Consider the following 72089-nt stretch of genomic DNA (forward strand, 5'->3'; position numbering starts at 1 on the left):
CATTTTTAATATTTCATATTCCATTTAGCACAAGACTGTTATTTGTCAAGACCATACCATTTATTTAGCAATTGGGGGAAAATACTATGATAAAAATAATATCCTGTAAAAATATTGGACTAGAGAGATTAAAACAATCATGACATTTTGCTGCTCTCTGTCGCAGTTTCCTCGTTGTGAATCTTACCGCTCAGTGGGCTGAATTCTAAATCAGATCGTGATCCTGCCGACGTCATCATCCAGCTGGGGACGCAAGAGCGCTATAATGAAAGGTGGGGCTAAACGGCAGATTAAAAGACTAATTTCTCATCATCTGCACTTTTCCAAATTGTTGTATATAGTGAAGGAAAAGAGCCAATTTTTCCTTGTTACAGGTTGTTTTATTCTTACAACGAACAGGAGATGATGACACCAAATTCAGGAATAAAAAAAAAAAAAAAAAGAATTTATACTTAAAGACAGACAAACAGAAAAGACATGAAATCCGGTACCGGGACGAAGAAAGTGCTTCCAAACCTCCCAGTGCATAGCCTTTTTCCTCCCTTCTCACTTGGGAGGTTCTCTCCCTTCCGCCATCTTGCTAGCACCAGCAAATATTTTCCAAATGTACAACTATTCAATGGCATACACTGAACAAAGGACAAAGATCTTGTTTTATGATGGAGAATGCAATGTCCACATATGATTATGTGAATAAATGGAAATATAATCCAACAATAGTCGAATCGTCTCAAAATATGATTCTAATTCACATGATAATGCTAGTTAAGATTGTTTTTTAAACCTTTCTGTCCATTTTTTAAATTAAATGATACCCTATTACAAAAAGTGTTTTAGATTAACTAAGTTGATGTCATATTTGATGAATGTTTGGAATAAAACCATATTAGAGGGATATTTTACCAACAACATTGTGCTAATACACCAACTTGTCCACAACTTCTCCACCTTTGGCCTGTGCAACTTTAGCGCTTCATCTGTTTCAGCAAACAGGACGACAATGTTGCTTACCTACAGAAAGCCAACTCCATACTGAAGAAGGTTAATGATTACAGTGCACATATGCAGGAAAAAAAATGTCTGTCCCTCTGCTCACAATACTTGGAAGTAAAAAAATAAAGAAAACTTCATAAGGGAGAGCGTCCAATTAGCTAAAAAACCTCGTCAAGGTGCAGTTGTAGTGTTGACACAGGCCGTTTGTGCGGTGCCTCCACATGCAGGCCCTCTTAGGGTTCCAGGCTGTGGCTAATGAGGCTTAGCACTTATGTAGGCCAGCTCAGACTGGGCCTCAATGGACAGGGAGGAGAAAAAAAATGCTCACACATGATTAGTGTGGAAATCAAAGCTCATCCTGAGCACGCCTTCTTCTTGCCTCGCTATGTTTGTTTACAACATAGTGTGTCCATTCTAGTGTTTGTAGGATTGTCTGGACCTCATTGTCATATTTTGAAACAATGGGCTCCGGGGTACTTCCGAATTTAAGGATATCTATTAAAATTGTGGCTTGATATAGGAGTGCCTGTACAAGTGTGCTGTTACTTGACCATTTGTCTTGAGATGTAAACAAACTTTCAGATATATGGTAGCAACACACTTCACAGTATTCAACCACCATCAATTCACATTGGTTTCCTTGCAGGGAAGGACAATAATTGGTAGCAGTAATGCACCATTAAGCTGATTTCCAACAGCCAATAGACCCCATAGAGGAACAAGTAAGAAAAACACATTAGGTGAAGTTGTGTTTTGTGCTCACTTTTTCAGTGTTTGCAGTAATTGTAGACAGAAAATACGATTACTGAGAGTTTTTGTACTGTTTTGGAACTCTATAGTGTAGGATTCCTATAGATAAGTTTCCTGAGTGAAATATGTGTGGCAGCTTCTTGGAAAATGTCTGCTCCGAACTTTCGGTTTTGAAAGAACAATATGAGTTGCGTTGAAGTAAGCAGTGTATTGATAAAGTTAAAACTGCAAAATCAAACCAGAGGAACTCACGGAATCTCCAAAGATTCAGCACGACGTAAATCAGACTTCGAGAAGTTCTGTCTTGTAAGTGAACTCTTATCACTTCATTGGTCATTCGTGGACAAAATTATAACCTGTCAGCCTGTGCTGACGTGAGGTGTAGATTAATACGCCGGCCACTTGAGTGACCAAAATGAGGTGACATTACAAATAATATTACCTTTGCCGAATGCAGAAGGGCTGACACGGATTTTGTTGTTACAAGAAATACTACAAGGTATGTATATGTAAACAAAAACAGTTTGCCATTTTTTTTTTTTTTTTGCAGATACTGATACATTTGGACACCATGATTCCATTTCTTGTTTTATTCAAAACGTTTGGTGCATGTGCAAAACGGCAAAAAAATCACAATTTGAAAAATTATTAGAAAACTAGCATTCGAGAATGTGATATCAGGCAGCAGAGCTCCGGCGCCTCAATGCTGACAGCACTCCTGTAACGGGTCACATGACATTTTGGAGGGAAAATGACAAGCAGTACTCAATTTGGACATTTAGAGATGTACGTACTTCCCATGCGGTGTACTCACTTATGTTGCCAGGGGTTTGGATATTAATGGCTATATTTTGCGTTATTTTGAGGGGAAAATAAATGAACTCTATTTATAAGCTGCACACGGACTACTTTTCATTGTGTCAGAGTGTCATTTTGTCAGTGTTGTCCCATAAAAAGATATACTTAAATATCTGCAGAAATGCGAGGGGTGTACTCACTTTTGTGATACACTGTAGCAGTCCCTCATTTGGATGATTGTTTGCATTATGTGCATTATGGTAATGTACGGTATTAAAAAATAAAAACAAAAACAAAAAACGGGAAGTTATCCAAGAATGGGTCCACTTCAGGGGAACACTGACATGAACATGAACTGACATTAAAAAAAAATCTGTGAGATGAAATCAGACACTCGAATTTTATAAGAGCCGCAGATGTAGATTGGTCCTTGGATATGGCGGAAAACACAGACAAGACTGAAAAAGCAGTTTCTGCTCTTGCACTCCTCTTTAAAAAAAAAACTGCTGTATTTTAAGCCAAAACAACTGTTGTGTTTGATAAAACAAAATGTTTATATGCTGCCATAGCAGATTCATGGCGCATTAAGCCCCGAACTATTTTTAATTTGTCCGTTTTACCCTGAAAACCCCCGTTTACAGATGTCGCGCAACTGCTTTTGTTTCAACCCAGCCATAAAACGAAGGTAATTAATTATATTTATTATTCAAAATGTCTGTCGTTTTTAGTTTAGAATCATTAATTGATGTTTCATATTTCGTTTAAAAAAACAAACCACTTTTAAAAAATTATTCATTTACATATTTTAAACTTGTAAACAAATTATGTAACGATAAAAACAATGGCGTCTGTAAAAAAGTCATGGATATCTACCTCATAACTATGGCTTAATTGTATTTTTTTTTTATTACTGTTGCATTTTTCTTCGATATGTTAGATGATAAATAATCGATCCAAAAAAGAACATTTTTTTTTAATATGTTTAAAAGGGTAAGTATATGAAAAAGAAAATCTCGATTACTCCTTGATGTCTGCGATTTCTGCATTGCGATGTGGCCATTCACAGCTGTGTCTTGGCACTCAGTGATACATCCTACATGGAGTTTTTGGATCGAAACACGGTAAGGACGCGATAATATCTCGTTAAAGTCAAGGTGTCTGTAATTCTGCTCTCGCATGCTTTCACCTCCAAATAAGGCTTTGCTGTTTGAAAAATCTTTTTTTTTTGTAAATGCCCTCCTGTTCAAAATTTTTCATCCCCCAGAAAATTGAGATTTTAAGCTTTCCAATTATGTATCACTCATGCATATCGGACAATTTTGAAATTTGGCCAAATTGGGGGTCTCAGAGTGGAACTTCAACTCACCTGAGTGCTTCCGCCATATATCAGATTTTTTTAAAATTCTTTTTTCTCAAATCACTTTTACATTACAATACTTTAGTTTGAATCTAGGTGTGCTCCAGTGCTCCCCAGAAGTGGACCCATTCTTGGATAGCTCCCCATTTTATTAATAAAGGGACTTGCACTTCAAAATGTTTCTTTAGTAGTTTTTTTAAGCAAATGTTTGAATTGAACATTGTATCACCTGAACCAATACACATGAAAGTTAGTATGTAAATACAGATTTAATTTGCATTGATAATTTAGCCTATCAATTAATTAGGTTCATATTCCTGAGAAATGTAGCCCTAACCCCTGTGCAATAATCTGTTTGGTTTTATCAATGTTCCGCCCCCAGGAGAAAGTGTACAAGCAGGTTCTGTTGTTATATCGTCCCTACCATTGTTGAGACCAAACCTATGCCCTTGCTGCATACCCCTACTGCTTCGTTCATGGTATACCGTGTGTGACAAAAATCATCAAATAATGATGAAACAAAACAAAAACAAAAAAAATCACTAAAATTGGAATTATAGCAAGCACAGAAAACAATATTGTGCAAAAAAAAATCTCAGCGCTCCATAATGGTGTTTGCATGTTAGTTTTACCCGCTCAATCGCCCCGCTCTCGCTCAATCTCTCCAACCGCTCGCCGGTTTGTTTTTTCTGCGCGCTCAGTTTGGCACACACATTACTAAGGTGCCACGAAGCCAACCAATCAGAGAGTTGGCATCGATTGGCTTTGCAATACAATAGAACAACAGTTCAATAACATGAGACAATCATCATAATAATAAATACTGATGTACGTTGTTTCCAAAGAAGTCATCCTTCTCCCTTACAAGTCCGTTTGATGAAATCTCCTTTGCCTTTTCCGGGTGAATTTAAACAAGTGATCTAATTGGAAGGCAAACAGCCAATCAGTGTACTTCCACCAGCTTTTTGATTGGTTGGCATCGTGGCACATTTATAACGTGTTTGCCAAACTGAGTGCGCAGAGAAAACAAACCGGCGAGCCCAGGGCTCGAGAGATTATGCGAGAGCCGGAGGAGGGAATTGAGTGGGTAAAGCTATAATGCAAACACAATTACGGAGCACAGAGGAAATTCTGTTTTGCGCAATATATTTTTCTCTGCTCAAAATCTATCATTGCTTGCTCAAAATATTTAATTGCTCGCTCAATATATTTTTATGTACGCGAGATCTATTTTTCTGTGCTAAAACTCAATCATTGCTCGCTCAGAATTGTGGCACAAACATAACGCCATAATTTATCAATCTCGTCTCGAGAGCCAATTTTGTTACTCGAAAAACTCGCAATTCAGTGAGCCAACAGCGCACATAGCAATAGCTAGCAACATATTGTTGAGTGTTGAGTTCAAACAAAAACAAAGATTTGCAATTGATATACAGTGGTACCTCGACATACGATTGCTTCGATACACGATCTTTTCGACATCCGGCGTAAAATTTTACTCACCGTTTGTTTCTACATCCGACGACATGCTCAAAATACGATGACATGGCAGCACCGCAGACGAATGCACGGCAGATTTTCTTGTGTGCGAAATTGACAACAGGTTTCAGAAAAGGATGGTACAGGTGGTGAAACAAGGAAAACGTTGACGCTTACCTTCTAAATGAAGATGCAAATTATAAAAAAAAAAGGTGAGCGTGGGGTGGGCATCCATGAAATGGCTCAATAAAATCTCCACGGTCCTCCTCCGACCATCGCTCGCCAGTCTTTATAAATTAAGCTGACAATTCTTATTGTCGTAACATCTCCAAAGAAATCGCCAGCTTCGCCACGTTTTTACCATTTATTTCGCAACTTATTCAACACAAAACGCCTACTGTCTGCCGCAATTGACGGTGTTCTCAAAAAAACATTGAAAGTGAAACTCTCAAGCTCACCGCTCTCTGTCTCTGGCACATCAGCCCAGCGGTGCGTTCAGGTACAGCAAAAAAACTTTCCGCTACATTAGAACCCGAGTCGTTACATTAATACAGAAATTATTATTATTATTTTTATTATATTATTCCGATTTTTATTTATAATCTATATGTTTTTCTATGTGTAATTGTCATTTTTAATAGTACCAGCAGTATTTATTAAGGATTTAGCATAGGTTTTTGGGCTATGGAACGAATTAATGGAATTATAATGTATTCCTATGGGAAAATCCTGCTCGACATACGACCATTTCGACTTACAAACAAGGTTCTGGAACGGATTAACTTCGTATGCAGAGGTACCACTGTACTAACTTACCTAGTGTTTGGTGTTGTGTGGCACAACACACAACTTGCGACCCCGAAATACCCTAAGTGAATTTCTGTTTTCTGATTTGATAGCAACTTTTTAAAATTTCCATCCTAACTCCAACCTCAACAGAGTATAACTGTATCCCATGGAACAGGTACCCAAGAAATACCTCCACGATCACATTTGCTCCCTGTGTTCCAACATGAGTAATTAGAAATCAATTCTGCCAGTGCACGCACAGTTTGACTTTGTGTGCACATTCTTTGTGATAACCACCCACCACGATAACCTCTGATTGCAATCCTGAATCCAGTGCTTCAGATCAATGAGCCTTTTGTTGGTGGTGTGTCCTTCAGATACGGGTCCTTTGAGGAGGCTAGCGGCACACAAGTGAGAGATCCCCACCAAGCCTTTACAGAATCAGCTGTAATAAGATGCTATTAGCTGCTCAGTATGGGTGCTGACCATCTCATGTCATATTCTCTCTGCAAGTCATTAGTCACACATTTATTGTGATCTGCCATCAATTTTTTCTCTCACTGTGTTTTCGCTTCCCCTAACCTTTGTCATTTGGACTTAAATTGTTGTTCTCTTTATCGCCACTAAAACTTACACAATGCATTAGCTCTGGAATATCAATGCGATTACATTAGCAGCAAAAGCTGCAAATGGAGTAGCGTATATTCTTGTATATTCACGGTTGCTGTAACCCAGAACCTCAGAATTAAGTTAAATGTGCTAACCAGTGTTGTTAATAACGGCGTTATAATATAACGGCGTTACTAACGGCGTTATTTTTTTCAGTAGTGGGTAATCTAATTAATTACTTTTCTCATCTTGGCAACGCCGTTACTGTTACTGAGGACGGAAAGGCATGCGTTACTATGCGTTACTATATTGGTCGAAAAGTCTGAGGGAGACGGACTCACCGAGACGACAGAGCAGGAGTGCGGAGGAGGCAAGAAAGTTGTGACGCCGAGCAAACGCGATGCTAGGTAGCTCCAATAATACATGTTGTAGCCGATAGCCTACAATCTATGCCCGCATGTTATGGTAGATATGGTAGACATGGTAGATATCACATGTACTGTATATAGGTATAACTAGATGCAAAATGACAGACATGGCATTAAATGCGTTAGTAGACAGCCGCCATCTTAAAGCAGTAGACTTTTTAGGACGGCTCTGTTGTAGAGAACCTTCCTAGCCAACCTAAGTAACTTTTTATCTAAAATACTTCTAAATCGGCAAAATCTTGACTTGAATCTATCTTTAAATGATGAAACAGTTTTAAAACTTTCATATGTCAAAAGTAGAGAGAAAGGAACTAATGCAATAATGGGAGCAATTTTAACAACTTTTAACAGTTGATTCAGGGTAAAGGGTAAATTAGGGTAAAGAATTGGGCTCGGGCCAATTGTACCAAAAACCTTCACAAAAAACTTCACATAGTGTGGCCATTTTTTTTTTTTTTTTTTTTTGAGGGAAAAAAAAGTAATTATCACCAATTACTTTGCCAAGTAACTAATTACTCTTACATTCAGGTAATTGAGTTACTAACGCAATTACTTTTTGGGAGAAGTAATTTGTAACTATAATTAATTACTTTTTTTCAGTAAGATTAACAACACTGGTGCTAACACTTATCTACGATGCGACCTGTACATTATCTTCAATGCGACCTATACAACTGTAGCCCATTAAAAGGGGCATTTGACTCAAATTATTTACCTACATATTTTTCATAACAGTGGATGCCATTTTTAGGAGTTTGCATGACAATTTGCAAAAGCAAGTTTGTAGACGAGCAGAACGCAGATGGCGAAAAAACAAACTCCTAGTTTTTTATGATATCTACAAAGAGAGTCTTCGCAAATACAACCAGGAACTGAAAAATGCTAGACAATCATATTTTTCAGAGATCATTAGTAGAAACACCCACAATACTCGCACACTATTTTCTGTTGTTGACAAACTGACAAACCCACAAGCATCAATACCTCAGGAATTGGCATCTGAGGTGTCCTGTAATAATTTCGCAGCATTTTTTACACACAAAGTACTAATGATTAGACAGACTGTGTGCAACTCCGGATTAACAAATGTTACACTAAATGCCTCCCAACATGTCCCCCACGTCAATCTTAGACAGTTTAGCCTCTTGGACTATGCCACTTTAACAGAAATTGTGTCGAAACTAAAGCCCACAACATGCTGCCTTGACATCCTTCCTTCAAACTTTTTCAAAATTGTTTTTCATTGCATAGCCCCAGACATACTTCAGATTATAAATACTTCCCTCCAAACAGGAGAGTTTCCTCAGACTTTAAAAACTGCAGTAATAAAACCTCTCCTAAAAAAACCTAATCTGGATGCCTCAACCATTAGTAATTACAGGCCAATATCAAATCTGACATTCCTGGGGAAAATTATCGAAAGGGTTGTGTTTGAACAGATCCAGACTTTTATGATCCAAAACAATCTTTTTGACTCATTTCAGTCTGGATTTCGGCCACAACACAGCACCGAGACCGTGCTTATCAAAGTCCTAAATGATATTCGTCGGAATACCGATGCAGGCAAATCATCTGTTCTGCTACTATTGGATCTCAGCGCCGCATTTGACACGGTTGATCACAACATACTACTCAGCAGATTGGAACAGTGGGTAGGGCTTACTGACACTATTCTTCAGTGGTTCACATCCTATTTACATGATAGGGATTTCTTTGTGTCAATCGGAAATTATCAGTCAGAACGAACCAAATTCACGTGTGGAGTCCCTCAAGGGTCAATTCTTGGACCACTCTTATTTAACATCTATATGCTTCCGTTAGCTCAGATAATGGAACAGTATGACATCTCCTATCACGCCTATGCAGATGACACACAACTGTACATTTCTGTGTCCCCACATGATTATAGTCCCTTAGTCTCCCTGAGTAAATGCATTCATCAAATCAATGAATGGATGTGCCAGAATTTTCTCCAGTTAAATGTGGAGAAAACAGAGGTGATCATTTTTGGGCCAAAAAAGGAAAGGTCAAAGATAAGCAGCCAACTTAGCACAATGTCACTTACAGCTACAAATCAAGTCAGAAACCTTGGCGTAATTATTGACTCAGACCTAAAATTTGATAGCCATCTAAAGTCCGTCACTAAATCCGCTTATTACCACCTAAAAAATATAACCAGAATTAAGGGGCTTCTGACTCAACAAGACATGGAAAAACTTATGCATGCATTCGTTTTCAGCAGATTGGACTACTGCAACGGTATATTTACAGGTCTTGATAAAAAATCAGTCAGGAAGCTGCAGCTAGTACAGAATGCTGCAGCCAGAGTCCTCACAAATACAAGGAAGCTGGACCACATTACACCGGTTTTGAAATCGCTACACTGGCTTCCAGTGAGTCAAAGGATAGACTATAAAATACTACTGCTCGTCTACAAAACACTTAATGGCCTTGGACCAAAATACATGCTTGACTTGTTAGATTCCTATGAGACATCTAGACCCTTAAGGTCGTCTGGAACGGGTCTTCTGCATGTTCCAAGAACAAGAACCAAGCAGGGTGAGGCAGCATTTAGTTATTATGCTCCTCACCTCTGGAACAAGTTACCCGAAGGTCTGAAGTATGCTCAAACCGTTAGCTCATTTAAATCAGGGCTAAAAACGCTTTTGTTTAGCACTGCATATCCATAACTGTCTATATATTTCAATCTACCTGCCTTCTATTCCTCTTGTGCTTATCTCCATTGCTGATTTCAATGATTATTATTAGTAGTAGTTTTTGCTTTATTTCTATTTTTGTTTTATTTTTATTTATTTATTTTTATTCTGTGATTAAATGCGATCTTCTGTCTTGGTTTTTACGTTGTGTTGATTTAAATGTGATTTTTATGGTTTTCATGTGATGTAAAGCACTTTGAATTGCCTTGTGTTGAATTGTGCTATATAAATAAATTTGCCTTGCCTTGCCTTGCCTTTGCATTCAAGTGCCAAGAATGACATTTTCTAAGCCATTTTAGAAGGCTTCTCTGCAAAACTGTTAATATACAGCTGACTGGAGCTAATTTGCATACTCTTTGCTCTGATTGGCCGCTGGTGGAGTAGGTGTGGCGGTCAGAATTTTATCGGCGTTGGCAATGCGTTTGGTCACTCACATCACGAGAATGCGTACTACAAACCTCTTTAAAATGATACCAAGCTACCCCATTTCAAAATTTTACAAAAATAAGATATTCACTCACTTTCCAATTCCTGGCTTCAACAGGGTTATGTGCCTAGAGAGGTGTATTTTGGTCAGGAGGCAAGCTTTCGCTATGATATCTACTTAAATAAAACATTAACTCACTTGACGCCAGCACATTCAGATTTGTCTTGCAGGTATGGGGAGGCGACGCACAGGAAAATAGGGCAGTTAAAGTCGATCACGAACTAGACGAGAAAGGCGAGTAGTAAAAGAGGGAAATTGATATTGAAAACGCCTATTGATGGCAAAAGATATCCAATCCATTAAGGAGTGGCTGAAAACGATCATTTGATCTGCCAAAAGAGTTAAAGCTATGTAAAGTCACAAGATATATAGGTATATACTAGTCCTTCTAAAAAAAATTAGCATATTGTGATAGTTCATTATTTTCTGTAATGAATTGATTAACATTAGACTTTCACATGTATTTTAGATTCATTACACACAACTGAAGTATTTCAAGCTTTTTATTGTTTTAATATTGATGATTTTGGCAAAAAATTAGCATATTTCATCCGGCCAATGCAAAAAAGTGTTTTTTATTACAAAAAAAGTCAATATTCAATTAGTTATATCAGCTATGCCCTTAATACTTTTGCAGGAATGACAGCTTCAATGCGGCGTGGCATGGAGGCAATCAGCCTGTGGCACTGCTAAGGCGTTATGGAGGCCCAGGATGCTTTGATAGCGACCTTAAGCTCATCCATAGTGTTAGGGCTGGTGTCTCTCAAATTCCTCTTCTCAGTATCCCACAGATTCTCTATGGTGTTCAGGTCAGGAGAGTTTGCAGGCCAATTGAGCACAGTAATGGCATGGTCAGTAAACCATTTACTAGTGGTCTGTTAGCAGGTGCCAGGTCGTGCTGAAAAATGAAATCTTCATCTCCATAGAGCTTTTCAGCAGATGGAAGCATGAAGTGCTCCAAAATCTCCTGATAGCTAGCTGCATTGACCCTGCCCTTGATAAAACACAGTAGACCAACACCAGCAGCTGACATGGCACCCCATACCATCACTGACTGTGGGTACTTAACACAGGACTTCAGGCATTTTGGCATTTTCTTCTCCCCAGTCTCCCTCCAAACTCTGGCGCCTTGATTTCCGAATGACATGCAACATTTGCTTTCATCTGAAAAAAAGTACTTTGGACCACTGAGCAACAGTCCAGTGCTGCTTCTCTGTAGCCCAGGTCAGGCGCTTCTGCCACTGTTTCAGGTTCACTGTCGCCGGTCCTCTCCCCCCAGATGGGAGCAGAAGGCAGCGACGGATGTCCAGCGGTTCCATGTTTATTCCATACTCTTTCAGCTTAGCAATTGCCAGTTGCGCCACTGTGTCCCCTGGGCTAGGCGTCACTTATAATCCAGAAATGATGAGCTCATTTGCGCGTCGGCACTGGTCGAGATCGTCAGCCAAAATTTCCAGCCTCTTGATGAGAAACATCTCTCTCCTCGACCGCCTGCTTGTGTTTCTCGTTTTCAGCGCGAATCAAATGGAGCTCTCTGACGATTTCTTGATTCCTGTTTTGAATCAAGCCAGTCAAGGAGACCTCCAACTTCTGTATGGACGATTTTATTACATCCAAGTCTCCAGGTTTCAAATTCTTTGGAGCCATACTGGGAGTCGAGCTTGCTGGCCCTGAGCGCGTATCGGTTCAGATAAGAGAGTGCTTCAGGAGCTCAGAGTGCGCCTGTACGCGGTGAAGGCTGAGCAGCGAAATTTATTATTTTAATTAATTAATTATTAAAACAATAAAAGGCTTGAACTACTTCAGTTGTGTGTAATGAATCTAAAATATATGAAAGTCTAATGTTTATCAGTACATTACAGAAACTAATGAATTTTTAAAAAATATGCTAATTTTTTTTTTTTTTTTGGAGGACTAGTATATATATATATACACAAAAATAAGAAATCAATAATGTTCTCCCGAGCAAAACACACACTGACCCCACTTATTTGAATTGATTAGATAACAATGTTTTATTTTTTGAAGGTTTTTTTTGTTTTGTTTTGTTTCTTTCTGTCTCTAACGTTGAGGTCCCACTGTGCTAAAACATAACTTTTTCATTTTTGTCATTTATTGATGGTATTAAATATTATTCAACTCCTCGAGCACATGGTCTTTGTTTTTTTTTTTTTGTTGTTTTGTTTTTTTTGTTCACCTTATAAGTTGAGTGTCTCGCAATGAGAAACATAAAATCTACTCTTATATTCAATTTAATGGCTTGGCTGTCATGGCAACAAGAAAACTAGAACATGAAGGAGAAATTAAAAACAAAATGAAAAATTCAAACTAATTAATTAGAAGTCAGCTTGAAAATCTATTCAAGCAAAAGTAGCCTGCTGATACTTTTTTCTCTGCCACAATCACACCTGTTTTTTAGAGTGAAATTCAATAATCCGTATGTATTTAAGCATTGGTAACAGTGGCAGACGGGTACAGGCTGTCTTGAAGAAAAACAATTTGTTCTCTACAAGCTGTCGACTAGCAGTCCATTTGCTGCATGGATAGCACTCATGTTGTCAGTGGAGCATTGATGTTTTTCCTTAAGACACTTGAGAAATGTTCACTGCTTCCCCCGAACTTCCAACTGTGACTTTGCTGAAAAAGCAACAACCACCGAATAACTTTATTTGCCCACAATGGCTATTTTTTCTTTCGGTGATTGCTTTATTGTTTTTCCATATTCCCGACAAGGAAGCTGAGGCAGCATCCTAAAAAGACAAGATGTTACACTCACTTAAAATGCTTGCGTCGTCTCAAACCTGAGCTGTCAAGATGAATATGACATTGCGTGGTTCGCTATTTATACAGGAGGGGGTTCTTTTTAATCCTACCTCAATATTTTTGACTGAAAAAAAACAAAATCCATTCAATTTCGTAATCTTGTGAATAAATAGCTCTTGTATTTAGAAAAATCTACGTGTTCCTTGTTTGTGTGTTAATAAGTGCACTGTTCGCTGCCCCCAAACAAACACTGCTCCAAATTAGACGTCAATACTGTGCCTGAGGTTTTGTGTGTGTACGTTTGTGTAGATTTGCAGGTAATGATGCCTTCTGGATGCTCTCCAATCCACCCCAAATCTCCCATCCAAGCATTAGTCTGACCTGGCTCAATTCTTCCATGCCTCTAGTTTCCCCTCTAGTAAGAGAAATGAAAGCCCAAAGAGCCTGAGAAGAGAGTGGGTCCAATTACGCAGTGGTGGAATGTACTCTCGGATCAGCCAGCAGGTAATACGTAGTGAACTTAAGCTGTCAGCAGTCTTCACTCAGAACTTGTTGGTTCTTTTTAACTGAAATGTCTAAGATGTAAAAGTTAAAGTGCGTATAACACCAAAAAGCATGTTTATTTCATGTTTCACGCGGTGTTTTATGCTCCTGAATGAAATGGACCGCTTGGATGTGTGTGGAAGTGATCGTTTTATCGATTTAATTTTTGAATCCCGCGCCATGAAAATGAGTGAGTTCCGGCTTCAGGACGAATGCAAATGTGACATCGTCGGGGTCAGCATCTCATAATACAGCTTTGCTTTATAGCGTGAAGATGGACTGCGGAGTCAGCTGATTTTGCGGATTAATTGGTATATTTTTCACATCACACCAGCCAAACGGCTACAGAAAATTGTTGCTGCACCAGGGAGAGGCGTGTGAGCCTTTTTGGGTTTCAAAAGGTTCCTGTTTACCGCGGATATTGGTCAAAACAAACCCTACTATAGACCCCAATCACGTGACGTCACAACTCCGCCCCCCTGACTAGTGCCGCCATATTGTCCGTCAGCTCATCGTGTTTACATATTGACGCTATGTACATTCCTCCTATTACTGCGTGTTTTTCTGCTTGTCTAAGGAATCACCGCCTAGTAAACAAACCCAAAACTCTTCCTGACAATCGTTAACATTGATTAATCAAAATGGTGAAGGGATGTGTGGCGGTTGGTTGCAGTAACAGAGAAGATAAACGGTCATTTTAGTAGTTGCTGTGTGCCCATTGTTAAAAGGGCAAATCTCGAAAGCAGCACTGTTTGTTTATCTCGGTCCATTAAGCGTTTGTGTCGACAGCCGTTAGACAGCGGCGAAAACATTAATATGATGCCAACACGATCGCAGACATCATCAGACGGAGACTACGAAGCTCGTCGCCACATTCGCGCAGCAAGAAGGTGAGCGCAAAAACAGGTGTTGTGCCGAGAAATAGCCGCCCTGCGTGAAATGTTCCCCTTGACGGGAGCGCCCACACGTAAACGACTTTCTTGTACCGTGAATATGTATTATTTTACTCTGCTTGAACTAATAAATGTCATACCTGTGTGATTGTCATTGGGATATGTTCGTGAAAACCTGTAGACTAATACATTTCTGTTCAAAGATGGTTATGTGGCCCAGTGTTACTAAAATACATTACTAATATTTTGTGTAATTTAATTATTTAAAACTGATCTTAGTCGTAAATCCATTACTGTAATGCGTCCATGAAAACATTTAATGTTTTCACATCAATAAAGCGTTATAAATAAGCGCTCCCAGCAGGGGGAACATTTCACTCGGGGCAGCTATTTTTCGGCACACACTGGCCCTTTGTCGATCAAATTTCATTTTACAATTGTGACAACGGTGACGCTCAGCTGACCAAATGTCGGTTTATATTCGGGCCGGTGCCGATTTTGGGTACCCGACTTCTCATCGTGACATAAACTGGAGTATGATTGGAAATTTTGTGGTCTCAGGATGAGCTCTGACGCACGGGACCGGACTGGACGGGAAGACACATCGGTTTGGGCATCAAATATGGATCTGGCGACTGGATCGACCGAAGCTTTTCCAAACAACATTATGCAACTCATCCAATGAGTTTACAGCGTCTGAAAGCATCGGGGCTTCCATAATTTGCAAGTGAATCCACCTTTACAAACTATGATCATTGACAATACGACACACAATGACGGACAATATGGCGGCACAATACAGCGATCACGTGATTGTGTGACGTTGGTGATTGGGGTCTATTGTGGGACCATTGGACTTACGAGGAAGTGATGTATTAATAAATGTTAGATAAGCAATTATATTAATTATTGTAATATTACTTAAACATTAGTTATTGTCTAAAAATACATTAACTAATGTTAATTAAGGGACGCTTATTGTAAAGTGTTACCACTTTTTTTCCTCAAAAACCTTGATTGCCATCTGGTTAGTGTAATATATAATGCGATAATGCCTTAAATGGATCTGAAAAGTGTAAGAAGTCCCACTTTTTCTGGATTTCTCCTCCTAATGCCTGTGAGCTTCCGACTGAAAAAACCTTAAGCCCGGTGTGCAGCCACAGTCGATCGAAGTTAAACACTTCATACTTGTAGAATTTAAGAATTTCATAGAAAGCCTGGGAAGACTCTGCTCGTCAACATAGCAAATGTGATCAATATGCTGCGCTCTTCCCGCTGTGTAATCAACCTGACATTGCAGGTAGAACTCTGTCCGCCGGCTGAACCCCGGGGCGAAAAAGAACTCGACTCAGGAACTTGCGACTCTCACTGTGCGTACGGCGTCATGCAGTCCACAGCATGAAGCGAGCACTCACCACTTTCCCAGTAAACAACAATTTGCAGACTGCACCTTCGCAGTCTATGGGGGGAAGAGTCACACCTGCCTTCGAGGATGCACACAAATGCTTAATAGGTTTCCTAGCTAGATAGTAGGACAATTTACTTTCCATTAAGGCTCTATTGTTCAATATTGGACCATCTTCCCATAGCCAATGACACACTCAGGTTGCCTGATGACCATTTTCTTTTATATTGGACAAATATCTCCTCTACGTGAGTACAAACGTGTGTAAGCAAAACACTTATGTGTTTACACTCGAGACAGATATTCAACCATTCTCCACAGAAGGTAAATAAATGGAAAAAAAAAAAAAACAATCAAGAATGGGAGTCTTACAAAATTCCTATCCAGTCAGTGATACTGTACCTGTTTTTATTCATCTGTTTAAAGCATGGTTTTTATTTTCTTAAATTGTCGTTTTGTTTAAATAAATATCACAGCTAGCTCCATTCTCACCCTTTAAAAAGCTTCACAGCATTTTGTTTCTGAAACAATGTCACTCGGATCTATTCTTGACAGTCAAGGTGAAATGCAGTTTTTTCAAAGATAATGCTTAAAAGTCATATTTAGCCCTTATTATATTGAAAATAAATAGGGGCGCCATATAGGGGTGAAAAGTGATATTGATTCGGGGCCCACAAAGAAAATTAGAACATTTGGTAATCGTTTACATATTTAAATATTAATAATTATAATTTTAATATAATGACTTGGAGTGCGTGGTACTGCAGAAATGTTTTCAAAAAAAAAAAATCGGGTTATAAAAAGAGGAAAGAAAAGAAAGCAAAACAGGAGAGGGGTGAAAAATGGCCAACAGGATGTGACAAAATACTTCACAAAGGAAGGTTGGTGTCTTGTGTCAGTATAGTGCTGAAAATTAACCTGTTATCTTAGCCCACTCCAGCCCCATCTGGAACCTCGCGATGTCTATTACAAAGCTCTAAAGCAAGGTCCCAGCTCACTCCGTAAGAAATACGGGATTTTCGCGGCCTCAATGAGCGACATTCACCTATTCAAAAACATGAATTCCAAATAATGACGGTATTTTTTTATCAAAAAACAGTATCTGCTTTAACTAAAACCACCCAAACATTTATAGCAATTCATATTTTAGCATAGTATGCAAACTGTTTGGTTCTCTGCCCTTGTGTGTCTTGTCCATGTGAATACCCATTGATTTCACTTTTGTGTATCCACTAACCTGTTTCCTGTCATGTCACCCTCCTGTGCCTCATTGTCTCATTACTCCTTGTCTGTGTATATAAGCTACCCATTTTTGTTCAGTGTTGTGGCGACATTTCGTTTGAGCCCTGCGTGTTCCTGTGCCCTTGTCCTGCCATATTTAAGTTCCATAGAAAATTGTTAGTAGCCTGACTTTTGTTTGCTTTGGAGTTTTTGGATTCTGCAGTCTTTGGTTTGTACTTTGGTTTTTTTGTTGGCTTTAATTTAAAAAAAAAAAAAAAAAAGAAAAAAAAAAAAACGCGAGAAACGCGACACTACCAGAGTGTATAAGCCTGCTGCTTGTAGTCCAGTATAAGGCTATGTATGAACAAATAAACCTTTTATTGGTCACGATTGGTGGGTGCGTCTTACAGTCGGATGCGCCTATAATCCAAAAAATATGTTAATTTGCCTTCTTGTTGTTTTTATTATCTGGTTATAAATCTATCGATACTGCCCTGTGAGCAATTCAACCTTAGAGTTGTAATGACTACAATAAGGCTACGTTCATACTGCAGGTCTTAATGTACGAATCCGATTTGTTCGTGTTTTTCCGATTCGAGTGAGGCTCTAACTTGACTGTCTGAATGGGACAAGTCGCATAGGAGTGGACCATTTCAAATCCGATCTGGGCCACATTTTTCCAGAACGTCACGGCGGTCTGAAATGGCAAGTCTCCCAAATCAGAATGAATACAGCAATTACATCATCAAAGAGCGAGAGGGACGGCGCGCTACGGTAGCGTTGCAGCTGTCCGTTAGCGCCTAGCTTACCTTAAACACGGCTTTTGGGGAATGGTCGGACTTGGCAACAGTCATAAAAAAATAAAAATGGGCTGAGGATAGGCCTGAGAATGAACAATTTTCTCTCTGCTCTATATGAGCAATATTTCAAGATTGCTTACACGGCTGAGAGTATGTGTGTGACATGCACGGACAGTGCGTGCATGCTTTCGATCCACAGAAATATTGAATATAAGCCTAAGCGGGGATTATTTATGTCTGTTATTTGTGTCCTCTTTTTGGAAATCAAAATATGATCGCCCTGAAATAACAGATGACAGCCAGCATGTGTAGTCATTTGTTTTGATGCTTCTGCGCATGCGGGTCTTCTTGCTCAGCGGGTGTCGGACTGCGGATTAGTACGCATGCGTAATACTTGAACGGTCTCAATGGACAAAGGTAGTCTGAATGGGCACGCCAAAAAAACAGATAAGACAAAAAAATCAGATTTGTGCATTAAGACCTGCAGTATGAACATAGCCTAAAGCCTGAGTTATGCTCCGGCGTTGCGGTGACGGCGCAGCGACGACGGCATCATTCGACATTCGATGGTTCTCCGGCCAGGTGACGCGTTGCTCTGTAATTCACCGCCAAGCCACTAGAGGGCTGTGGCGTTGTATTTGTACGGTTTTGGGGCATGCTTGTTGACTTCCTCATGTCTAGTTTAACAGAGAAAAAATAAACAATGCAAGATTAAACGCTTGAATGTGGATCTTCAGCTCATCAACATTGAATAAATGCTGATCCTACAAATGATGAGGTGCAGGCGACGCAGAAGACGGTTTCGAGGCGGTCTGTCAAACTTTTGATGCCGCATAGAGAGTTCCAGCCTGGGGTGGAAACCAGCTATCTGTAGCGGCTAGTTTCAAACTGGCATCGAGCACTGCGTCAAGCGTTTTGTCCGATGTCTGCCAAGCCCGATTTGTTTGCCGTGTTCTACAACCAGCCAGTGGGAAGCCATAACAGATTTCTGGCGTCTATGGAACTTCCCAAACTGCATTGGAAGCCTTGATGTTAACGTTATCATAAAAGCACTGAGGCACTTTCAATCAGTGATGATGTATTGTGTGTGAACTGTCTGTTGTTGAAAATTAAACATCAAAACAACTCTTGACACCAAACCTGTGCTTTATTCTTCAGATACTTGAACTGTGACACGTAAATAAGTCACAGACTCACAGCAAACATATGTACACAATAAATAATGAAGTGCACCAACCAAAAATACAACATAAAGTGATAAAAAGCTGGCAGTTTTTGGCCGACTGGGTCACCGCTTCGCGTGGCCTCTCGATTCCGAACACAAACGTCTCGGTGGTTCTTCCATTTTTTAATTCATTTGCTGACCTTGCCATTTGGCAATCTTTATGATGTCTTGGCGAGACTTGCTCTTTGATGATACTCCCATCGGCTTGGTCAATTTTTGCGTGCAGAAAAATGTTTGATTCTATTCTACAATGGCGGTGATTTCGCGCTGAACCGGTGTTCTGCCAAAATCTGCTATATCGGCGAAACGTCCTACATTAGTCGAATTTGACACCCAAAGTACTACCATGCGCTCTAAATTTGTTTTGTTTCGACGCATAGGGGCAGAACGTACTAAAAAATGCCTTAAGAAAATACTTAAATGTAGTTCTATCAAATAAGGACAGTTTAAATACGCTACGTGACTAATGTGGTCAACTGCTTCAAAGCTAACACAAAAAAACAAAATGTTTAAAAGTATGAGAGGGTAATACGTGCAAAAAGTATTTTTGAGGCAATGAAAAGGTTCTAAAAAACAAAATAAAAACAAAAATAGTGTGTACTCGCCGCTTCTAACCGATGTGTGCATGCGTCCGCATGCGTGGGGATGCTTGCGCAATTGTGTAGGACATTTCGCCGCGTAGTACGGAATGGCCGAACACCGGAACAACAGCCTGAGCGGACCAATCACAGTCCATTCCCGCAACGTCATATGCGTCGAGGTGACGCTAGGGTTTAAAAATTCAATAGGAACACGTCAGGCTAAGGCGCAGGGTCTTAAATCGGGTCTTCCTTGATGGCGCAGGTCTGACGCGGAAGCATAACTCGGCCTTAAGAGTGTCGCACAAAGACAAGATCAATTTATACAGCTGCAAACATTGCATTGAGTGAGTGTCAATTATGAATTACTAAAACCTGATTATGACTTTTGTTTCTTTATGAATTATGTTAAGAAAGCCAATGCATGACAATTGAATTTTAGCCAGTGTCACATTTACTGATTTATAACCATAGATTCTATATATTTTTGTTTACACTGCGCCCTCAAAAGGTTACATCTGATTGGACACTGGAAACATTTTCAGGACCTTGTGCTTAAATTATCCTTGATGTGCTCTGATGACAAAGCAAGCCAGTGGAGAAAATCAGCCCCCCGCTTTGTCCTGTAAGGACCGCACATTGTGTACGCTGACACAAGCTTGACTGATTGCGGCCTCAAGAGCTGAAAACATTTCCTAGCATTAGTATTGGAGTGCACACTCGCGTGGACCGATGTTCATGGCTTTTGACGTAGTGTATCACATTGCACACACAATTGACCAGTTGAACAAGGTTGATGAATGGCGTTGCTGTTTTATTGAGAAAGAAAAAAAAATAATGATAGCTTTTAAAGCATGCCATGATATGTTTGACATCTTACACCCATGTTGGTAAATTTAAACCATTATTGTCAACCTTGTCACTTAACTTTAAAGAACAGCTATATTTTCCAGTGCTCGAGTGACGTGTGAATACAAAAAGGAAACTAAAGGAATAGACAGTTTAAAGGTCTAATTTTGCAAGTCAGTTTGATTCTTGATAATTAAATTCAAACTTGGTTCTTTGTTTATTCAAACAACGTTACTACATCTTTCACTGCCACCCTACCAGTTCAAATGGATCGGACATCTATTGCAGTCAATGGCAGCCAATGTGTTGATTCCCATTACAGTAAAACAGCGGAAAGCTGCAGCAGATTAATAAAATCATTTCAATAATAAAAGCTGATTTGAGATACAAGGCCATTGAGGTACGAATATTATAAGGCACTAGCTAGAAAGATGCCTTTTAAAGCCAAACATTCAGTCCTAGATACAAGATTGGGGAGCTCCTGCCAGCCTTATTAAATTATTAAGATGCTTTTGTCTCAGCGGGCCAGCAAAGTAAGTGTTGCAGCCCCACATGAGATAAATCTTGGCGGCTTTAAAACAAGTTTGCCAGCTTTTTGGCGCTAATGCAAGGAAATGGCGCGTCGAAAATAAAGGTCGACGGACAGTCTTTTCTTGTTATTATTTCTCTTCTCTGCTTGTTTGCTCATAGCATTTCATTTGTTGTGGCTCCCGGTGCACACATTTGTGAAGAAGCAACAGTTTGTCTATTAAATATTGAGGGAACACTAAGCAGAATACATTACGAGGCTAGATTTGATTAAATCATGGCTTGCTGCATCTTTTTTCAGGTGCCATTGGCTTCCTGTCACCATGGACTGACATGGCATGTCATATAGCAAGACAATTATTGATCCTTTAAAAATATTAAACTCAAGCTGTTTGAGTAGGTTAAGGTCATTCAAATCGATGAGTGGCTCTACCAGTCACATTTTTATAACCAGTGTTTAGCTAACCAGTGTCAATTCTAAGAACCCTATTGATTTGCAAGGTCTGGGGAAAAGAGAAAAAAGTATGGTAGTCGGGAAGTGTGAGGCAATTCACAAATTCAAAACAATTGGCAGAAAGAAAAGGAAAAGAAAAAAACAAAGACAAAAACAACAAAAAATAACAAAGCAAAAGCTAATTGCAGCATGAACGTAAATAGCTGCTAGACGGTCAGACCTAGGTAAGCAGGCACTTGAACAACTGACATTAGCGGTTAGTCATACTTGCAACTAAAGTGTGTACCTGCATGAGATTTTGATGGTAAGATAACCTTAAACAAAACTACCACGGTTTCACGGCATCGTGGTATTGCAACTACAGTTTTAAAATGTGTTATTGTGAGATGTATGGGTTAAAAAAAAACATTGAACAGGATTTTTTCAAATTTTTCAAAGTATATTTGCAAATTGGAACATTAACATGAATATAATGTTAAAATAAATAAATAGAATAACGAAAAAATAAAAAATTAAATAAAATTGAAATAAAAAGAACTTATAGTCGAAAACCACAGCCAGAAGTTTGCTCAACATTAGAACAAGAACCCTTGGTAATATAATGCTGGACTTTAACAATATATGATCAAATTAATTTTATGTAAAACACATACCACTACTACTATTGATATAAATTAGTTGAATATTAATGGAGAGCTAGAGTAAGAGACAGAGCGTGTGTGTATGACTCGTATCATTATTTACATATTATCCCTTTAATGCCTGCAATATGAAGCAATTGTCAGAGAATCACAAAATTTGAAAAATAAGGTCTTAATGAAACCTTTTTTTCAAATTTGTAAAAAGAAAAGTCAAAATGTATATGTGTAATAAGCGATCTATAACCCTTGCTAAATCCTGTTTCTTTTTCTCATGGAACCTGCAGATGCATGTGTTGACTTGCATCCATCATTTTTTTTCTTCAAGAACAAATGTCAAAATTCTGAATTAGTCTCAATATCATGAAATTTTAGGTGTACCAAATGTGATACATTTGGCAATAAAGGGTTAAACACACACAGACCCACACTCTCGCAACACAGAAAGTTACCAGAGAGAATAAAACACCACAGACTGTATTATGAAAATGATATTTTTAACAGATGTTTACAATGGCGGAAGACTTTAGAAAAGTTAATGTGAAATCATGTTGGAGGTGTTGCTTCCCTGGCAATAACCCTCCGCAAGCATTTCGGCTGTCCTTCCTCCACTAAGCCGCATCATTCTGTTTCTTTTCGGTAGCCGAAGTACTCCCATACTAGGAACTCTGTCTTTTTTGAGGGGGTAAAAGTTCAAATCAAATCAACAACCGAGGGGAAGTCTGCTTCTGTTTTAAGTGTATGTCTTCCAATGCGGTCATTTTGCGTTTGTGTTGTGGCAATGGCTAGTCATGTTATTATTTTCTTTTCTTGTGTGAAGCGTTTCGAATTTGCAAATTGCCTGACACTTAAGGCCGAGTTATGCTTCCGTGTCAGACCTGCGCCGTCAAGGAAGACCCGATTTAGGACCCTGCGCAGAAGCCTCTCTGGCTCCTTCCTTTTTTCTGACTTCGCGTCGCGTCAACGCGTGTGACGTGGTGGAAATGGACTATGATTGGTCCGCCCAGACTGTTGTTTCCGGCTCAGCGTGAAATAACCGCCATTCTCAAATATTATTTTTCTACACGCAAAAATGGACCAAGCCAACGAGAGTATCAACGAAGAGCAAGTACGACAACTTCTACAATGTCTCGTCAAGACATTATGAAGATTGCCAAATGGCAAGCAATTCGTGGGAGGAGATAGCTGAAAATGCGGGGCTGGAGGTCAGCCATTGATTGAATAAAAAAAATGGAAGAACCACCGAGACAAGTACAGTATGCGTGTGTCCGGAATCGAATGTCTTCATGAAGCGGTGACCCAGTCGGCCAAAAACAGCCAGCTTTTGATCACTTTATGTCGTATTTTTGGTTGGTACACTTCATCATTTATTGTGTACATATGTTTGCTGTGAGTCTGTGGCTTATTTACGTGTCACACTTCAAGTATATGAAGAATAAAGCACAGGTTCGGTGTCAAGAGTTGTTTTAATGTTTAATTTTCAACAACAGACAGTTCACACATGATACATTGTCACTGATTGAGAGTGCCTCGGTGCTTTAATGATAATGTTAGCATCAAGGCTGCCAACGCAGTTTGGGAAGTTCCAGAGCCTCCAGAAATCTGCCATGGCTTCCCACTGACTGGTTGTAGGACACGGCAAACAAATCGGATCAAAGGGCTTTGCAGACCTCGGACAAAACGCTGGACGCAGTGCTCGATGCCAGTTTGAAGCTAGCCGCTACAGATAGCTGGTTTCCACCCAAGGCTAGAACTCTCTATGCGGCATCAAAAGTTGGACAGACCGCCTTGAAACCATCTTCTGCGTTGCCTGCGCCTCAAGATTTGTATGATCAACATTTATTTGATGTTGATGAGCTGAAGATCCACATTCAAGCGTTCCATCTTGCATTGTTTATATTTTTCTTCGTTAAACTAGACAAGAGGAAGTCAACAAGCATGTCCCAAAACCATACAAACATAACGCCACACCCCTCTAGTGGCTTGGAGGTGAATTACAGAGCTACGCGTTCCCTCTCCGCAGAACTATCGAATGCCAAATGACGCCGTAGTCGCTGCGCCGTCACTGCAACGCAGGAGCATAACTCAGGCTTTACAGGCCACTGTAAGAAAGGAGTAGAAAGTACATGTTTTTGAGTAAAGGGAGTAAAACAAAAAACATTCATAAAAACAAATCAGTAAAGTACGTCTTCCCAAACTCTACTTGCGAATATTGACAAAGTACCTGTATAGTGGTAAGTCTCACCACTGATTTTGAGGGCGTTATATTTCAAGTTATAAGATATGAGTGTTCTTAGTCATTCTGGCTTGGCCTTCTGCTCCATATTTAAACCTTCAACACTGGTCAATAGAGACATAATTGGGCACTCATGATTCTGTGTGTAGAGATGCATATTAATAACTCTGTATTCACAAAACAGCGTTCACCTTGGCAGGCTAATAAATGATATTTCATGTCATCAAGACCTTTTGTTTGCGTGGTCCAAAGAGGGTTCGACCGGAGCAGCTTGGCGAGAGAGCGCGAGGCAGCAATTCTGCTGCCAAGTGACGACCACCTGGCTCGTATTTCCCGCTGCACCAAAGCGGCTCGACTAATGCCAGACGCGGACGCAGCCGCAGCACTGGAATCTCCTCCGCCGGTCCAAAAATGGGCACGGAGCAGCTTCGAGATCCTACTCCCTGTCTTCCCTAAGCAGCTTTCCCATTCATCTGTCACGCTATATCCAAACTTAACCGACCGTGGGAATTCTCCGGCAAGATGCATGCTAACGACGGCCTCAAATATGACGTTTCTTACCCAGATTTGCGCAAGGAGAAGTGTTTGCTAGCAAGGTGTTCCTGCGAGACAAAGACAAACGCTATCTCCTCTGCTGCATCCAGGAGGCCAACAAACCAGCTCTTGACAGATAATCCATTTTGTGGCGAAAGAATCGGCCACCTGATGGGAATTCTGCAATCCTTATTTTCTTGGATGGAAAGAAATACTCTCCCTTCAAGGACGGAATAAATGTGGCTCACTTGCAATACCTCTGCTGGAATTTATGTATGAAACACCTAGGTGGCGTCTAAATGTATCTCAGGGTGGCTTTCCATGTGACAAGAAGTAATGTGTGTGTTTTAGCATACGTGGCAATGAACATACAACATTCAAACTGTGGGTTTTCTATGCATTCTGTGTTGTTGATAACGTATACAGTAGGGATGTGCGTGACTAGTTTAAACGTTTAACCGCCTACTCATAATTAAACGTATAGTGTTTTACTATAGATGAAACGTAGCATCATACATCTTGAGCCCCTTTTAGACATATATAGGCTGAATTCCAGTTAAATCCCGGTATTTAAAGTGATCCTGAAACTTAAATACATGTAGGCTCTAATAAACCACAATTGTTCTCTTGGACTAAAATATGTTGTTAGAAACACATAAAATGTTAAATCAATGGCAATATTTTATAATATTTAGTACATATTTTGACCATTAGTTGACGCCATGGTTTGCGGGCTCGCAGTGATGACGTCAATGGCATCTTTCCAAATGTGTAGCGTGTTCAACAATTGCGTATTCCTACCTAAACTCGCGAAGTAAAATGCCACGATGTGCTGCTTTTGGATGCAATTTCCAGTCAAATGGAAACAAGGGGAGTGAAGTGGGTGGTCAAGGTGGAATTATTATTTTTAGTGAATAAATGTGCATAAGTGGAAGATTCTCCCCCTTTTTGGTCCCTGTATGCATGTATCCTACACTGTAAAAAAATGCTGTAAATTTACGGCCAATTTTGAACACTAAAATACCGTTTTTGTGTTAAACAGTTTATTACCGTAGTTAGCAATGCATTGTGGGTTACCAGCATTAAAGCAACAAGACAAATGCTGTAAACGGTATGTTAATGTTTCAATTACATGACACTATCGTATTTTTTGGAAACTGAGTTTTGACTGGAAATTTGGAGCATGGTCAGAAATCTGACATCTTTTATATTGTGGCAATATAGACTATGTTTTTTGCCAATTTAAATTAAAATAACTAGACACCGCAAATAATTTGCCATCAAATCCTGGAGGACATAATTAGCCTTAATTTGGATGTTGGAGACTCTTCAGAGGATGACTTTAGATGACATTTGCTGTTCTTCAGTGCTCGTTCTTCAACTTATATTGGGATTTATGTGTACCAATTTATAAACGGTGAGTTAATTAAGTCTTACTCATATTACCTAAATTATTGTATATTAAACTAAAGTTCTGAGGATTGCTGGATAGCGATACATAATAATGATGTTAATTCCTCTGGAGTGCCAGTAGAGGGCAGTTTTCTATTGTATTGCAAAAGATGCAGTTGAGTGAATTTTTTGGGCAAATAAATAAAAGGTGTTTGCCAGTGAGCGGTTAAAAAGGCAAAATCCAAGTGTCTCATACGTATCCGGAAGTGGAATTACAATACGATAAAATTTATTTTGAATTATTTCTCTATTTTTATTATTATTTATTTTATAAATTTATTATGTTTATGTTTTGATTGTTAGTAGTTTTAAATTTTGATGTTGCAAATGTTAGCTAAAGGCATTAGCGTTAGCTGTAGCGGATGATGTATGGGAGTTGAGCCTCAGACTACAACACAATCACATCGACGCAAATACCAGACTGGATGTTTTGTTGGTCTATAGGCTTTATTATTATATTATTTTACGTCGCCTCCATTCTATTCTACTCATATGTTATATGTTTCTTGTGTTATCCCCACTCTGCTCTAAACTGGCCCTTCTCCAAAAATTGAAGTATTCCATCACCCTGAAGGCTGATTTATGCTTCTGTGTAGCAGTGACGGCGGAACTACGTCATTAACGCAGATCCGATTATGACCCTATGCCAAGAGTGGGCAAACCGGTCCTTGAGGGCCGCAGTGGGTCCTGGTCTTTGTTTCAACTGATTCAGCACAGACAGTTTTACCAATGAGGTTTCAGTGGAAACAAGAAGCACCTGACTGCAATCAACTGATTGCACTTCTAAGAAACCAGATTGGTGAAAGGCTGTCCTCATGATTGGTATGAACAAAAACTCGTACCCACTGCGGCCCTTTCCGGAATACTTTGCCCACCCTTGCCCTACGCCATAGCCTGACGTGCACTTCCAAAAAGTCCTGACTACACATCACGTCAACGCGTTTGACGTGAACGTCGAAGGACTGTGATTGGTCCGCTCAGAACATTGTTTCCGGTTCAGCACAACAACAACACCATTTTCAAACATTCACAAACGACTTCTGTGTCGCCTACGCTTCAACATTTGTATTGACAACATTTCTTGTTTAATATTAATCAGCTGCAGCTGCAAATGCACATGTTTCATCTCCATTGCCAGTGCTCTCAATGACCGGTGGAAAATAAAGGAATTCGTCAAGAGTCCCCCAAAACCACACAAAGACAAAGTCACACCAATCTAGTGGTATAGCGGTGAATTACTGTGGAAACGTCACTGGCTGCGACAAACTTTGTCCCCACATCACACATGAGACTAATGTTTATATTTTGGAGTAAATTAGACAGGTGCTTTTTTGCTTCAATTTTTTTTTTCTTTTTACGAACTCTTACTTCTTCATAATGAAGAACCCATGCGAAGAATGGGAATATTATGGACAATGATTTTTCATGCATTGTAAAGTCAAACACTGATAAACATCAACAAAAAAGCATTGAGCAGACAACCAGGGCGTGAACTGGAAAATCACCGGCATGCAAGCACTATGGAAACGATGTACAGCTGGAAGAGATTGGTAATAAACCCATGCGCAACCCAGACTTATAAAAGCAGGAAAGGAAGACGGCAGCCTGGTTTGGCTATTGACACTTGCAGTCCTGTGCAGCTGGAGACGTTGGCAAAAGATAACCAGGGAGGCAGCCGGTAAGCAGCAGAATTAAAAGATGAAATGTGGCCAATAGCACAAGGCTTGACTCATCAGTGGAAATGTTTGGACAATTGTAGTATATTGTTTAGGGGTTTTTTGGGATTTGTCCTTGACCGATCACCACTTCTGACCCAGCCTGTCCTGCCTGACCCGACTACTTCAGAGTTCCAGCCCAATCAACTTGCTCAGCCTGTTCTGCTTGACCAGACTATGCCAGCACTCCATTGAGCTCAACCTGTCCTGCTTGACCCGATTACAGCAGATCTCCAGCCTGCTCAGCCCGACCTACACAACCCGACTGCACCATCTCTAGTTCCTGTCCGTTTTCACTGCCTGCCAACACGATGAAATAAAACCTGTTCTGTTTCGCCCCTGACATCAGCATTTTTTTTTCTGTACTAGACGGAAATAAATGCATTCATAGACTGTAATTTCCCCAAATACCGTTAAAACACAGTATATCGTTAAAAACGCAGCATACTGCAGCTCCTCAGTTGACTGCTCTTTACTGTGAATTCTGTTAATACAGGAATATACAATTTTTCCTGGATTAGACTACTACTGTTAAATATTTTTACATTACCAAGACTGTAAAATAAGTCTGGTAATGGCAATCCTGCTGACGGACTTTTACTGTATTTTCTATAAATACAGGAATCAACCGTTTTTCTGGATTACGGACTATTACTGTGGAACATTTTTACATTACCAAGACTGTTAAATAACAGTCTGGTAATGGCAATCCTGCTGACAGACCTTTACTGTATTTTCTATAAATACAGCAGTCAACAGTTTTTCTGGATAACTGACTATTACTGTGAAACATTTTTACATTACCAAGACTGTAAAATAACAGTATATAAATGGCAACCCTGCTGCCAGCTCTTTACCGTTATTTTACACTGAAATTTTTTACAGTGTACCCACCACGCGTTACAACTGGCGCCCGAATATTTTTCCTGGATCCTCAATCAAGTAAGGGATCCGTCTATTTTGTGGAACTGACGGTCACACCGTGTCTGCAATATTGGTTTCGGATCCGTCCATTTTTTTTATTAGTCGGTCCCACAGCGGCTTTTCAGATCAGTCTATTTTGTGGAATCGACGGCCTGATCGCGAAGGCGTCATTGCCATGGGATCGGTCTAATTCTTGGATCTTCGAGTGAGTAAAAAACACGGATTTGGATTACTATTGCTATCTTTTATGTTGGCTATTCTTCGTGGGAGTTTTCCCCAAATCATACTAAATAAAGCACTATGGCACGCTACAATGACGCGTGATTGCGTACTGCTGAGCTCCCGAGCGAAGAGTGGTAAAGGTGGAAATATTTTTTGTGAATAAATGTGCATAAGTGGAAGCTTCTCCCCTTTTTGGTCTTTTATACACGTATCCTAGCTACCACGCGTTGCAATGTACAAGACATGGATTACAGAAGGTGTGCTCTTTGGCTTGTGCTGTATGTAAAGCACACGACAGCTCCGGATGCTAACAATCTACGTAATTATATTGGGATAAGTTTGAAAACGCAATATGCTTACCTTGAATATCTGTTAATAAAACTGGAGTTCCAAACAGCACACACTCTCGCTCCCAACCGGAGTTCCAAACAGCATACACTCTCGCATCACCAGTTTTGCCCATCTTTTGTCTTATCAGGTATTTGCTGCACGCATTTTTCCCTGAAGCTCGTCTTGTGAACGACCCACAGTGCTGTCCTGCTATTCACTTTTCAGATCTGGTTCAAATAGGAAGGGTAGAACTCACGACATGTTGGGAAAGCTAACGAGTGACGCGCTGGAATTTCGGCAACGGGACCGGTGACGTCACGCACTGTGACGTAACAAGAATGGCGACCTATCACTTAAAATAATTTTACAAACTTTATTCAAACAAAAACATTAAGAGGGGTTTTAATATTAAATTATTATAACTCATACTAACATTTATCTTTTAAAAATTACTTGTCTTAAAAATAGAGGATCCCTTTAAACGGGTATCGCCTATGTCTGAAAGCAATTTCCCGGGTCGACTGACACGGTGATGACAACGAAATTAACCGAGTCGTGTCCAAGTATAATGTCCGGACATGGCTTACAGTGCTGGGCAAAAGTATTGGCACCCCTGCAATTTGTCAAATAATGCTCAATTTCTCCCAGAAAATGATTGCAATTCCAAATCCTTTCGAAGTAATGCCTTCATTTATTTTGCTTGCAATGAAAAAACATAAAAGAGAATGAAAAAAAACAAATTATTATCATTTTACACAATTCTCGCCAATTTTTCTTTTCCATGAACATCTAGGGAGGTTAGCCACAGTCCCATGGTCTTCACACTTATTGATGACATTGCGCACGGTAGGCACAGGAACATTCAGGTATTTTGAAAATGGACTTGTAGACTTGAGATTACCCATGCTTCCTCACAGTTTTGCTTCTCAAATCCTCAGACAGTTCTTTGGTCTTCTTTCTTTTCTCCAAGCTCAATGTTATGGATTTTTTTTTTTATTGTCATCATCATCGGTATCATTGACAATCATTGACAATTACAAAATGTGATATGATTTGCCCGAAGGAACCGAAGAAGACGACAAAGGCGGACGAGATGAAGCATATGCTTATCAGTTTCCCGTCCCCCATACAACTAAAGACGCACATTCAGGCATGGAACATATATCAAAACTAAAATAACACAGTCAACAATCTGGGTTTGGTAACTAAGCGTCCAGTCAAGCAGCTCGATTAATTTTAGGGCGTACAAGGTTATGACTTTGCCATGTCCCTGACATTTTTGCATCTGTTTGCTGTGGAACATTTTGTTGTGGCTATGTGTGTGACATGTCATCACAGCTGGTGTGAGTAGCGACTCAAAATGCTTTTCTTATAAGTCTCTTAAAAGGATACATTGCTGAGGTGTACGTGGTGGCAACAATTGGCGCACACAAGGTCACTGTAATAGCTTCATCAGACATGAATGTATGACTTATCAAACAACATACTGTACATATTTTATCCCAAGATTAATGTCTCCACAACAAAAACATGCTTATTATTCGTTTTATACAGTATCTTTTCCATATACTCAGTAAACTAGACATTTGAATCAGGGGTTCGGTAGACACAGCAGATAATTATGTTTTTACAATTGGGGATTAGGAGTTCAATTGTAATACATTCCAGGAGATTGTCAATCATAATTGCAACACCCCCTTCCCCCTTAGATGCCCGATACGTTTGTGTCATGTTATATCCGTGCAAATTAAAGTCAGAGCCTTTGTTGTCTTTTGTAGATAATCCTTAATGTGTTCAAGATTCTCGTAACTCCTGCCGTTGATAAATTTCAGCTTACCGTCCACATCCACGAGTTGTTATAATGGTCAGCTGTGTAGTATTTACAGTTATCCAGCTATTGTAGTCAGTTTGTCAAGACTCGTAACAGCTTTAATTTTCATATCTTGCGTCTTGACAAGGATCCTGCAATCCGAGACCCAGGTGTTGGCTACTTTCCCAGCTTTCTTGAGGTGACGTGCTTTTCTTGCAATTTCGGCACTTCAGCGAGTCAAGTTGTCATTCAAAAAAATCTTCGACCCTTTCAGGTGGCGCTGCTGGTTAAGCAGGGCAGTCTTGGTCTTGTGGTCTGCTAGCTTCATGAGCACCGTCGCCGGTCCTCTCCCCCCAGATGGGAGCAGAAGGCAGTGATGGATGTCCAGCGGTTCCATGTTTATTCCATGCTCTTTCAGCTTAGCAATTGCCAGTTGCGCCACTGTGTCCCCTGGGCTAGGCGTAAATTGTAATCCAGAAATGATGAGCTCATTTACGTGTCGGCACTGGTAGAGATCGTCAGCCAAAATTTCCAGCCTCTTGATGCGAACATCTCTCTCCTCGACCGCCTGCTTGAGTTTCTCGTTTTCAGCGCGAATTAAGTGGAGCTCTCTGACGATTTCTTGATTCTGGTTTTGAATCAAGCCAGTCAAGGAGACCTCCAACTTCTGTATGGAGGATTTTATTTCATCCAAGTCTCCAGGTTTCAAATTCTTTGGAGCCATACTGGGAGTCGAGCTTGCTGGCCCTGAGCGCTTATCTGTTAAGATAAGAGAGTGCTTCAGAGTGCGTCTGTACGCGGTGGAGGCTGAGTAGCGAAAATCAAATGTGGTACACACAAGGACACAGGAAAGAGGTTGAATCCACTTTATTCCATTATAACTGGCTGCAGGTGCGATTTAGTTATTACCACCACCTGTTATCTCATTTGCTCCCAAAAACATATAAACACGTTCTATTTTTTATTGTTTCAGTGTCCCAAAGACGTATTTATACATCATTTACGTTTTTTTTTTTTTTTTTTTTTTTTTTTTTAAAGAGACATCTCTGGGTTGTGATTCAATTTAGCTCGAAAGCACAAAGCTGAAATCCATTTTAAAGCAATAAAATTGGCCACTGGAGGGCAGTAGCGCATTTGGTAAGACCCGCAACTCTATTCAACGGCAACGAACAGCCAAGCCGCAAAGCCACAAGTTGATCCATTTTTCACATTTTTTGACTGAGTTTTTGGCCTCAGGAAACGTATGAAGAAAACATCCTTCATATGTCGTTATGTCTAGAGTCGTTTCGACAAGCTCCGTAGCAGCAGTGTTTATTTGGCATGTTCTTTTTTGAAAGATTACCAGCAGAAAACAAGCAGTACTAGCATGGGTTGTATGCGAGCGCGCTTTTATGTTGACCCCCTTCTGATTTACGATGGTGACGTCACACAGCCTTGTGGTCTAAAAATAGCATTCTATTGAGCAAATCAGCGAACATGTGGTGTAAACATGTGCGGAACAATTAATCTACTAATTATCCTAGCGGCACTTTCTTTGGTAAAAACAACTAGCGGAAAATCGAGCTTCTATTTCTGGTGTTTTTTTCTTTTGTAGCTGCTTGTGTTTGGAGATTGACTTCTGTCACTCTACAGTTTCTGTCCCTACTGAGCAGTGGGTGCCGCTCAGCCCCTCCAAAGTCACAAGCACTCACAGGCGGACACACTTTGAGCTTCCCCTCCTTGAAAAAACAGAATTTGCCACTGATTCCAACGTTTTTTTTTTTTTTTTGTTGAGTGCGAGCTCAACAGGCACACGACTACCACTCAATTAAAGGCAGCGAAGGAAGTTGGCTGTATAGAGAACAATCATACATACCTACAGCAGCAGAAAGCCATTTTGATTAAAGTGGTGAAACTCAGTCATGCAGTGTGAGCAAAAAGCAAACATGCTAAACTAGACAATCAAACCTTTTATTTGTGTTATCATCTTGCTTCTCCTGTCGAACGGCTCATTTAGGCCATTTGTTCTCATATATGTAGCGTGTAGCTCATCAGCGGGATTTGTTCTTGATGCAGAAGCCAAGCCGTATTGACAATAAACGAGAAGCATTTTTTTCCCCTCTCCATAACTGCTCTTCAAATTGAGAGTCATTTTTCAAGGAGACACTGGAAGGTGTAAGCTGGCGGCATTGAGCGAATACCCCGCTTCCGTTATATACCTAAATCCAAATCTTGGCAGAACATTGCTAAGCTCGTATATATTCCGGGTATTTATTTGTTTGCTTTAGCTTGAAGTCTTTCCAAATTTCCACTCTTGGACCAGTGGTTTCAATGTGACGTCGGGCTCGCCGTGATGAATTGGCCGAATGCCATGCAAATATTAATCAATCTGTCATCACAGCTGAGAGAGAAAAGCGTTTAGTGCGGCAACGCCACCAAGGCTCATTCATCAAGGCCCGGAATTCTCCTCTGCGATGCTCCTCATTCGCACCAAACACACAAGCTGCTGCGTTCTCAAACCAGCTCAGTCTTCACTTGTGTCTCCAGACGGGCACTTAGATTGCTTTTGCTATGTTGCAAACATCTGTACATTTGTTTCTGTTCTTCAGACCTAATTTCGCAATTAGATTTTTTAAACTTTGTGTTAAGGTGGTTAAGAGGGTTTGTAGCTTGCCAAATTTCACACGTTACACAAAAAATGTTATTCCTAGTGAGCAGTGTTGTCACTAGCACGTTACTAAGAAACACATTACTGTTATCTGATTACTTGGTAACATTTTACAATAAGGGTCCCTTAATTAACATTAGTTAATGCATTTTTAGTCAATAACACATGTTTAAGTAACATGACAATAATTCATTTAATCCCTTATCTAACATTTATTAATATATTTAATTAACATGAGTTAATGCATTAGTTAATGCATTTTAAGACAATAACTAATATTTAAGTACCATTACAATAATTAATATAATTGCTTAGCTAACATTTATTAATATATTAATTAACATGTGTTAATGCATGAGTTAATGCTTTAGTTGATGCAAAACCAGACAGCAACTAATAGTTTGGTAAAATTAAAAATATACGTAGGCCTATATAGGGTTAGGGTTTAGAGTTTAGGGTTAGGCTTTGTTAACTTAAGCATTTATAATTTCTTAGTTAAGGATCACATGTGCTACACTTTACAATCAGGGTCCAGAAAGCATTTAGTAATGGTTAATAAAGGTTAAGAGGGGGGAACTTAAGCATTTATACTGTAATTTCTTAGTTAAGGGATACATGTGCCACACTTTACAGTAAGGGTCCAAAAAACATTCAGTAAAGGTTAAGGTTAAGTAATACTTATGAGGTACGTTCACGTGAAATAATACCATACTTAAGGTTAGGTTATCATAGCCTGATACACCAGACTCCCCGCTGTTCCAGCAATTGACTCTGGCCACCATTCAGCGGATAAAATTTCCAGGGCGGAGCAAGCCACAGCAAACAGACAGCGGAGTGGACCAATCAGCGACAGGCGGACGTGACGTTAGTAAACGGCCTAGGGACTTGCGCGCTGAAATAAACATACGAGGAGAGCGGAGTTTATTCAACATGGCTAGCGCGAGACAGACTGTTGTCAATTACTTGTGTCGATGTGTTTTTGGTCATTTAAAACTGATTTTACCGTGGATTGGAACATAGTCTCGACTCTCCTGTTCGCTATCTGTGTTGTTGTGGAGACGACTTCCGACGCGGAAGAGTGACGTTGCTCGTTAAGAACACGTCACGCAAATGAACGAATCTGATTTGACGGTTGATTTTGTTCTTGCTCGAGAGGCTGTTAATGGGCTGGGTCCCAGACTATTCTCACAGTGTTTGTAAAATACAGGAAGAACAGTCTGGCCGTGCCAGGCAAAGGTTATAATATATAATATACTATATAATACATTACTTAACATTAATTCACATATACATTATTGCATTAATAAATAGATATTTATGTTTTCTGGTAGTAAGTAAGGGATTATGTTATTTTAAAATGAGAAACATTGCTCTGTGAGTCCTTGGGTGCTGCTAACCTAACCTTAAGTATGGTATTATTTCACGTGAACATACCTTATAAGTATTACTTAACCTTAATTAACCATTACTGAATGTTTTTGGACCCTTATTGTTATTATTATTTAATTATTTTAATTATATTATTATTTTTATATTTTTATTATTATTATTATTAGGGTTGTTCCGATCATGGGTTTTTTGCTCCCGATCCGATCCCGATCGTTTTAGTTTGAGTATCTGCCGATCCCGATATTTCCCGATCCGATTGCTTTTTTTTTGCTCCCGATTCAATTCCAATCATTCCCGATAATTTTTCCCTATCATATACAAAACTGCCAAAATTCACTCTAGTCATTTTACGCTGCCTTTTATCTTTCCATATAGGTAAAACGGCGAAATTACAGATTGAGCGCGACAATGCGTGAGTGGGTCGTGCAGCGAATGAATTGATTGCGTTAAACATGTCAACGTTATACATTTTTTAAAAAATTAATTACCGCCGTTATTGGGATAAGTTTGATAACCCTACCTTAAGCCTAAACTAAAGACTCTGGATGAGTGTAACATATTATATCTGTAACATTAAATACAATTAGAAAACGACTTAATTAAAAAAAAAAAAATATATATATATATATATATACTGTATATAATGAAAAAAGGCATTGCCGATATTTTTTTTCCGATTCCGATTCTTTGAAAATGACGTGATCGGGATGCCGATCGATCGATCGGGACATTTCTAATGGTTATTATTATTATTATTATTACTAATGCATTGGCTAATGCATTAACTCATGTTAATTAATATATTAATAAATGTTAGATAAGCAAACATTTTAATTACTGTAATGTTACTTAAACATTAGTTATTGTCAAAAAATGCATGAACTAATGTTGATTAAGGGACCCTTATTGTATAGTGTTACCGATTACTTTCTTTCAGTAATGAGGAATCTAACGCGCTCATTTTTCCAAACCAGTTTTCTGATTAAAGTTAGTTTCCTTATTACCTGTGCGTTATTATTTTGTTATTGCCTCTAAATGTATGTAGAATGAAGAATACTGTAGTCATGTACGAAGAACATGCCGAATAGAATTGTTACTCTTGAGTTTGCGAGTGACATCACATGTCACGTTTTCTAATCGGGGGACAAAAACAAAAAAAACGTGTCACGTGTATTACCAACCTGTGTGAGGCTGTGAGCGGTTAGAGTCTGCGGCCAACATAGCCTAGTTACCTCGTCAGGAGGCGAACAGTGAAAGAGGCAGGAGAGATACCACAAATGGCTGCATTTGCTCACTGGAAATACAGTCATTGCTTCATATTTTTGCCCAATAAAGATGAAAAAATATCTCTGTGTGTTGCAAACTTTGCGCTGGCTCAAAAAGCCTGTCGACCGCTAAAAACTCATCCAATCCAAGTAACGACTTGGAATTGCAGCACAACGTGACAAAACTCGAAACAAAGCCTACAGGTAAAAAGATCGCCATCACTTCTACAGTTTGTAACCAGTCTTACGTACATTTTATAGCTACAGTTTCTCACCATAGGCGGAGTTTAACTCTTGTGGGAGGGGGGACAAAACATTTTGATGATCCTGAAACAAAAGTCAAAGGTTTGGACACACCTCATCATTTGTTTGTTTTCTATATTTTCACTACTATCTACATTGCAAATTCTCACTGAAAAAAATCAAAACTATGAATGAACATGCGGAATTATGTACTTGGCAAAAAAAGTGTAATAACTAGGGCTGTCAAACATGAAAAATTTTAATCGAGTTAATTACAGCTTAAAAATTAATTAATCGTAATTAATCGCAATTAATCGCAATTCAAACCATCTATAAGATATGCCATATTTTTCTGTAATTTATTGTTGGAATGGAAAGATAAGACACAAGATGGATATATACATTCAACATACGGTACATAAGGACTGTATTTGCTGATTATAACAATAAATCAACAAGATGGCATTAACATTATTAACATTCTGTTAAAGCGATCCATGGATAGAAAGTCTTGTAGTTCTTAAAAGAAAAATGTTAGTACAAGTTATAGAAATTTTATATTAAAACCCCTCTTAATGTTTTCGTTTTAATAAAATTTGTAAAATTTTTAATCAAAAAATAAACTAGTTGCCCGCCATTGTTGATGTCAATAACTACTTACACCATGCTAATGGGTGCTGAAGCCTATAAAATCAGTCGCACTCAAGCGCCAGCAGAGGGCGGCAAAACTCCATAAAACACAATTAACAAGTGAGCGTTTCACTGTACCGTCATTTAAATGGGTCTGAGCAGGGCATCTGCGTTAATTGCGTCAAACATTTTAACGTAATTAATTTAAAAAATTAATTAACGCCCGTTAACGCGATAATTTTGACAGCCCTAGTAATAACTGAAAACAGGTTTTATATTATACTTTGAAGTATCCACCCTTTGCTTGTATTACTTTTTTGCACACTTTTGCCTCTCTGTCAATGAGCTTAGAGATACAGACACCTGAAAAGGTATTTAATTCACAGGTATGCCTTATCAGGGTTAATAAGTGGAATTTGTTGCCTTTTCAATGGGGTTGGGACCATCATTTGTATTACATTGAATGTGGTGTGTTCAAACTTTTGGCCTGTACTGTATATACACATCTTGACACTGTTCGTGTTGAATCCTTGGTTCAAGTTCAGTTGTTGTTGAAGCTTTTGAAAGCGTAGGTTTAAAGAAATTCTAAATATCCATCTTGCCTCCTCAGCTTTAGTTTTGGCTAAGCAAAGGACCGTCTCTAAGGTGCTAGTCACAAGATCTGTTCGAAAAATAATTTGAACCTATTATGAAATACTTTGAAGGATTCTTGTTCATTTAGTTCATTTTTGTTGTTTTTTTTCGATTGCTTTACAACTTTTCCAGACAACATTTTAACCGCTACAGCTTTATTTTAAAGGGGAAGTTCAGAATTCATGACATTAGGCTTAATCTTCGAGTTAGCGGGGTTTAATTACTCATTGGAGTTTGATGGGAGAAAATATTATGTGATGCCTTAACATTAGCTCATTATGCCTTTGTGATGTACTGTATGATTGCCTCTGTGACCTAGATTGTAACAACTTGTTCCATAGTTAGGAGGGAAACTCACGAGATAACTTGTTTTGCACCATAGTACGCGCTTGGGTTCCATAGTTAGGAGGGGATCTCACGAGATAACTTGTTTTGCACCATAGTGCACGCTTGAGTTCCATAGTTAGGAGGCAATCTCACGAGATAACTTAAATAAACATTCTACTTTAACCGCTGGGAGCCTCAACTGGGGGGGAAATCTCATACCCTTGGGGGGGGGAGTCTCACGACTTCGGGTGGTGCATTTTCGTAGGGGCGAGGAGTGGCCACCAGCGTCCCTGTGTCAGACGTGCCTATAAGAGTCGGGAGATTCCCCAACCCCCTCCGAAGTCTGCCAGTGGATTACGTACGGGTCACTTGGCTTTGTTCCTTTGCCGCTTTGCCGGAGCGTTGGCTCCCCGCTCATTTGTCAACGGTAAGCGATTTTCATTGTTAAGGAACAGTTTGTTGTGCTGTAACGGTAACGCGGGGATTCTGGGATTGACAAACTAGATCTAACGTCATCGTTACCACTTGTTCTTGTTTTGATGTGTGTTTGCTTGCTCTTGTGGGATTGTAATCAATAAACTTCATTTATTTGCAATTTCTAATCAATAAACATCGTATATTTCGCAAAAATGTGCCCGTTGCTGACTCACTGCGAACCCGGAAATTTCAGGAAACAAGTTGGTTTGAACAAATTCCGTACAGTTTGTCAGTTATTTGCTAGTTTCAGGGCTCCAGAGTGGCTAAGCTAGCGCGAGACAATGGTGGTTGAAATCAACCAAATTCGACTAATTAAACCCCTGCTAACTCAAAGATTAAGCCTAATGCGAAAAATTCAATTACATGCGATGACATTTTTCCGTTGTCATTCTTATGTTGAGGCAGCAAAGGGAGAGAAAAGCGTAAACAGTAATCAGTAATTAAATTAATTTATCAAGTAATCTGTGACTAAACTGCTAATGAGTCTTGGTTAATGCCTTTTCACACCTGTTGTACAAACAGAAGATGGAACGAAGACATGATCAAAATTCTGCAGAACGTCTTATCTGAAAAAGGGGCAATAAGTATGACTAGGGTTGTTCCGATCAGGTTTTTTTGCTCTCGATCCGATCCCAATCGTTTTAGTTTGAGTATCTGCCGATCCTGATATTTCCCGATCCGATTGCTTTTTTTTGCTCCCGCTTCAATTCCAATCATTCCCGATAATTTTTCCCGATCACATACATTTTGGCAATGCATTAAGACAAATGAAATACACTCGGACGAATATATACATTCAACCTACAGTACTTAAGTACTGTATTTGTTTATTATGACAATAAATCCTCAAGATGGCATTTACATTATTAACTTTCTTTCTGTGCGAGGGATCCACGTATAGAAAGACTTGTGACTTTGTATATTGTGACTAAATATTGCCATCTAGTGTATTTGTTTAGCTTTCAGTAAATGATACTGTAGCCATGCCCAAATGCATGATGGGAAGTGGAACCATGACTGTGCGTAGTGCTACCAATTGATATATTTTCTCTGCGTTGGGAAATAACATAAGGCATTAAGAAAAAGATCAATTGCTACCTTGCTTCCCCACATTGCTTCCCATGATATTTCTAATCGTAGGGAGAGGGATTGTAAGGCTTTAACCAATTAAAAAAAGGCTCCAAAGGCTGCCAAAATTCACTCTACTCATTTTACGCTGCCTTTTATCTCTCTATACAGATAAAACGGCACCATTACAGATTGAGCGCGACAATGCGTGAGTGGGTCGTGCAGCGCATGCATTAATTGCGTTAAACATTTTAACGTGATACATTTTTAAACAAATTAATTACCGCCGTTATCGGGATAATTTTGATAACCCTACCTTAAGCCTAAGCTAAAGACTCTGGATGAGTGTAACATATTATGTCTGTAACGTTAAATACAATTAGAAAACGATTTAATTAAAAAAATACAGTATATATATATATATATATATATATATATATATATATATATATATATATATATATATATATATATATATATATATATATATATATAAAAATAAAGGCACGGCCGATATTTTTTTGCCGATTACGATACTTTGAAAATGACGTGATCGGATCCATCCCGATCGATCGGAACATCTCTAATCATGACTTAATGAATAGGATACTATATGGTTACTTACATTTGATTTAGTATTTCTGGGGAGGAATATTTCAACAATCTCGAAACAATTGAGGGGAAAAAATTTCGGAATGGCATGCAGTCAAATAAAAATGAAAACTTCAAATATGTTGTTCTTATGTCTCCCAAGTTATCTAGAGTGATCTGTTACAGAACAGTTTCATGGAATATACTTATTGCAATCTGTGTTGTTTCCAGGATTGCTTTTAGATTTGTTTTCAGAATAACTTTAGAACAAAAGTTATTGCGCGAAAACAACATCAGGTAAAACATGTTTGGTTTTATTCACGGAGGCGTCATTATTCCTCAGCCTAAATGCCAGCCTTTAATTAGCTATGTTTTGAATTCACAAAGCTAAAGTATCTCTTGGAGAGATGTCGGCTTTCCCCACAAAGAAGGTTTTTGTTTGGAAATTGTACACTTAACATAAAGTAAAACAACAAAATAATCATGCAGATTAATATGATAAAACGTCAGGTATTGTACCATTTGTCATCCTTGATCAGGAATTGACAAAATGGGGAGGAAACGTTATAATTGGTTGTTTATTGGTTGAGAGTTGACCAGGTAGTGTACCTCATTTTTACCTCAACTGCTTCAGGGCATGGTCAAGCTTGTTTGTCAAGTTATTTTTGTTTTCCACCCAGGGCAAGTGCTTTGTGAGTAGTCTGTTCATAAAGCTTCATGTTTTCTGAGGTTTGCTGAACCAGAAGTCTTTCTACGTTTTGAATGTAGAAGGACATTTCAATTCAGAGACCTTGGATGTCATGCATGTTTGGAAATGGGGTGACGCAAAACTTGACACAAGTAACTAAACACTTCAGAAATACTTTCGCTCATATTTATTAAAGATATGTTTGGTCCAAAAGAAAAATATTATTTGAATTCGCTCCTCCATTGGTAAGCAAGGTTTTGACACCCTTTGCATTGCGTTTATTGGAATCAATGTGCCGAAAACTTAAATGTGCATGAGTACAAATTGTGCAATGGGTCAGGCTTGTGTTGTTTGATATAGGTGATGGTATTCTGACCAAACTTGGAACAATCAAGCCCAGCTGTGCTGTAATCTTCATGACACATTTTGGGTTAAAATTGCTACCTACAAGCTTTTCTACCCCCACTGGGCTACCACTGTAATTCTAAATTGCTTCATTGTAGAAAATCACTGTTGTAGAACAGGGCACTTATCCACCGACACCGTGGGGAGTACTGTACCTATTAGTAGGCCACAACTGACCTTCATCCATGTCCTTTTTACTTCTAGGACTCTATCTTCTAAATGCAAAACTGAGTGCAGTGTGATAGTTTGATTTGTGCTTTAAAAGAATGGAAAAAGTCTTGACAAGTATTCATGCCAGAGGCAATTGCTCTAAGATTGCAAGGGCAACTGGGTTTCCCCTAAAATGTCAAAAAATAAGTGATTAAGTGCAAACTGTTGTGTGTACATGTCATTGATGAAATATGCACTACATCAACGATTCATCAATGATTATGACATTTCGTTCGTTCGCACAGCTTCAACGTTCTTTAAACCAGGGGTCCCTAACCTTTTTTGCACCACGGACCGGTGTGATTGGGGTCTTTTTTTCATGGACCGGTGTTCTGTCAAATTTTGCACCCTTATGAAATTTTTCTCACACAGCTTTTGTGGCGGTGAGAAAAGGCCACTTTTATATACAGTTGGACTCTCAATGTTATCCAACGGTGCTAAAAAATTATTTACATCATAAATAGACATGTCCCAAATACGTCATTTTCAAAGTATCGGAATCGGCAAAAAAATATCGGCCATGCCTTTTTTTCATATATATTTTTTAATTAAATCGTTTTCTAATTGTATTTAACGTTACAGACATAATATGTTACACTCATCCAGAGTCGTTCGTTTAGGCTTAAGGTAGGGCTATCAAATTTTATCCCGATAATGGTGGCAATTAATATATTTTAAAAATGTATCACATTAAAATATTTAACGCAATTAATGCATGCGCTGCAAAACCCACTCACGCATTGTCGCGCTCAATCAGTAATGGCGCCGTTTTACCTATATAGAGAGATAATAAGCAGCGTAAAATGAGTAGAGTGAATTTTGGCAGCCTTTGGAGCCTTTTTTTAATTGGCTAAAGCCTTACAATCCCTCTCCCTACAATTAGAAATATCATGGGAAGCAATGTGGGGAAGCAAGGTAACAATTGATCTTTTTCTTAAAGCACAAAGCAGAGAAGATATATCAATTGGTAGCACTACGCACAGTCATGGTTCCACTTCCCATCATGCATTTGGGCATGAAAGCTCCACAAATACACTAGATGGCAATATTTAGTCACAATATACAAAGTCACAAGTCTTTCTATCCGTGTATCCCTCTCACAGAAAGAATGTTAATAATGTAAATGCCATCTTGAGGATTTATTGTAATAATATACAAATACAGTACTTATGTACTGTATGTTGAATGTATATATTCGTCCGAATTTTATTCATTTTTTTCTTAATGCCAAATTGCCAAAATGTATATGATCGGGAAAAATTATCGGGAATGATTGGAATTGAATCGGGAGCAAAAAAAAAAAAAAAGCAATCTGATCGGGAAATATTGGGATTGGCAGATACTTAAACTAAAACGATCGGGATCGGATCGGGAGCAAAAAAACATGATCGGAACAACCCTAATCATAAACATACATGTGCAACACGAAAATGGCGTAAACTAATGCTTAACGACACGACGAAGTCGTTAAGTGAGAGAGCTGAGTGCAGTTGTTGTGTGCAGCTGACATGGCAAATGTAGGTTAATATTCCTTTCTTTAAAGAAAGTTTGTAGTGTGTACTTTGGAATCGCTGCATTCGCAGTCATTTTTAATGTTACGTGCATGCCAAATTTGTCAGAACACTGGCAATGTGCGGCAGAAAAATACAGCAAATATGAAATTACATTTGTTTTTAGCCGTGTAGTGTTAAGTGCAGGGAAAAGACAACTCACCCGCTGAATCAGATGAGCTTGTTTCATTGAGACGAGATGGTCCCAAGATGGGAGAGTGAGAGATCCCTGCTACATAAAGATACGATGTTGGAAATTTTAGCACAGTTTTCAGTGCTCTCCTAGCGATGTCAGGATATTCTGAAATGACTTTAATCCAGAACCTCAGTAGAGTTGTTGTCTCAAATGTACGTTTAAGGTCGCCGTGATTTTTGAGATCTCTACAAGCTGATTTTCCTGTTGCACAGACATGCTTGAATCACTCGGTTTTTTTCACATACGTGTCACGAATCCACTCCTTCGCAATTTGTGGCTCTTTAGTGATTGGGAAGTAGCATAGATTTTGTTTTCTTCGAGGTTGTAGGCTCATCTCCTGGCTCGTCAGGTGCCCTTTTCCCCGTAAAAAATGTGTCCAATCCATTTCAACTAGGAGGGTGGCAGCGAATGAAAATTTGTTCATTCGAATGAACATTCGCTGCCATCGCTCCCACTTCAAACGGATTGAACGTCTATGGTCATCATTGGCAGCCAATGCCAGGCAATGAGGTAATTTTGGGCCATTTAATGTCCTGTGACCTGGGAATCACCCAAATGATTAGGTATTGACTCAAACTCAACAGGAAATGACTTGTAAATGAACAGCAAGTGACCAACATAAGCTAAGTTTTTGTTTGAGCTAATGATTTTTTTGAATGCATTTGGAATTTAGTTTAAAGGTATATTTAGCCATTTCTTGTGGGAGTATGTGTCTGAGCCATTTGTTAAGAGCATTGTAAAAAAGCATTATCATTTTATAGCAGTTAAGCTAGCGGACTTTTGCTATGTAAGTTAGCCAATTGTTTTTTTGTTGTACATAGATCCTCTTTTTTTTTATTTTTTTTTTTTATATATATAAAACGTAATTTCCCGAATATAAGGCGCACCCATGTATAATGCGCACCCCAAATTTATTTGTAAAATCTAGGGAAAATTATTGTACTCGTGTATAACGCGCACCCTAATTTTAACACCAATAAATAAAAGAATACAAGAAAACAGAGCTCATGTAAAGATACAGAAATGTCATTTTACTGACTGGTGAAACACAGCACAAGCATAGCACATTGGTAGTTCAAAACATTACCGTAAACTGACAATATGTACGGTAATGATATGATCTGACAACTTCTCCAACTTACCAGAATCTAGGAGAAAACAAAACAGATGTGACTTTTCTTTTAAAGGCTGCTGTATAACTTGCTCGTTTCATCATGATGAATAAATGTTTCTTCCGTGGATTGCTACGGTAAAATAAAAGTGAGGACTGAAGTCGGAAATCGGAAAGAGTGCATCGCTGTAGACCGTAACAAGAGGAACTATTGTTATTTGGGTTTGAGTTTCACACAGGAAGTCTGTATTGCGTTACGTTTGTTATGTGCCGAGTTGCCGATAAACGTTGACTCAAATGAGTTCAAGAAACTAAATTCTGTGCTTTATGAAGAGTGAAAAAAGCAAAATTTAACACGGACAAAATCATTCGACCAATCAGAGTGAAGTATTACCGAAACAAAATGGTGACATCATGTACCGTAATGGTCGGCAACGGATCGCTACATATGTTTTCTTCAACACAACATGGCCGTGTAAATTTTTTTAAAAAACGTTTTATATATATATATAATATATAAATATATTTCTTTCTCCATCCCTGTACCTGTGTATAATGCGCACCATGATTTTACAAGTTGATTTTGGGGGAAAAAAGTTTGCCTTATATTCAGGAAATTACGGTATATACCGTGTGAGGCTAAGCTCAGGTATTTCAATTTTAATGTCCCTTATCCGATTACTCGATTATTCGAAATAAATAGTTCATCGATTAATTGGCTACCAAAATAATCGATAGCTTGCAGCCCTATTTCGGATGAATGAACGTTCCCAGTCTAAATGGATTGGGCGTCGAGCACTGGCAATGGCAGCCTTAGAGTTACCTGAGACACTATTGTGGTGGAAGATTTTGGTAGGAACCTTTTGGTCCCCCTTTTTTTTTTTTTTTTTAATTTTTTTTTTTTTTTTTAAACTCTGACACCTTTTTAAAACGATATCTCGATTCTTGGCAGGAGCATACAGTTGTGGTCAAAAGTTTACATACACTTGTGAAGAACATAATGTCATGGCTCTCTTGAGTTTCCAGCTATTTCTACAACTCTGATTTTTCTCAGACAGAGTGATTGGAACAGATACTTCTTTGTCACAAAAACATTCATGAAGTTTGGTTCTTTTATGACTTTATTATGGGTTAACAGAAAAAGTGATCAAATCTGCTGGGTCAAAAATATACATACAGCAACACGAATTAGCAATTTTGGCGAATCATTGACTTGAACAAGTCAGGAAAGTCACTTGGAGCCATTTCAAAGCAGCTGCAGGTCCCAAGAGCAACAGTGCAAACAATTGTTTGTAAGTATAAAGTGCATGGCACTGTTTTGTCACTGCCACGATCAGGAAGAAAACGCAAGCTATCACCTGCTGCTGAGAGAAAATTGGTCAGGAGGGTGAAGATTCAACCGAGAATCACCAAAAAGCAGATCTGCCAAGAATTAGAAGCTGCTGGAACACAGGTGTCAGTGTCCACAGTCAAGCGTGTTTTGCATCTCCATGGACTGAGAGGCTGCCGTGCAAGAAGGAAGCCCTTGCTCCAAAAGCGGCACCTTAAGGCTCGACTGAAGTTTGCTGCTGATCACATGGACACAGATAAGACCTTCTGGAGGAAAGTTCTGTGGTCAGACGAAACAAAAATTGAGCTGTTTGGCCACAATGCCCAGCAATATGTTTGGGGGAGAAAAGGTGAGGCCTTTAACCCCAAGTACACCATGCCTACCGTCAAGCACGGTGGTGGTAGTATTATGCTGTGGGGCTGTTTCGCTGCCAATGGAACTGGTGCTTTACAGAGAGTAAATGGGATAATGAAGATGGAGGATTACCTTCAAATTCTTCAAGATAACCTAATGTCATCAGCCCGAAGATTGGGTCTTGGGCGCAGTTGGGTGTTCCAACAGGACAATGACCCCAAATACACATCAAAAGTGGTAATGGAATGGCTAAATGAGGCTAGAATTAAGGTTTTCGAATGGCCTTCCCAAAGTCCTGACTTAAACCCCATTGAGAACTTGTGGACAATGCTGAAGAAACAAGTCCATGTCAGAAAGCCATCAAATTTCACTGAACTGCACCAATTCTGTCAAGAGGAGTGGTCAAACATTCAACCAGAAGCTTGCCAGAAGCTTGTGGATGGCCACCAAAAGCGCTTAATTGAAGTGAAAATGGCCAAGGGACATGTTACCAAATATTAGCGCTGTTGTATGTATATTTTTGACCCAGCAGATTTGATCACTTTTCTCTATTCACCCATAATAAAGTCATAAAAGAACCAAACTTCATGAATGTTTTTTGTGACAAAGAAGTATCTGTTCCAATCACTCTATCAGAGAAAAATCAGAGTTGTAGAAATAACTGGAAACTCAAGAGAGCCATGACATGATGTTCTTCACAAGTGTATGTAAACTTTTGACCACAACTGTATCGTTAACCTTCTGGGATATAAAGTATCACGATATATCATCATTTCGATATTTTGTCACACCCCTATCTGAAAGTGCTCAACCCGGGTAATTCCTGGGACATGTCCCCATGTCTAACAGGCAAGACACACGTAAATCCCCCGTCACCTAACACGGAAATTTACCAGCATATAGTCTAAAAGGGGCTTAATTGTAAAAGGTATATGGGTAATACTATTCGGAGAAATTGGAGACTCAACTCATAATAATCTGATTGAATTGGGAAAGTTCTGTATTTCAAGAAAAGAAAAATACATCAAAGTAAAGCGAAGCTAATGACCTTGTGATCAATTCGCACATGAAGCATTTAAGGAAGCTCAAAATCGACTTGACTTTGTTTGAAGTGTTACAGCTTCCCGCTGAGGTAAAAAAAAAGTTCTACTTCGCTTTGATGGACTCTGAAATGAGTCTTTGCACTATACATCACTCACTGTCGGTAGCCACCAGGCCAATTCCTTTCAAAGCGCTGAATTATGATGGAGTCTATTGAGTACAACATTTGGACTTTCTTGCAATAGGTTGTGTACTTTAACTACAGCAGTTACTTGACAGATGCACATTGTTGACATTTTAGCCACATCCAGCTGGTTGACGAATCCAACACAGTAGGATTCGAAGGTAAATATAAAAGGAAGCTGCACTCGTCCTGATGTCTTTGATTTTTTTGCAAAGGACATCCAGTGACATTTAGCGACATGAGTGACTGGACTAACTTTTTCTGTGAGTTGCTTTGCCTTCAAAGCAAAAAAAAAAAAAAAAAATCAACATGAAGACACATTCAACATGTTGACAGCATTGCACTCAAACCAGCTCGGCATTTGGACAAATCTGTTACAAATCTGCTTTTAGTGCTGGCAATAATTCATTCTTCATCATTCATCTATATTATATGTTGCGTGACCCTCATCTGCTAATGGCCACCATCAAATTGACAATTAAACCTTTACAGCTCTACTTTACCTTTTATGTTGCTCATCCCCATCCTGAAGTGGAAGAGATAAATGGATATAATGTGTCATGATAGTAAATGTTTAAGGTTTTGGCAGGGATGCTGTAGTGTTCATCCGCATATCATAACAAAACATAACACATTGATGAGTTTTACTTTAGGGCAGATGGGGTGCTGAAAAGGTTTTCGGTAACACTTTATAATAACTATCCGTTTTACTAGTTAATAGATCATTAGTAAACTGTTGACAAATGATTTATTGTTGATTTCTGAAGTATTTGTTAACAGTTTGTTAAGCATTTACAGGGTGTTCCAATATGGTTGACCCCATTCTAAGCCAACATTGCTACAACCAGAATGGTAATGAAAATTAAAACGGAGCTGCGCAAATTGTAGATGTCTATTCGTCGGAATGCAGCAAGGAATGAAGACCGCGATGAGGATTGAATCGACGAAAGGAGGTGCCGGGCACGGGCTGCCATCGTTCCTCAGCTATCCCCTATCTCGGATCGAACAACTAATCTACTGGATCGAATCAACTTAACGAACTAATCGCCGCGATCGACAATGACTATTGGGAAGACGAACATCTCACAATCAAGGGGAGGAAAAAAAAAAACCCAAAAAACTTTGTAATCATCACACAATCTGAAATGTCAAAATTGTTATTCGATAATTTGCGTCCTATGGTATGTGGGGCGGGATTTAATGAGCTTCGGCTTCAGCCCTTTTCTTTTCAGGTTTTACTGAATATAAACACAACTGAATGCTGAATGTTTGTATCTGTCATGCCTGAAAAGGAATCAAACAATAAACAACAACAACAAAAATATCAAATAAGGGTGGCTTAAATATGTTAGGTGAGTAATGTGGTCAGCAGATCAACAATCTGCTTTAAAGTTGTATTGAGTTCATTTTGTCTACACTTGTAGATTAGTTGAATTTTCCTTTTATCCCAGACAATTGTTTTAGGAATGTTTTAATTACCTGACATGTTTCGGCGACTAGTTCCACTTCATCAGAGTGTCAATGGTGTTGATGTCATCAACATCACCACATCAACACCAACAACGACGGAAGTAGTTGCTAAAACATGTCAGGTAATTAAAACAACCTGAAACAATTGTCTGGGATAAAAGACAAAATTCAACTAATCTGCTTTAAAGCTACTAGAAGAAAAAAAATGCTTAAAAGTATGAAAAGGAAACACGTGCAGGAAATATTTTGAAGTAGGGCTGTCAAAAGATTAAAATTTTTAATCGAGTTAATTATAGCTTAAAAATTAATTAATCGTAATTAATCATAATTAATCGCAATTCAAACCATCTGTAAAATATGCCGTATTTTTCTGTAAATTATTGTTGGAATGGAAAGATAAGATACAAGATGAATATATACATTCAACATACGGTACATAAGTACTGAATTTTTTTTATTATAACAATAAGTCAACAAGATGGAATTAACATTATTAACATTCTGTTAAAGTGATCCATGGATAGAAAGACTTGTAGTTCTTAAAAGATAAATGTTAGTACAAGTTATAGAAATTTTATATTAAAACCCTTCTTAATGTTTTCGTTTTTATAAAACTTTTAAGATTTTCAATCAAAAAATAAATTAGTAGCCCGCCATTGTTGATGTCAATAATTACACAATGCTCATGGGTGCTTAAGGCCATAAAATCAGTCGCACCTAAGCACCAGCAGAGGGCGGCAAAACTCCAAAAAACACAAGTAACAAGTTGGCAATGCACTGTGCTGTCATTTTAATCTGTTTGAGCGGGGCATGTGCGTTAATTGCGTCAAATATTTTAACGTGATTAATTTAAAAAAAAAATTACCGCCCGTTAACGCGATAATTTTGACACCCCTATTTTGAAGCAATGAAAAGGTAATAAAAGACTCAATAAAAACACAAATAGTAAGTACTCGCCGCTTTTAACCAATGTTCGCATGTGTTGGACATCTCGTCGCGTTGAAGGAATTGCAGTGAACCGATTTAAATCAATAGATTTTTAAATCAATGGCAATATATTATGTGTTTCGGATAATAGGGCCTACAAGTCTTCAAGTCTGAGGTTCCCTTTAACATATGCCTAAAGAAAGCTCAAAGCTTGGTACTACTCTTCATATTGATCTTGACCAACAGCCAGCTAGGATAGGATCCAGTTTACCCTAAACAAAAACGATATTGAAAATGGATAGATGGATATTTCATTTCCTTAGTGAGTTGATATAGGGTCAAGCCTGTAGAGGCGCTGTCTTTTGTAAAGTGTGTATTAAGACCTTTCTCTACACCGACTCAAATGAGCAGGAAGATAAATGATGTCATGGCCGCACATTTGCTTTGTCAGCAGGTTTTTGCAGCGCTCGCTGGGAAGTGAATTGCTTACGCGCGTAGTCCAGCTAGCGCTGATTAATCGCTCATCTCAGCGTGCTAAATCTCAATGGGGACCCACTGTCAGTGGGTCGGAACCTATACGCGCAGGCTATGCCATAACCACGTGACGCATTGCGACTTGCACCATCTGTCTGTCCCGTGTAGGTCCACGTGTTGAGATTCTTTAATTGGTGTGCTGGCTGAGCTGCTTTTCATCACCTCAGTCCTTCCCCCAGTTGACCGCTCTCGTCCTCCTCCGCTGTTGAACTTTGCACAGGTAAATTGAGTTGTGCCGTTATAATTAAATATTTACAAACACAATGAGTAACAATCTGACTAATTAGACAAAGACAAAAAGAGCTTGTCAAATGTGATGATGTGGTTTAACTTTAAAACAATATAACTAAAAAAGCAAACTTTAAAGCAGAAATGTGAAGTAATTTCAAAACATGCCAAGTAGGGTCACAATTATAGTAATTAAACATTGTCCAACAAATAAAGCATGGAAAAAATTATTTATATGTTGTATATTTGACAAAATAATCACGTTTCCGAAGTTCGAACCTGAAAGGAGACGAACCCGGAAGTGATACGTCACACCGGGAACAGCGATGGCAGCTCCATACATACGGCCGCCATACAAAGCCCTTCAAACAATGATTCAAACACCGATGTAAGCGATAGATCGAGCGCAAGGGAGGAGATCCAAGCTTTGGATGTGGAATTTTATGTTGGACCTAACATGTATTAGCCAGACGCTAATCAGGATGCAAACAATGTGCCTAGACTACCTGATATGGAATGGATACAAGACCCATCGAGATTACATGATTGGTAAGATATAGGCTGTTATTATTTTCATGATTTGAAGATGCAGGCATTTGCACATAATTTTATGTATTTGCCTATCTGATGACATTGTTAAAAAAAATAATAATCAGACTTCATGTTCATTTTGGCAGATCCGGCAGCTCTCGTGCATATAAAATAATATTATAAAAACGTTGAGGGGAAAGAAGGAGATGAGTTGTTGATGGCTTTCTCCACTTTGTGGCAACAATAAGAAAACAAAATAATAGCGGACTGCCGCCACATTCGACTGCGAAGTTTTGCTTTTTGCTGATCTCCTCCTCGCCTCCTACTACTCCAGCGTCTCTTAAACGGATCATGCATAGTGTCTTGTTATGAGCTTTTTGTTTACAAATGTATCGAACACACGACGTGCTGACAACTTTGTTTCTTTATTAACACATGGAGCTAACAGTACGAACACAGCTTGGGGCTCTTGGCAGGAAGTGGCGTCTAATGGCGTGAGGAAATATAGGTTTTTCACACAAGCGAACACATTACAAAGCACCACTTTAGTGTTGTCCCGAGACTACATTTCCCATGATTCACTGCGTGACCTGCGCACTCGCTGATTCTCTGCCAGAAATTAAAACCAAAACGCTTGTTGTTGTCACCTGTCAGCGGCTCTCGTACGTAAAACACAAACTAGGAGGTTATCAAGCGATCACCGTGAAAGAAACGCCGAACCGTACAAATGCAATACAATGCTTGAAGCATGAAGGTGGATATACATAATACAAAGACAACTAAGTGTGCACAAACTCACCGGCGGTGTGTGTCTCTTACGGCAACGTGACCGTGATTTACCGCGACGCCTTATATGCACATCCACACACCTTTCCCGATTGACAGTGGATTAACCCTTTCGGACAAGATCGTAGATGACGCACAATTTAAACACGCTTAACCTAGCGAATGCAACAACAACTATGATCGGGGATTGCCACGAGTTAACTTTCGGCTAACGTCGCTGGCTTATACTGTTCATTCCACAACAGTTGGCAGCTCTGCTTTGACAAAGTCATCAGTCATCTATCCAAAAATCATACTTACTTTTTGGCAAATCCTTGATCATAAGCAGACTGGTTAAGGAAGCAGGCATCTTCGAAGTGTTTGCAGCAGAGAACACTACTCAATGATGGCGTGAAATTCATTCGCTTCGTGCGAACGAAAGATGTCCGTTTACGTGCCCTGATATCCTTTGGCCACTCATACAACTTTTCGATTGAGTGAGAACAAAACATCGCCACACACCGCCGTGGCATCTTACCGAGAAGCAATTCAACAAACAATACTGTTCTATGGCGGACTTCCCTCGCACATCCCGGTGTGACGTAATTTCCTAAGATTTCCGAAGATTGCCAAAGAAAAGCATTTTCGTAGTCAAGGGCGTTGCTATGGGTTAAACAAAGAATCAGGAAGGGTTGCGTTAAAAAAAATAATGAAAATATGCTTGTAATTGTTTAGCCATTGATATTATTCAAAAACATGGTTGGCCAACCTTAGTTCACATTTCCGCTTTAACGTGATGATTTCCTGTGGTTTCTTGGTCGTGTAACCTTGATCCAAAGGATTTTGTTGGACAATTAAAAAACGGAAGTTGCAATTAAAATAAAGGGCGAAATGAATGAATCCTCAGGCTAAATATAAATATTTTCTTGTTGGAAAGTGCTGTTCACACTCAGAGTATTTTAATGATATGCATTAAAATGCTGTGTTTCATCTCCATGTTAAAACATGAAGTCTAAGGGATCCCTAATCGCCCAATTACCAGCATCTCCATGCTCATCAAGGCCAATTAATTATGGAGGCTGGAAGGAAAACAAGCATACGCAGAGGGCCGCTGGATTAGCGTGGAACGCTGTTCATTTAGGCCCTGCAGCTCCCCCTCCCAAATCAAAGTGCGTGGTGACCCTGGGTCAAACGAGGTGACCGCTGGTTAAACTCTGGCTTCAGGGCGGAGTTACAAAACCTGAGATCATCAGCACCATTAAGCCATTCAAAGCAATTAAATGTAGGGATGGCAAAACAACAATACTGCACTATAAACAGTAGCCTGTGAATGCTAATTTATAGCATGTATCTTTAATTCTACAATCTTTTATACTGTTTATAAAGTCCACGAGGGAGCTCATTATTGCTCCCTGGGCGGCTGAGAAATTTTGAGTTCCATAAAGAGTGCAAGTACTTAAATGTATCTGGCAGAAAACACTCAGGTGACTCCAAGTTCCGCTCTGAGACCTCCAATTTGGCCAAATTTTGAAATTGTCCGATATGTGTGTGTGATTCATCATTGGAAAGCTTAAAATCTTAATTTTCTGGGGGAGGAAAAATTTTGGACTGAAGGGCATTTAAAAAAAAAAAAAAAAGAAGTTTTTAAACAGCAAAACCCTATATGGAGGTGAGAGCACACGAGAGTAGAATTACAGACGCCATGACTTTAACGAGACATTATCGCTTACTTACCTTGTTTTGATCCAAAAACTCCATGTTGCATGTATCACTGAGTGTCAAAACACGGCTGTGAATGGCCACAGCTGGATTTTTGGGGATTTTATGGGTGAAACATGGTAATATAACAAGGGTCGCGATGCAGAAATCGCGGACATTAAGGAGTGGTCGAGATTTTCTTTTTCATATATTTACCCATTTAAACATTTTTTTTTCAGTTTTTCTTTGTTTGGATCGATTATTTATTATCTAAAATATCGGGGAAAATGCGACAGTACCAGTAACAAAAAAAATACAATTTAGCGATAGTTATGAGGTAGATATCCGTGACTTTTTTACAGACGCCATTTTTTTCATTGTGACGTAATTTGTTTAAAGTTTAAAATATGCGAGTGAATAATTTTTTATAAAGTCTTTTTTTTTTTCAAACAAAATATTACACATCAATGAATGATTCCAAGCTAAAAATGACAGACATTTAGAATAATAAATAGGATTACTTGTTTTCATGGGTGGGTTGAAACAAAAACGGTTGCGCAACATCTGTAAACTGGGGTTTTCAGGGTAAAACGGACAAATTAAAAATAGTTCAGGGGCTTAATGTGCCATGAATCTGTTATGGCAGCATATAGACATATTGTTCGATCAAACACAACAGTTGTCTTGTCTTAAAATGCAGCAGTTTCTTTTAAAGAGGAGTGCAAGAGCAGAAACTGCTTTTTCAGTCTTGTCTGTGTTTTCCGCCATATACTGTATATATTTCTATTTCTAGGTTCTCATATCTATAGAACGCTAAAAGGGTCAAGATTAAATAAATAAGAACAACTTTTTGAAATACGATTTTGTTAAATAACTGAAAAATTATGTAATATGGCCCTTAAATTGTAAAATAAGGTCATATTGTTATGAAAAAGATTTTACAAGATAAAAAGCATTTTTCACACAATATTGTTTTTATTTCATGCCTTTTTCCACAATAGCCTTTTTTTCATAGTCTGTTTTTTCAACACACTGAAGCAAAAATACATAAGTTGGTGTCAGTTAAGGGATTGGCTCGATCGCGGAGATTGGCTAGCTGCGCTAGCATTTTGTAGCATTGATGAACTGTTAGGTAAACTTCCAGAAAGCATCTAATCAAAAACACACTGCTGCTGAAATCCTCGCTCAGGCAGAGGTAAAAGCTGTTCATTACTATCCAACCGGTTCGCAACTTCTCTGAGTAACTCTGAAAGTGACGCTATGAAATGCGAGCGCAGCTAGCCAGTCTCCGGGATCCATCCAGCCAATCACTTAACTGACTCCGCTTTATGTATTTGATTGACAACACACGCTTCATTGCGCTGAGAAACCACATTATGAAATAAAAAGGCCTTTGTGGAAAAAGAAATTCTGAAAAAAATGACTTTGTGAAAACGCTTTTTATCTTTTAAAATCTTTTTCATAATAATATTATGTTATTTTACAATTTAAGGGCCATATTACATAATTTGTAAGTTATTTATCAAAGTCTTATTTATTTGAAAATGTTTTTTTCTTTATTTAATTTTTTAATTCTGACCCTTTTGGGGTTCCATACATATTTGAATGGATTCCATAATTCCATTACTGGTCAACCAATTAATACACCCTACCTTCTGTATGTTAATTTTTCTTTAACCAAAGAGAATGGAATAGAATAGAATATACTAATGTCATAACAGGCAAGTGATCATTTTTTGTGAATAAAAAAACAAACCCTTAAAGAACTGTCATCCAGATACATGGACATCACATTTTGGTTCGTATAGGCTACAATATAACATTTGATAAACAAGTGTTGCCTACATTTATATGGCAAACACAATCATATTTCGATTAACTTTTCTTCAATACTAATCATTAATGTATTCAATTTCCCATATTATACACACACGGATACACGCACCCACCCACACATAAGTACTGTATATATTACAAATGAATACAATTATAAGTTTAATGAACTGTTAATAACAACAAGCTATAAAATAAGTGAATAAATGTTGTTTGTTGATTTTTCCCCTTAAATAAAACATAACAAACAACCACAATGGGAGTAAATCAAACTCTCATGAGGATACTCAGGTTCCGATTCTCCGTGTCTAAGCAGCTGACCAGGCCAGGTAAAAGAAAAAAAATAAAATAAAAGAAGAATAAATAATTTCAGAAATACACTCAGATTATTGTCCCCAATGACACTTGAGAGTTGATCGTTCCCCCCAAAATTTCGTAGTACCGTAATTTTCAGACTTTAAGGCACTACTTTTTTCCCCTCATTTTGAATCCTGCGGCTTATAGTCCATTGCGGCTTATTTGTTGAGTTATTTGGGTTAATAGGTAACACTTTGACAGCAGTGTCATAAGACTGCCATAAAACATTCATGATTATGACATAACATTATCACTGGCATTAATGAATGCTTTTGACAGAAGTCATTAAGTGTCATCCGGCAAATTATAGCACTAAATCCATTTTTGTTCAGCTCGGATCTTTTATATCTGTTCAAAAGGAAAATAATTTGCTGGATGACACAAAATGACATCTGTCATAAGCATTTGTTAATGCTCATGGCAGTGTCATGTCATAATTATGATGGTCTTATGACAGTATTATGGCGCTACTGTCAATTAAAGGGTTACCAAATTTCATAAGTAGCAATGAATGAAACAGCTAGAACAGTAACTGAAGAACTAATTAGCACAGAACATGAATTTTGATTTATTTACATCTGTAGCGCTGCAATACATGCTAGGAGGCATGTTGGACAACAACAGTGTTGACAGCAGGTGGCAGCAGAGGTTGAATGTCTCCCCCAAGAGAACAATGATGGGCAAATTGAAGCTTCTTGAAGCAATGAAGCTTTGAACAAATTGACTGCACGTTACACTGGTGTACATTTGGTCTTGTGACAGTCTTAAGGTGTTCATATTTAATAAAGCGTTACAGGTTGATATGTTTTGGTGTAAAATATCTCATAATACAGTGAGGACAGCTGAGGCTTATAGTCCAGTGCGGCTTATCTATGAACAAATGCCGTTTTCGTGTCAAATTTGGTGGGTGGCGGCTTATAGTCAGGTGTGTCTTATGATGTGAAAATTACGGTATTTAACTCGTTGCCTCCCGTTGACTGGGAGGACTGGGGATGAATGCTCAGGTATAAGTGCCATTGACGGTGCTAGACAAGCAGTTCACTCGCAAATGAAAGCTTCTAGCTCTCTCAGTCAAAATAGATTGGACGTCTAGTGCTGACAATAACAGCCAATGAGTGCCCTACTAAGGGTTATGGGCATGTCACACCGTGGTAATGTTTGTTGGGTCGTGGTGTCATTTTCTGCTTTATTTTGACGCTTATACGCTCCTCATTTCAGAGCACTTGCCCTTCCTCATGTCCTCCCTAATCACCAATTGATACCACCTGTTTCTCATTACCTTCTGTGTGTTTCTACAGTCAGTCTCCCATTTGTTTTGTGCCAGAGTGTCATCGTCTGTTGATGTGTCACCCAAGCCAGCCTTTTGTCCACAGCCAAAGATAAGAATCCGACCCTGAACGTAAGCCTTTTTGTGTTTGTTTCCTACTTTGTGTTGTTGATAATGTTTTTGCTAGGGATGGTGAGATGAAGCCTCTTGAGGCATTAAACTACCTGAGCCAATTGTTTCATGAAAGGGATCATTTCTCGAAGCTTCATGCAAAAATGGTACCACTTACTGGTTAAGGGTATGATCACAGTCAGTTGTCTGAAACTCGAGTGATTCATTGTTTTTTTTCTTGTGTGTCTGTGTCTGTTTGGAAGGGATTAATTTCGAAAATACTGTTTGACAAAATCCTCTATGTACATAGATTATCACAGATGTATATACAGTTGTCCCTCACTTATCGCTGTAAATAGGGACCATAACTGACTGCGTAAAGTAAAAAAAACTAGGGCTGTCAAAATTATTGCGTTAACGGGCGTTAATTATTTTTTTGAATTAATCACGTTAAAATATTTGACGCAATTAACGCAGATGCCCCGCTCAGACACATTTAAATCACGGTACAGTGAAACGCTCACTCGTTGATTGTGTTTAATGGAGTTTTGCCGCCCTCTGCTGGCGCTTGGGTGCGACTGATTTTATAGGCTTCAGCACCCATGAGCATTGTGTAAGTAATTCTTGACATCAACAATGGCGGGCTACTAGTTTATTTTTTGATTGAAAATTTTACAAATTTTATTAAAACGAAAACATTAAGAGGGGTTTTAATATAAAATTTCTATAACTTGTACTAACGTTTTTATTTTAAGAACTACAAGTCTTATTATCCATGGATCGCTTTAACAGAATGTTAATAATGTTAATGCCACCTTGTGGATTTATTGTTATAATAAACAAATACAGTCCTTATGTACCGTATGTTGAATGTGTATATCCATCTTGTGTCTTATCTTTCCATTCCAACACTAATTTACAGAAAAATACGGCATATTTTATAGATGGTTTGAATTGCGATTAATTATGATTAATTAATTTTTAAGCTGTAATTAGCTCGATTAAAAATTTTAATCATTTGACAGCCCTAAACAAAACGTTAAGTATTGTAACGCCCCACCCCATTTTTAACATAGATTTTTTTTGTGCGTCTATATGATATCAGTAAGTGTATATTAAACCATATAAATACATATATAGTATAAAATAAAGTATAAATAATACAGAATGTACATTCATTCTAACTCTTTCATATGATACGTACAGTGGGCCAAATAAGTATTTAGTCAACCACTAATTGTGCAAGTTCTCCCACTTAAAAATATTAGAGAGGCCTGTAATTGTCCACATGGGTAAACCTCAACCATGAGAGACAGAATGTGGGGGGAAAAAACCATAACATCACATTGTTTGATTTTTAAAGAATTTATTTGCAAATCATGGTGGAAAATAAGTATTTGGTCAACACCAAAAGGTCATCTCAATACTTTGTTATGTACCCTTTGTTGGCAATAACGGAGGCAAAACGTTTTCTGTAACTCTTCACAAGCTTTTCACACACTGTTGCTGGTATTTTGGCCCATTCCTCCATGCAGATCTCTTCTAGAGCAGTGATGTTTTGGGGCTGTCGTTGGGCAACACGGACTTTCAACTCCCTCCACAGATTTTCTATGGGCTTGAGATCTGGAGACTGGCTAGGCCATTCCAGGACCTTGAAATGCTTCTTACGAAGCCACTCCTTTGTTGCCCTGGCTATGTGTTTGGGATCATTGTCATGCTGAAAGACCCAGCCACGTCTCATCTTCAATACCCTTGCTGATGGAAGGAGAGTTTCACTCAAAATATCTCGGTACAGGGCCCCAATAATTCTTTCCTTTACACAGATCAGTCGTCCTGGTCCCTTTGCAGAAAACCAGCCCCAAAGCATGATGTTTCCACCCCCATGCTTCACAGTGGGTATGGTGTTCTTCGGATGCAATTCAGTATTCTTTCTCCTCCAAACATGAGAACCTGTATTTCTACCAAAAAGTTCTATTTTGGTTTCATCTGACCATAACACATTCTCCCAGTCTTCTTCTGGATCATCCAAATGCTCTCTAGCGAACCGCAGAAGGGCGGGCCTGGACGTGTACTTTCTTCAGCAGGGGGACACTTCTGGTAGTGCAGGATTTGAGTCCCTGGCGGTGCATTGTGTTACTGATAGTAGCCTGTGTTACTGTGGTCCCAGCTCTCGGTAGGTCATTCACTAGGTCCCCCCATGCGGTTCTGGGATTTTTGCTCACCGTTCTTATCATTTTGACACAACGGGGCGAGATCTTGCATGGAGACCCAGATCGAGGGAGATTATCAGTAGTCTTGTATGTCTTCCATTTCCTAATAATTGCTCCCACAGTTGATTTCTTTACACCAAGCTTTTTAGCTATTGCAGATTCAGTCTTCCCAGCCTGGTGCAGGTCTACAATTTTGTCTCTGGTGTCCTTCGACAGCTCTTTGGTCTTGGCCATAGTGGAGTTTGGAGTGTGACTGACTGAGATTGTGTACATACAGTGGCGAGCTGTCAAACCGCACGACAAAATCTAAAGCACTCCCTGAAGCAATCAGGTGGTACAGCTGGGCAGCTAGGCTACGGACGTCATCATTTTCAGAACCTACCCCTATATGAAGCGAGCCTTGGTACGCACCTCGCAGAAACGCCCCTTCATTAATCGACACATGCTTCGAAGGCTCGGCACACCTCGTTACATCACTAGTTTTTGCCTTACTTGGTGGAGTGAATTTTTGTGTAAGAACCTGCCGAGTTTGTTTTTACCTTAGGTGAGACATTGTGAAATAAATATTTTTGTAAACCATGAAAACTGCGTTTAAGTCCAGTCCTGACGGGCCATTCTTGTCACAAAAAATGACAGATAATGATTTGATAATCATTGACCATATTGTGACTTCTAAATACACCATAAATTTACCTTTGTTATTTCCCTTCTTTGAATACAATTTACCCCAATGAATGTTACAAGGCCATATAGAAACATTCTTACTTTTGGACATTTCAATCATCTTTATCATGTCATTATGTGAAGTATGTTATTTTTGATCATTAGCATTATGAAAGCATATGGCCCCAGTGTTTTGATGATGTCATATTGTCGTTCCCTTTTACACTCTCATCCATTTATACGTCCTCTGTCCTTCACTTTGCCACACACAAATGAAGGCATTGCAAAGCGACAGATGTTGCCCAGTGTGGCACTTCGCAACATCCAGAGGCGGCGCAGCAGAGGCGGCGCTGCTGCTGACTCAGACGGTTGAGGTCTAAGGTTAAAGATGGCTCGGCGTCGCATTGCTGTTTAGCCCACGGCAGAGCAAACATTGTTTTTGCATGTGATGTTTGTTTGTCTCTTTTGGACACACACAAAAAAAGCATCCAAAGCAAAATATCATAAATTCTGCCTTTACAGGGATAACATGGTTCAGCTTTCGGTCAAGTATTATTAGACCTTTTCATATTGATGTCACGTACTTCCAGTTGGCAAAAGCGAAAACATTTTCGATGTAAAATGTTTTCATCTCCACAAATTACAATGGAGTTTTTTTCTTTTCAAGTTGTGATGCCAAAACAGGCTTTCCTGTAGCTGGTGCTACTGTTCGGATTAAGTTGGTCACTAATAATGCATGCACAATCGCTTATAGCAGCTAAGCTGCATGTACACCACCCAATAAATGCCCAAAATACACTTGATACGAAACAATGTACACCTGCTAACACTCAGTTAAGACAAAAAAAAAAACAAAAAAAAAACACAGTAGTCACAGAAGCATAATGTAATGAAAATTAACTAATGAATTTTGTTTTATGTATGTGTATATACATACATATATATATATACACTGCTGGCCAAAAGTATTGGCACCCCTGCAATTATGTCAGATAATGCTCAATTTCTCCCAGAAAATGATTGCAATTACAAATGCTTTGGTAGTAATATCTTCATTTATTTTGCTTGCAAGGGAAAAAAAAATCATTATCATTTTACACAAAACTCCAATAATGGGCCGGACAAAAGTATTGGCACCCTCAACCTAATACTTGGTAACGCAACCTTTGGACAAAATAACTGCAAACAACCACTTCCGGTATCCATCAGTGAGTTTCTTACAATGTTCTGCTGGAATTTTAGACCATTTTTCTTTGGCCAACTGCTCCAGGTCTCTGAGATTTTGAAGGGTGCCTTCTCCAAACTGCCATTTTTAGATCTTTCCACAGGTGTTCTATGGGATTCAGGTCTGGACTCATTGCTGGCCACTTTAGAAGTCTACAGTGCTTTCTTTCAAACCATTTTCTACTGCTTTTTGAAGTGTGTTTTGGGTCCTGCTGGAAGAACAATGACCTCTGAGGAAGACCCAGCTTTCTCACACTAGGCCCCACAATGTGCTGCAAAATTTGTTGGTAGTCTTCAGACTTCATTATGGTATGCACAATTCCAAGCAGTCCAGTGCCAGAGGTAGCAAAGCCACCCCAAAACATCAGGGACCCTCCGCCATGTTTGACTGCGGGGACCGTGTCCTTTTCTTTGAAGGTCGCATTTTTTCCCCCTGTAAACTCTATGTGGATGCCATTTCCCAAAAAGCTCTACTTTTCTACTTGTCTCATCTGACCAGAGAACATTCTTCCAAAACGTTTTTGGCTTTTTCAGGTAAGTTTTGGCAAACTCCAGCCTTGCTTTTTTATGTCTCTGGGTCAGAAGTGGGGTCTTCCTGGGTATTGTACCATCGAGTCCCTTTTCATTCAGACACCGAAGGATAGTACAGGTTGACACTGTTGTACCCTAGGACTGCAGAACAGCTTGAACTTGCTTGGATGTTAGTCGAGGTTCTTTATCCAGCATCCGCACAATCTTTCGTTAAATCTCTCGTCACTTTTTCGTTTCCGTGCACATTCAGGGAGGTTAGCCACAGTGCCATGGGCTATACACTTATTCATGACACTGTGCACGTTAGACACAGGAACATTCAGGTCTTTGGAGATGGACTTGTAGCCTTGAAATTGCCCATGCTTCCACACAATTTTGCTTTTCGAGTCCGCAGGCAGTTCTTTGGTCTTGTTTCTTTTCTCCATGCTCAATGTGGTACACATAAGGACACAGCGGATGAGTCAACTTTAATCCATTTTAACTGGCTGCAAGAGTGATTTATTTATTGCCTCCACTTGTTATGTGCTACAGATATGTAACAGGTGCTGATTATTAATTGCTCAAATTAGAGAAGCATCACATGATTTTTCAAAGGGTGCCAATACTTTTCTCTGGCTCATTTTTGGAGTTTTGTGTAAAATGATAATGATTTAGCCCCCCCCCCCCCCCTCCTTCTCTTTTGTGTTTTTTCATTGCAAGCAAAATAAATGAAGATATTACTACCAAAGCATTTGTAATTGCAATCATTTTCTGGGAGAAATTGAGCATTATCTGACAGAAGTTTGGCCAGCAGTGTATACATATACATCTATTAATACAATATATTTTTTAATAATAACCTCATTTAACAAGCCTCAACAAGAAAAATGTAAGTGAACTCTATGTAAAGGCACAGATACTACTTGTACCGTGAATGGCGCCAAGACTTGTGAGTGAACCCACATAGTTGGTGAATTCATGAGCTGTTCAAGTGTTATGTTAACAAACTCACAAATGAATGAGCCTGAATTGACCTGCGTACTAAAGGGAAGTTAAAATCTTTGTTAAATCTCATAAGCGGCAGAAAGAATTATTCAAATATTCATTTATTTAATATAACTGAGCTGTGTCAGAGGATTCAAAGAGCCACACATGGCTCTAGAGCCACAGATTGCAGATCCCAGCTGTAAACCTTTTTTAAAACTTTCAATATGACTATTTTCGCTCACCCTTCATGAGCTAACTGCTCCAGTTCTCTCAGGTTTGACAGGTGCACATTCCAGACGACGACGGCAAATGTTCAATAGGATTTAGTGCTTGAATCACTGTTTTGGTCATTGTAGTGTTGTATGACCTTCGACTGAGACCAATCTTATGTACAATGGCTAGCCCATTTCTCGCTAGAATACCTTGGTAGTCATGAGATTTTATTGTACCCTGTACAGATACATGGCACCATTTGACAGTTGCAGCAAAGTAGCGCTAGAACATAGCAGAGCCTCCTCCATGTTTCACAGTAGGGGCAGTGTATTTTTATGGTACCAATATGGGTTTCACGAGGGGTACTAACACTTTTGAGTATGTGTGTGAATCGTAAACGTGTGACTAGAATTTGCCAAACCATAGAACATTCTCCCAGCTTGTGGATTGTCAACAGAGCCGCATGAAAAACATTATCCACTCCCAAATATACTGTTAAGCTCAGTTAAATTATGGTGCTAATCAATATAGGAGCACGAGTTGCAAACAGTTTTTTTATTGTGCCATATGATCACTCTACTGTTTTGCATGTGCATGTATTTGCGAAATACATTTTCCTTTGTGAGGACGAAGAACAAACTGAGAAATCAAACCGAATGGTCCATTCCGACTGTTCACTAGTAATATTTCATCTTAAATTCACTTTGCATTATTTCCAGCAGGCTAGATGCTGACGGCACACTTTATGGCTGAGGAAGTGTGTTGGGCCAGCCGAGGTCGGGTCAGCAAGTCTTCCTGCAGGCTGTCGGCTGACTCCTAATACATTCTGAAGCCCGACTCGACTCGCCAGACTCCAAACATGCCACTCGGGTCACTAACTGCTGCTCTTCGACACGCCAGTGACCCTGCACTTCCTCACAAAGCTCAAAGGTATAATTCACTTGATGAATACTGCTTGCTGTTTTTTGTGTTTTTTTAGTTAAACCCCATGCTGCTTTTCACTCAGGAAAGAGACAGAAAATCCATCCGAATCACAATAGACTTAAAAGCCAGAGGGTGTTTAAAGGTTTTAAAGGCCTCTGCTTGTGACAAGGTTTCATTTTTTTACCTTCACTTCTCCAAAAATGACAATTTTTAACAGACAAAAGTGTGACTCAATTTCTGGAGAAGGGTGCTATTGTAGACCTTTTCATAATTTTTACTTGGACTTGGTGTAACTTGAATTGAAACCATTATGGTCCAATTAATTTTATTATTATTATTTTTAAAACGTCTGATTTTGCTGCGATTCAAAATTTGGGGTAGGGGTGTGTGATTTAGCAAACTAGTCATCATGCATATTAAGTTTCACACAAACAAAAAAACAATTCAAGATTTTAGAGGATGTTTTATTGACCGTATATGGACCGTAGAAAATGAAATCACTAAATTATATCATATATACTATAAATTTCGGACTATGAGCCCCTACCTTTTCCCCTCATTTTGAATCCTGCGGTTTATAGTCCAGTGCGGCTTATTGTTGATTTATTTGGGTTAATAGTAAACACTTTATTTGACAGCAGCATCATAAAACTGTTATAAAACCGTCACAATTGGGCATTAATGAATGCTTATGACAGATGTCATTAAGTGTAATCTTGCAAATTTTGTCAGTAATTCCATTTATGTTCAGCTTGGATCTTTTAAATCCATTCAAAAGTGAGATAATTTACCAGATGACACTGAATGACATTTGTCATAAACATTCTTTAATGCTCGTGACGGTGTCATGTCATAATTATGATGGTCTTATGACAGTCTTATAATGCTATTGTCAAATAATTGCCCGTTAATATCTTTTGGTGTAAATATGCCATAATACAGTGAGGGCAACTGCTGCTTATACTCCAGTGTGGTTTATCTATGAACAAATGCCATTTTTGTGTCAAATTTGGTGGCGGCTTATAGTCCGAAAATTATGGTATAGTGATCCCTCGATTTTCGCGGTTAATGGTGTGTTCAATGTATTTATTCAGCTTTAGCATTGGAAAGAGATACATATAAGCAGGGGTGAAAGTGGGCGGGAACGGTCAGGAACACAGTTCCGGTATAAGATTCAGGGCTGGAACGCTGGAATATACACAGCTGCCACACATGCATTTCATCTCAGAGAAGAAAACAATCTACCAACATCAGATTTACATACTCAAGTGTTAACAACAAGCATAATAACGTGCTTGTTTAGCGTAATCCGTTTCCACCAATATTTATTATTTATTTTATTTCCACGGAGGTTTCCCCAGCTGCTGCAGTTATCTGAGTACTGACATGTGATCACCTGCGATAGTTAGCTCTGATTGGTTCAAATGTCCATGTTTTCTAAAACAGAAAAAAAAAAGGGGGGGGGGGGACACAATGCAACAGAAAATGGATCATTTCTTTGAGCGCAAGGAAAGAGTTAAGGTGGCTTATTTAACATATTTAGTTTTATTTGCTCTGATGAGGAGGTTCAGAACATCTTGGAAGTCAATGTGCACTTTGGACTTATATTTATTCGTTTATGTTAGGCTACTTATTCATTTCCTTATGATTTCAAAAAGTCAATGTTTGCGCAATCTTCATAATATATTCCATTTCACTCTGCATAATATGTCATTTGTAGTTATTTTTCTGAATGTATGTTACTTATATCTTTATTATTAAAAACACAACAAAAAGTAAATGTTTACATTATCTTCAATTTTAATATCCTACATCCTATGTTCTTAAGTAGTTAAAATTGAGATTTGGCATTTAGTACGTGAGGAAATGAGGGAAAATAAAAATTAGGAGATAGTGGTTGGGGTTATGGCTGTTTTTGTTAACTTTTATTTTGCAAATCGTTGAAAAAAATACAATTTTGAATGAACATCAGTTTTTGTCTTATAGAAATAACTGACCAAAACAGTTTTCTTTGCATTACAGTAGTTTTGAACTCCCCCCCCCCCCCCCCCCCCCCCCAAAAAAAAAAAAAAAAAAAAAAAAATTCTGGCTCCATGGCGACCTTCACGTTGGGGAGTTCCGGCAAGAAATTCTAACCACTTTCACCCCTGCATATAAGACATAGTTTTCCCAAAAAGTACAATTCTTTATAAAATAAAATGTGGACTGAGTCCTCTCAAATCAACTGTGAGTTGCCATAGCACACTACAGCCAATGTTTAACAAGCTAATCGAGTTGGCGCCTTTGAAAGGTAGTACTCTCTAGCTTCTTTGGCAAGTTCAAAGCTGCTCCCTTGTCACTCATCATTAACTTTAACAAGCTGCCTGGTGAGAAAGAAAAGCTTCAGGAGGAAGAGTGAGTGGGTGTACATGATTGGATGAATACAACATTGGATAAATCTCTATAAAATTCTGCATTTGTTTATTATATATATAAATATTTTTATTTAAAAACCACAATTAGACTGACGGCCTGATATTTGAAGCGTGAAGTAGCGACGAATCACTTTATATCGTTATGAATTTTTTTGTAAGTAATTGTATTGTTTTTATTAACATTTCATTGGTGTTGTAATGCTCAAGAATGCTCTTGGTAAAGAGATGGCCACATTATTTTCTCATCTCATCTCACGAAAGTCTTCTCTTAGGCTCAGCTCTACTCACATTTTACACAATATCCCGACTTCATTGGGATCGTTGTTAATAATAAAATAAGGTTCACAACTTGAGGAAATCACAACTTGAGGAAATCCAATGAACATAGAAGGCAATGATACCTTCAGACCCAAAGAGGTTCTTGATGGGGATTGCAATCTCTAGTTATTATAGCTAACATGATTTGTTTCATTGGTGTCTGTGTCAAACCTTAAGCTCATTAACAATATCATTAAATGCATTGATTTTGTTCCCAAGCAGCAGATTTAATCACTCTAAATCAAACGTTAGCTGGAGTCGAAAGCAAAAGGGTAGCTATATTTTTTCTCTCTATTCTTCTTTTTTAGTTTTGAAGCAAAGCCTTCATCACAGACAAGCAAACAAACACATGCCGGGGGAGCAGAAGGATTATCCACTCATTTCTGATCCCCCTAGATTGTGGGCATCTCTGACAAAAAATAACGGAGCCCTTTCAAATCAAAAGCATTTATTGCGTGTGCGTGTGTGCGTAGGTGGGGTGGTGGGATTCAAAAGCAGCCTCGGTCAAGAAGGCTGAAAAAACTAAAACTACTCACCCTTTGATGAAATGTTGTGGTTAAAGGTTACAGAAACTAGCCCCTAGACCCAGGGCATAAATGCATGTAGCACACTGAGTGATTTGTCTGTCTTTTCATTAGAAATGATGTTAGTGCTAGGCAGAAATAGTTAATACCCACAGTAGTTTGCTTCAAAATTACATACTTTAACCCCAAAATGATATATTTTACCTCTCCAAAAATGGCGTTACAACCTGAAAAACACTATTTAACCCTTAAACGCAATGCATTTCACCACAAGTGTGATATTTTGCCCTCAGTTTCTCAAAAAAAGCTGTTGCACCATATTTTGCCCTCTTAATCCATGCCTTTTTAGTAAAGTTGTCCGATATAAAAGCTTTGCAAAATGATATTGGCATTGGTTTTTCATTATATGTTTGGACCAATATGCATGTTCCCTTCAAAGTGAATGTAGAAGCCTTGTGCCTTCTGCCATTGTACAAAGACTGGTCACAGTTTAGCACAGCAGTTTTGCTTTTTGACCATTAAGTGTCTCCAAACTAAGATGCTTGAGATTTGTTATGTGAGCAGAGTGATTTTAACCACCAATAAATAAATAAATAAATATCTATACAGTGGGGCAAATAAGTATTTAGTCAACCACAAATTGTGCAAGTTCTCCCACTTGAAAATATTAGAGAGGCCTGTAATTGTTAACATGGGTAAACCTCAACTATGAGAGACAGAATGTGGAACCCCCCCCCCCCCCCCCCCCCGAGAAAATCTTGATTTTTTTATTTTTAAAGAATTTATTTGCAAATCATGGTGGAAAATAAGTATATGGTTAATACCAAAATGTCATCTCAATACTTTGTTATGTCCCCTTTGTTGGCAATAAAGGAGGCGAAACGTTTTCTGTAACTCTTCACAAGCTTTTCACACACTGTTGCTGGTATTTTGCCCCATTCCTCCATGCAGGTCTCCTCTAGAGCAGTGATGTTTTGGGGCTGTCGTTGGGCAACACGGACTTTTAACTCTCTCCACAGATTTTCTATGGGGTTGAGATCTGGAGACTGGCTAGGCCACTCCAGGACCTTGAAATGCTTCTTACAAAGCTACTCCTTTATTGCCCTGGCTGTGTGTTTGGGATCATTGTCATGCTGAAAGTCCCAGCCACGTCTCATCTTCCATGCCCTTGATGATGGAAGGAGATTTCCACTCAAAATCTCTCGATACATGGCCCCATTCATTCTTTCCTTTACACAGATCAGTCGTCCTGGTACCTTTGCAGAAAACCAGCCCCAAAGCATGATGTTTCCACCCCCATGCGTCACAGTGGGTATGGTGCAATTCAGTATTCTTTTTCCTCCAAACACGAGAACCTGTGTTTCTACCAAAAAGTTCTATTTTGGTTTCATCTGACCATAACACATTCTTCAGGTCCTCTTCTGGATCATCCAAATGCTATCTAGCGAACCGCAGACGGGCCTGGACGTGTTCTTTCTTCAGCAGGGGGACACGTCTGGCAGCGCAGGATTTGAGTCCCGGGCGGCGCATTGTGTTACTGATAGTAGACTTTGTTACTGTGGTCCCAGCTCTCTGTAGGTCATTCACAAGGTCCCCGTGTGTGGTTCTGGGATTTTTGCTCACCGTTCTTGTTATCATTTTAAAGCCATGGGGTGAGGACGGAGTTGAATGTCCGTGTTGCCCAACGACAGCCCCAAAACATTACTGCTCCAGAGGAGATCTACATGGAGGAATGGGCCAAAATACCAGCAACAGTGTGTGAAAAGCTTGTGAAGAGTTACAGAAAACGTTTGGCCTCTGTTATTGCCAACAAAGGGTACATAACAAAGTATTGAGATGAACTTTTGGTATTAACCAAATACTTATTTTCCACCATGATTTGCAAATAAATTCTTTAAAAATCAAACAATGAGATTTTCTGTTTTTTTTTTTTTTCCACATTCTGTCTCTCATGGTTGAGGTTTACCCATGTTGACAATACAGGTCTCTCTAATATTTTCAAGTGGGAGAACTTGCTCAATTAGTGGTTGACTAAATACTTATTTGCCCCACTGTATATATGATAAAGTTATAAGTTTCTATATATAAAGTTTATAGCTTATACAGTCAAGGCCAAAAGTTTGGACACAACTGATCATTTTCTATATTTTCATAACTATTTTAATGACTAATTACAATGACCATTTTCTTTTGTAAATTCTCACTGATGATATCAAAACTGAATAAACACATGGAATTATGTACTTGACAAAAAAGTGGAATAACTGAAAACATATTTTATATTCAACTTTCTTCAAGGTATACACCCTTTGCTCTGATTACTTTTTTGCACACTTTTGGCAATCTCTCAATGAGCTTCAAGATGCAGTCACCTGAAAAGGTTTTCACTTCACAGGTATGCCTTATCAAGGTTAATAAGTGAAATGTCTTGTTTGTTCAATGGGGTTGGGACCATCATTTGCGTTGTACTGAATGAAGTGTGTTCAAATTTTTGGCCTGTACTGTATACATAGCTTCAGTTGAAGTTGTTCTCCTGTTTTTCACAGAATGTTTATTTGGAAAAGTTTTTAATTTGTTCCATTTATCATTATTAAACCATTCAGCAGGGAATCACAATACAATTAGCCATAAAATGTCCATGACCGCATATATCGGCACAAGTTTGATATTGGTATCAGATTTATGGAGTTGGACAATATCGGGAAATCAGTTATCGGTTAAAAAACCATTATCTCACAAGTCTAAATTTCAGGATTGAATGATAATCACAGTTTAAAAAAAAGATTAAAAAAGTGGCACAATTTTTCAAATTAGGCCCGTATTTGATCCTCTACAACTCGGTCAGAATGCTAGCACCCACAGATTAGCTGCCACATTGCCAACCAAATAATAATATTCCAGATCTTATTCGTCACATTTATGAAGTAGATTTGTTGTACAAATTAATGCATTTCCATCAACTCGCCAAGGACAACACACATAAACTCTCAACAGTTGTTAGCAACAACATTGCAGACCTGCGCAAGGTTGGAATTGATTAAAAAACAGTTTCCATTATCAGAAAGTGGACAACAGACTAAATGACCACTGGTTGCTCTCGGTCTGTTGTTCTTTTACCTTGTGTGGATGTTAACGTGCTATAACAGACAGAACAGCCCTAAATTTGCCTGTGGACATCTACAATACGCATTATTACATACAGTGTGATCATTAATGAATCGAGACTCCTAGTCATAAATGGACAAGAAATCTTTTATGGCAACACTTTATTGTTGCTTTTTTATATTCACCTTTATCGCCCTTGAACCTCTTTATTTCCCATTTTACCATCTCTGCATGCATTTCAATTCTCTTTTGTTGCCTTGCCGCGGGTGTTTGCTGTGAGACTCTGGAGAATATAAAAAGAATTATGCAGGTGAAGAACTGGATGGATTTTTATGGCCTCCTAACGCTAGAAATTCAGCTCAGATTTCACACAAACTGATTGAATGTTATTGTTTAGGAACTTCACACAGAGTAACAAGACAATAGTCAATGGATTATAATAATTACTTTTCAGTTTTGCACTAGTGGGGGACCTCATTAAGGTTCAGTATCAACCATTTTGAGCATGACATGTTGAAGTGCACTTCACTTTAATACATATCAGTATGAATCAAATAACTGAATTCATTACAGAAAGGTTGCCTTTCATTAAAAATGAGTAGTGGAGTAGTGAGTTTTCATGTACCGATCTTTGAACTTAGCTGGCATTTGACAGATTGAAGATAAGTGCTGCTTAAACCTGTCTGGAGATGCAATCTGTGGCATTTTACATTTTGAACTGCTTCGTACTAAAGAGAAGCCTTATCACTTTTTATGCCACACACGTAGGAAAAAGTCTGATTGATTATTGCCTATTTTGGGGACAATCGCCAGCTTTTTGAGTTTTGCAAAAGTCGTTAACAGCATGGATTCAAAGTTTAATGCAGTGAAAGTCAAACTTTTGGGAAACTTGCACAACAAGACTAGTAAAAATAAAAAATAAATAAAAATATATGTATATATGCCAGCTCGCTACTCTGTGCCTCCCTACTACTTTCCCAATCTCCTTTTTGTGTGTATTTTCCGGCTGGATTAGGTCTGCGATGTAGTCCTTGTCACTATGGTTTCCTGCCTGTCCTCCATCAAAGATGTTGCTCGACAGGAGGTAAGAGTACTGTGCATAACTCAGAGGGACACTTGACTAAGAGTGTTATATTTTGACGCCTACAATTCTCTCTACTTTTGCCCACCCGTAAAAATACTGTTTTCCCTTCCAAAATGCTATTTAGCCTCAAAGCACCATATTTTGCTATCACCTTAACTCGCCTCTATATTTTACCCCAAAAATGCTGTATCTTATCCTAAAAATTATACATTTAGCTATCCAAAGGTCCTAAATGTTATTTTAACAATACTTATGATAAAAAAAAAAAAACACTTTTCATGCACCCGAGAATGAACTATAATATTTTTTTTAAAGGTGAGAAAAAG

This window comes from Corythoichthys intestinalis, chromosome 5, assembly GCF_030265065.1.
Source record: "Corythoichthys intestinalis isolate RoL2023-P3 chromosome 5, ASM3026506v1, whole genome shotgun sequence".
In the NCBI taxonomy this organism is placed as follows: Eukaryota; Metazoa; Chordata; class Actinopteri; order Syngnathiformes; family Syngnathidae; genus Corythoichthys; species Corythoichthys intestinalis.